Source organism: Schistocerca piceifrons, chromosome 1, assembly GCF_021461385.2.
Source record: "Schistocerca piceifrons isolate TAMUIC-IGC-003096 chromosome 1, iqSchPice1.1, whole genome shotgun sequence".
NCBI classification, from domain to species: Eukaryota; Metazoa; Arthropoda; class Insecta; order Orthoptera; family Acrididae; genus Schistocerca; species Schistocerca piceifrons.
This window is the reverse complement of record NC_060138.1, coordinates 542,713,187-542,785,275: the sequence shown is the minus strand read 5'-3', so window position 1 is coordinate 542,785,275 and position 72,089 is coordinate 542,713,187. Positions and strand designations below refer to the sequence as shown.

General features: G+C 40.2%; 2 protein-coding genes across 6 annotated transcripts; one reads left to right on the top strand and one right to left on the bottom strand.

The window, feature by feature from the left end:
- Nucleotides 1-28,661: 28,661 nt before the first annotated feature.
- Nucleotides 28,662-35,812, bottom strand: LOC124799747 (calreticulin). The gene is made up of 8 exons (XM_047262943.1): nt 35,606-35,812; nt 35,336-35,440; nt 35,044-35,247; nt 34,002-34,153; nt 33,604-33,912; nt 33,209-33,403; nt 32,966-33,130; nt 28,662-29,429 (listed from the first exon to the last, which is right to left on the bottom strand). Exons 1-8 carry the CDS (start codon nt 35,688-35,690, stop codon nt 29,403-29,405), a joined length of 1,242 nt encoding a protein of 413 aa, XP_047118899.1. The 5' UTR covers nt 35,691-35,812; the 3' UTR covers nt 28,662-29,402.
- Nucleotides 35,813-35,917: 105 nt separating this feature from the next.
- LOC124799763 lies at nt 35,918-63,483 on the top strand. Of its 5 annotated transcripts, XR_007017091.1 has the most exons (4): nt 35,918-35,977; nt 38,958-39,113; nt 48,418-48,596; nt 62,547-63,483. XR_007017091.1 is itself a non-coding variant. In XM_047262945.1 (3 exons), the coding sequence occupies exons 1-3, from the start codon at nt 36,244-36,246 to the stop codon at nt 62,595-62,597; spliced, it is 555 nt and encodes a 184-aa protein (XP_047118901.1). In that variant the 5' UTR covers nt 35,984-36,243; the 3' UTR covers nt 62,598-63,482. The 5 variants fall into 5 exon arrangements, 3 of the variants coding, with proteins under 3 accessions (XP_047118901.1, XP_047118903.1, XP_047118900.1); XM_047262945.1 differs by lacking the exons at nt 35,918-35,977; nt 38,958-39,113 and adding an exon at nt 35,984-36,568 and having other exon boundaries at nt 62,547-63,482; XM_047262947.1 differs by lacking the exons at nt 35,918-35,977; nt 38,958-39,113 and adding an exon at nt 36,758-37,261.
- Nucleotides 63,484-72,089: the final 8,606 nt, after the last annotated feature.

Below are 72,089 nucleotides of genomic sequence, written 5' to 3'. Positions count from 1 at the left end.
GATTATTATTATTATTATTATTATTATTTTTTTTATTTTTTATTTATTTTTTTTTTTTTGTTTTTTTTTTTGTTTTTTTTTTTTTTTTTAGATGTGTGAAGGGCTACGTTCAGCTGAAGTCGATAAAGCATAACATTCATCTAATTGTTGGTTATTATGCAGATTTCAGATGTAACTGATTGATGGAAGGTAGAGCAATAATGGCATTGAAATAACAGTTGATCATCAAGAGGTCTGCAGTTATCATTCTTTTCAGAGGTCAGGGAGACAGTAATTATGTGGGTGTAACTGAGGGCACCGAGAATTAGTTATAGGAAACCTTGCATTAGTTTAATGTTATTTGATATCATGAATAAGGTTCGTTGGAAGTCGCTAAGTGCTCTCTTTCTTAAATACTAGATCAAAAACATTACGTGTATTTACGTGCCATCAGTCAAGCTGCCTTAATAAAAACCCACGGTTGTTAACTGTATTACTTGTCTTACTGGGTTAAACTGTTAACATAAAAGTAGACGTCTCAATGAGTAGACTCTGACAGTATTTTAAATGTTTAATACACAAAATACCTCCCCATGGTTGGCTGGCAAGCTGTGGAAAGAGCACTAGAATGTGCCGGTACAGAGTATCCCAGCAAGTGGATAAAGCGACATCTGTGCATAGAAACACGCACTACATGAATGCTGATGGCTGCGGCGTGCAAGCTGTGACCCAGTAGTTGCACGTGTGCAGGAGCACCACACGCATGCAGAATTTCTGGCCGGCCCTGATCTAGATGGATGGAGGATTTGAATTATCAACTTCTGAATTCATCAGGATAGAAGTCAGGAGCGGAGGGCGTTGTAAAATGAAAATTAATTCAGTGGAATGGACCCAGTTTATTCTTGTAATGATGGTACAGTGGTGCCTACATAGGGCCAAGCAGCCCCAACAGGGGTTGCCGTCTGCTCATCAGAGAGGCAGAGGCTAGAAGAGCGACTACTCGGGGCCGAGGTCAGAAGCTAAGAGAGCGCGGAGCTGTTTCCAAGCCGCCCTCGCCGCTCCTGGCCGCGTCCCCACGTGATCACACGATTAGTCTCTGATTGGAGGATTGATTCCGCCAACGCGCCTTGCTAGTAGCGTACCCCCGTCAGCGCAACCAACCTGTGGGACTTGAGTCTGACCGAGGAGCACGTGGCAAGAATGTGCCGACCATGGTCTTCCGGCCAGCACCTTCCACCACAGTATGCCCAAGCCGGCTAAGGCCGAACATTATGTGTGGAAAAATTTAATTTAATAAAATTTTGTCGGCAATGATCCCTCTTGGGGGGGGGTGTCTCCTCCCTGCACATCCTTTCCCCTTCCGAAGAAGGCTCTCTGGATGAAAATGAATGAGCTTATTCTAATTGATTATTCCATTTAAAAAATATATGATCATTATGAAGGGTCCCATAACATAGTGATATCAATATGTGCAAAAGTTACAAAGTGGCCTGAAGGGGCTGAAGGAAGGCTCTTGAATAACAAACTTGTGAAGTTGGTGCGACGGCAGTGGGGCGGCGCCATGCTGTGAGTGTGTGTCGGCGGTATCAGTGGTGGTGGGTACCCAGGCGATGATGAGGGGCACCGGAGCACAGCACACTGAAACACTCCACCCTCGTGGGGGTGAGAGAATGCTCCCAGGCCTAACAGTCACAAGGGGGTTTTTCCCCGTAATATTACTTTGAGTTCTTAAATCTAGGATTACAATGGTAATTGCCCAAGTGGGTGAATGAGAACATTACAAAATGACAAAAATTTAAAGAGAAAACAAAATGAATTACATGAGGGTTAAAACTTGACAGTTAAATTGTGATTCCATAGACTTTACATAGAAATACAAATCCATTACAAAATTAGTTCATTGATCTGACACCTAGACTACAACTTAATTCTAAGGGGGGGGGGGGGGGGGGGGTCATGCCTGATCGCATGCACCAAGGTTGGCAGGTAATTTCAGGTGTGATATTCACTTTATTCACTTTCAGGTTGTGCGGGTGGTACTACTTCTCGGAAGGAAGTGAAACATTTGCAAAACCCTCTTTTACAGAGTATCCAGGATACTATAATCAGAATCATTACAATTATTATTACCGAACCAGCGCTGGGTAATACAACGGTGGTTAATCACTTGGTTTGGTGCCAATCACCAATATGTGAGGCCACTCAGTCAAGAGCAACTTGGTTGTGTTCCTGGGTAAGGAGATGATTGATCGATTGGAGTAGATCTGAATCATTGGTATTCGGTAAATTCTTTAGCTTCTCATGGTGATGGAGTTTAAAAGAGAGTTCAGGAAGGTATAAGGTAAATGTGGGAATGGTGACATGAAAGGTGGAGTGCAATTGAGCTGATATCCTCATAGAAGCAGCGTATACATCACATCTTGAACTATTATACACTAGGCCACTATTATTCAGTGTTACCCGGTACGATTCAGTCTCTGACATTGAACGGTGGCACACCAGGGTGGCGGTGACAGTCTGTGGAACAGCGAACAGAAAACTGTTGCCAACAGGATGAATTATTGGTTGACGAAGTGAGACTAGAACACGAGGACATGGAGGTGTAGTAGTTTCAGCTAAAAACAGCGACATCTCGCACTCAGTAGTGTTAGTGTGTAAAATTAGCGTGGAGCATAAGTAATGTGTTGTATGGAAGCAACTGGATAGTTCAGCGGGAGAGAGAGTGGCGTGAGTTTGTCGATCCCGACTAACTATTAAAAATTCTTGAGTCTGGTGAAGGGTAGCCCAAGAGACTGGAAAAGTGTATATTTGATAGCACTCGTATTCGCAATTTGCGCACGTGATTGGCAACCTCATTCGCATCCGAATACCATCTGAATTACAGGTAAGTCGGACCTCCAACGCAGCATAGTAAAAGGGGAGGTTGCTTTCCCGCACGGCATAAAGCATTTGCTTAGGGGCCAAAATTTGCGACGACACATTGTGTAGGATGTGCAAGAGGGGCTCTGAGGGTAACAGATGTGGACTGAGCTTTCCTTGCAGTCCGAGTTGAATGGCCGAGTGTAACAGGTGCACGTGTAACTGTGCTGTGTGTATATTAAATAAAAGAATCTGCGTGGTCTTCATAATGTCCAATGTGATAGTTAGATTACGTAATCCCAAGCGAAGATGAGTCCACTCTTGGTTAAAGGATTGTTCAAGTGCACCATAGTGTCATGTTAATCTGTCGGCTACAACTTGTATTTGTCTAGTTGTGGCTAACAGGTTATTCTCAAGATGTGTCAGGTGCACCTGTTGATGTACCAACACTTCGTGATTAACTTGTGTTTCCGAAAGCGCTTGCTGTGTGTCCAAATCCCAGCGTTTTGCGTCTGTTTCATCAGGAGTCCCAAAGACAGATTTTAATAATGTACCTCCAATGGGCAACCAGGCTCATTTGAAACAAGGCAATGGTACTGCATCCCTAATACTGTTCAATTGACTTCGAAAGGTTGAAATAATTCGAGTCACTTCCCACAAAGATTGGAGAAACTCATGTTTCTTCATTTGCGTCAAGAAGGTTTCATATTTTGACAATTGCTGAGCTGTATCATATAAAGCATGGTCTTCCTCTTCTAATAATGTTAAGTTGACATCAGCTAACACAATATCATAATGTGGAGTATGCACCAGATAGTGACGACGTCCAAAAAGCACGCCAGATGTGGAAGGGTAGACATGAAATGGAGGCGCCTTAACGGCGATGACGACAACCATTGAGATTAACATGCTGCCCATTGCGGATGATAAATTGACAGCCATTTGAACGGAGGTTGCTTACAGCTTCCAATGTTGATAACGGTCGACTGCGAGAGAAGGTATTAGTGACCCTACAAGTAAAAATTTCCTGGCTTACTTGATGAGTAATTCAGAGATGACAGAGGGGGTACAACGTTGTAGCAATAATTACCTGGCAAGTAGCGACGATGGACCAGTTCAGTCACGCTTACTGATGAAGAAGGCCACGAAGTAGAATCGCGGCAGGCAACCAACAGTTTGGCAGCTGTGGGGGTAGCAAGGCGGCAAGACAATGGTGTAATTCAACACTGAGTATCCACTGATCAATCACGCGCCAGTAAAAAAGACGCTGAACGCGGAGGCAGTACTACGCAGCGCGGACTAAGTGTAACTCGCTGGAAAAATTTTTCAACCTGCTATGGGACGAAGGCCAAGTGTCGTTAATTAATTTGAGATTTTGTAGGAAGAAAGTTTTTTTTTTTTTTTTAATGAATAAAATGAGAAGGAATCCTGTGATCGCGGTGTAAACCTGCACAGTCTAGGCACCTCCCACGCATTGGCCACTACGCAGGGGCACCCACCCCGCTAAGGCTCGACACGGTGAGACAGGTGAAGTACTTCATAAATTTCAGAAATAATATTGAGTGGTTTTTCAGCTGTAGAAAACCCGAATGAGGGTAGGACAACTCAAGTTAACTCAATAATCATAGGATCTTTACTTACAGAAGTGGTTAATAGAGAGACTAACTGTACTGAAGTCGGAAATGAATGTTAGCAAGAGCGAGTCTGTTGCTCGTGAATACAGAGGCTGGGCATGAAGCAGTGGAGGTGGCGCAGCGCAGCTTTATCAGCGCTGAGGCGGCAGAGTGCTGGGCTCAGATAACAGCGTCGGAGAGCGCTAGTGGCTCTGCGTCCGAGACTAAGACATTGTAAGTGCAACTTAAAAGTAACAGTTTATTGCAAAGCAATAATAAACGAATAGCTGATGTCACAAAGACGTTTGATTCCATTTTAACAGAACAACTTAGGTGTTCAACAGGTAAACTGATTACGTTGTTGATTAAAAGAAACTGCTACTGGACATAATGTACATACGTACGTACTTCCCTTTCCCCTTCCGAAGAGCGGGGGGCATAAACCATAAAAGCCTTGTTCATGTACTTAGTATATGACAATAGTGGTCTGGTAACATCAACAAGTTACACCAAGGTAGTGTGGATATGAACAGTGTGAGTGTGTTGTAAGTTGTTATTGGGTGTATGAAGTGTTGTGTAAATGTATGACTAATGGTAGCTGATGGCGGATACGAATTGAAGGCCAATAGGTGCTATCAGAGATACTTCCAGTCGAGAAACAATGAAAGTTAAAAGGGAATACCGAATATGACACAAAAATAACGTATAACCATAAAGTGTACTAACATTAATCATAACTATAAATTGATAACAATAAAATATGACATTGAAGTAATCATAATTGACAAGAAATAAAATAAAGGGAATATTTCCCGAACATAACTTCCGAATCGGATACGAAATCCGTCAGGGGATGTTGTTTTTTAGTCGGTTGACGAAGTGCATAAGGGACTACGTCAGTAGAATCCGACAGTGTGTGTATATAACAACATTGTTCTTGAAAGTGCAGTTTGCACTGTCAGATGGTGAAAAGCAACTAATCCGTTCAGCAATGGAAAGGCTGCCATTTGGGGAATGGTATCTGAATCTTTGGCAGAATCCGATGATTTTGAAATGGAATTGCCATGTAGAAGAAAGTGGCGTTGTATAAAATGTAATAAAAGAGTGTCTGGGGCTCAGTTCATTTGTGGTTGAGTGCCAAAGGCGTAGTGTGAGTGCAAATTGTCTCACGGTAATTGATGTACGAATTGTTTTGTGGTCAACCGAGGAGCCTAGGATTCGGTGACGTGTAAGTACAAGTTCGCGGTGCGTATGAGCTACCTGCGAGTGACTCGACTATTAAGTTCAGCAGTGCATTAGTGCAATCTGCAGACTTGGATTGATGATTATATAATTTGCAGGGCAATGGAGCAACCTGCGGACAGTGCTAAGCAACCTGTCTAATAATTGAGGGGTAGGCAGTGCATTGGAGCTATCTGTGATACCGTGGTTCAGCGGGCCTAAGGGCGTCCGTCTGACTTAATAAGAATTAGTGTAGGCACATGGGTTTCCTGCGATACATGGAATAAAAGTATCAGCGGCGTTATTAGCGACCTGCTGTACTAGGAAAATGTCGACTGTTCAAGCAATAAAAATAGCTCTGAAGCTAGAATGGCATACATGCATAAATAGCATCAATTTTTGTGCATGCAGTACATAACACTACATAAAATGAAAATCATGAACTATAAATCACTAGTGCTAGCATAATGACATAATTAAACACAGTGACATATATTGACAGAAAAATAAAAACACAATGATGTATAATAATAACGCTGTAAGTAGTCGGAACGCTCAACGTTAACATGTAACACTGGCCACCTGGGGCTGGCTGCTAGGCTGCGTGTGTGTTAATTTTAAAACTGACGATAACAAATTGAACTGAAAGGACAACTAGGCACAGTTCCCATAGTGCTTACATCACCGGCTACTTAGAGGCAAAGTACGTATCTCACAATGGATCATCGGCCGATATTTTGAGGCAAGACTGCAACAAGGGAGAGCAATATCTCGGTGTAAATGGGTGGTAAGATTAAAAGACCGGTACTGTCAGAAGAGGGTACCTAACATGTTGTAGGGGCCTCCTCATCGACAGAAGAAGGAAAACAGTATAGAACAATGACCACGGCGGTAGAGTAAAATAAATGGGGAGGGCAAAAATAACTGCGTAGCAACCAAGGAACAATCGCCCACCGATATACGGCAGCCCGGACGATTGGTCGTTTGTGCCTCGTCAGTAGCGTGAAAAACCCGTGGCATTGCATTGGTTTGCCCATATCTCGCCTTGTCCAAGGAAGATAACATTAAATGTCTTCATAGTTCGATGTGTAAGATGGTTAGGGCTGTAGTTTGTAGTTTACACAATGAATCAAAGCAGTAGTGAAACTTCACTTATAGGATTGGCAGACTAAGGTATGCAGAATAATGTAAATCGTTAAGAACTTCGTGTGATTTATCCAGCTAATGTGAAACAAAACAAGGAAAAGAATTTAAACAATGAATCACATCTACTTAATATTTATGTTAAGATTTATTGGGATGTTTGAATGAATTTTGTTTGCCGTGTCTTCCGGCTGCATGAAAGAAACCACCTTGTAGCTGTTAGCGAGCGCACAGCGCACGCGTAGGTGCGGAGTGGGCACCGGCATGTCAGCGGTTATGTGAGACGGCGTGTAGCCGCGAGAAACCGGCCGCTACTGCAGCGACAAATATCACGCGCTTAGCGTGTACCAGATATAACGATGAATTAGAAATTGCTAATTATCTAGAATAACAGTTTTTTTTAAAAAAGGCTGTTAGTTATATAAAATGATGGTAAATACATTGTAGTCTGTCATACATGGAGGATAGGGCAGTAATTTGCGGTTTGTTTTTGTAACTACTAGGACGCGCCGCGTGTTGAGACGCTGGAGGTGGCAGCGCACGTGGTGATAAGATACGTCATCGCGCGGAGCGCTGTTACTGGCTGAGAAGGAATGATGGCCGCTGGCCAGTTCTTGACGAGGAGAAGGGACAGCGCTGAAGAGAGGAGGGAAGGCGACAGCTGATGTGTTGCCCCGCCAACAGCTGGTCCCGTAAACAAAGCGTACGAGGCGTATGCATTTCAAGTCCTGGCTTTATCTGTTCCGATTACTTACAATTAGCTGCAGCAAATACAGAACTATGACATATAGTACAATATACTAGACGTCAACGTAACAAGTATTAAGAAAAGCTCGGAGTAAAAATACTCCACATGTACTGGTTTGCCAAATAGATGGCAATAGAGGACATTGAAGAATATTATTCGGAGTTAGCAGCCGCGGTTCTGCCAACACAAAGTGTAATGGTTGCATTTGAAGCAAGTCAGTTGCGTGACGTCTAATGTGTGGCATTGCTTGCAAAATATAAAACATAATCATACATATGAAAATGAGCAAAAATACATGACATGACTGGAAATTGACAATTGAGAATGGCTGGGAACTCCGTGGTGGCCAGGCACGTCTTGCTTCCAAGTCCCTGGAGAAAATGACTTAAACTAAGCTGCAATAAAACATAACATAAAACTCTAATTAGGCATGATTAATCACGCAACCTCAACCCATAAGGGTGTCGATTCCACAAAGGGTATCTACAACCCTGTGGAGGTAATCTCTTCTGTTTTTTCTTTCATCTTTGTTCCACTTGAGGTGGAGGTGACACAGGCGGATCGGGGGCTGTGACCTGTTGTGGTGACACAGCCCTACCGAGGTAAGGTTGCAGGCGGTCAAAGTGCACTATCACCATACGATCGGTTAATTGCAGTTCTGCATTGACTGGTGAGGTCAACCGTACAATCCGATACGGGCCTTCAAAACGGGGAGAGAACTTTTTAGTTCGTCCCTTTTTGATTACCGGGTTTCGTAGTAACACTAAATCACCTGTTTGATAAGTCGGTAAAACAGCATTTTTGTTCTGCCTGTGCAACTGTTTATTAGTGGCTTTGATATTATTCCTCTTTACCTTATACCAGATTGCTTTTAGCCGACAGGCTAAACCTTTTACTTCCTTTATTTCTACACCTTGAGGTAGTTTGTCTATTTCGAACGGCGAATTCATCGGCCATCCAAACACAGCTTCGTAAGGGGTATACCCCGTGGATTCATGTATTTGGGTGTTGTATGCAGAAGAAATATACGGTACATATCTGTCCCAATCAGCGTGCATTTTTGCAACATAATAGGATAAAATTTTACAAATTGTACGGTGTACGCGTTCAACGCGACCGTTGGCCTTAGGATGGAAGGGAGTTGTACGCCATTTTTTGATTCTTAACAATTTACAAACTTGTACAAATAAAGCAGACATGAAATTGGTTCCTTGATCCGTTAAAATGGCATCAGGACTTCCAAAAGGTAGTATCACACGATTTACAAACTCTCTCGCCACAGTTTCAGCTGTCATGTCGGGGAGGGGAACCAAAATTAGATAACGTGAAAAGTGATCAATAACAGACAAAATGTATTTGTTACCTTGTTGCGACTGTGGAAAAGGACCTTGGAAATCTAAAGCAAGAATTTCGAAGGGTGAAGATGCCTGAGGAAGTGTTTGCAGCAGCACTCTCGGATGCCTATTTTGTGCTCGTTGTGCACACGGCAGGCAAGATCTTACATACCTGTCCACATCACGTTGTCGGTATTGCCACCAATAACGTGTCGCAATTCGAGCATTCGTAGTGCGTTTTCCGCTGTGACATGCTTGGATTGTATCATGGCATTGCCGTATTATACGTTGCTGCAAGCATTCCGGTATTACCAAACGATTTCCACGGGGAGTTCTTCGATACAAAAGGTCGTCTATTACTTCAAATTCTGGCAAGGTGACGTATCTTTGACATTGAATGTCCACCTGCTGTGCTTCTTTTAACTCTTCAATTGATACCTCATCTGATAGAATGACACGCACTTTTCTACTTAACGCATCAGCATTTTGATGCAACCTACCAGGCTTGTGCCGAACTTCAAAATCATATTCTGACAGTTTCATGGCCCAGTGCATAAGTTTGCTGCTAGGGTCTTTAAGATTCAATAACCACTGCAGAGCAGAGTGATCGGTAAGAACTGTAAACTTGCAACCATAAAGGTAACATCTAAAATAATTAATTCCAAAAAGAAGGGCAAGCAATTCCTTTTCTGTAGTACTGTAATTAGTTTCTGCTTTATTCAGTTGACGAGAGGCATACCCAACGGGTTTTTCCTCACCATCTTGCATTTGGCTTAGAACGCATCCTACAGCAAAATCAGATGCATCACAAGATAAAATAAAAGGTTCAGCGAAGTCTGGGTAAACAAGTAGAGGTGAACTAGTTAAAATAGTTTTCACTTTTTGAAAGGCGGTCGAACATTCATCCGTCCAAACAAAAGGAGTATCCTTTTTCAACAATTTAGTAAGTGGTTTGGTAATAGTAGCATAATCTTTAACAAAACGGCGGTAATAATTTGCAAGGCCAAGGAAGGATTGTAATTCCTTTAAATTTGTTGGAATAGGAAAAGTGTCTACTGCTTCAGTTAATCGTGGATCTGGCTTGACTCCGCTGGAACTGATGACATGACCTAAATACTGCACTTGTGATTGAGCAAAAGAACATTTTTCTAATTTTAAGCTTAAATTAGCATTTTGCAAGCGCAACAGTACACTGCATAGATGTTCAGCACGTTCAGCAATGGATTTTGAAAATATAATTATATCATCAAGATACACAAGGCACATAGTAGGTTTCAACCCACGTAATAGCAGATCTGCAAATCGCTGAAAGGTTGCTGGCGCATTGCGAAGCCCGAAAGGCATCCTTAAGAATTCATATAAGCCACCAGGAACTACAAAAGCTGTCTTAGCTCGATCTTGAGGAGCAATTGGAATTTGATGATACCCACTGCGCATGTCTAATGTTGTGAAGTACCGGCAATTGCCCAGACGATCGAGTGTTTCATCGATCCGGGGTAATGGATAATGATCTGGAGTAGTAACTTTGTTTACTGCTCGCATGTCTACACAGAGGAGATAGGATTTTTCTCCGTCTATAGATTTCTTTGGAACGACTACAATTGGGCTAGACCACGCACTAGAAGAGGGTTGTATTATTCCTGCTTCTAGTTGCTGTTGTATAGTTTCCTCTACCACTGACTGAAGATGGTAGGGAATTCGGTACCCCTTTTGAGCTATTGGCCTAGCATTTCCGGTTGGAATCTCATGTTGGATTAGATCTGTTGCTGGTAAATATTTCCTGTCTTCAAACAACCATGAATACTCATTCAATACTTCATTTATTAGCTTTTGTTCATGCAATGGGAGGTGACTGTCAAAAGGTGTTGAGAGGCGGCAGCAATCTTTTCCTTTTTCAGAGAAGGGGTTCTCTTTGACAACTCATCTTCTGTGATAACCTGTAAGCTGGCTAATACCGTACCACGCGGTATTAAAGCTTGCTTGTGACTAAAATTGTCTAGACACACGGGTACGCAATTTTCTTTCTGTACTTGCTGCGCTTTGCACAGGCTACGTTTTACATGGACCTGCATCTGGTCAAGAGTTTCATTCTGGCAGAGTGGATCTACCAAGAAATGAACCTCTTCGGATTCACGTATCCCGACAGGCACCCAAAGGATCTTTCCTGTGCCTTCTGGTATCTCCACAGGATTATCAGCTTTTAGCATCATTACAGGAGACTCCGAAACTTGGGAAACGGATCCTTTTTTCCCAGCTCCGCTCGCCCGCAAAGTGCAGTCACGTCCAAAACGGTGCACGTTGTCATCGAATTGGACGGTATTTAACCTATAGTCAATAACCCCCTGGAAATGACGCAGAAAGTCACTTCCCAGGATGATGTCGTAATCCGTGCGGCTGTTCCGTACAACCTCCATCGTAAAAGCATATTCTGTGGAGTCCAACATGAACTCAACGCAACAGCTGCCATCAGGTTTCACTATGCCGGGACCAATACCACTGATATGGTACCGCGGCGGTTGCAATGTTCTTTTATCTCTCTTCAATAAAAATGCCAAGCTGATCTGTGTGCCTGTGTCAATTAGCACGCGTATTGGTTTGCGGCCTCTCACACCATCGACAACCACGCTTGCCACCTGCGTGATTCCCTTATCAACTAGGGGGGTCACTATTTTTAACGGGGACCATGAGGGGTGGCACTTCCTGCCCCACGGCCGTTTCCCGAATTCTGTGGTTGGTTTGCATTTCGCCTGGAATTTGCAGGTGGTTGTGGCCTACTATTTGGACAATGCACGCTCTGGTGACCCATGTTCCTGCACTGATGACAATATGGCACGCGACATTGCTCTGCCACATGTCCTTGTCTATTACAGCGCCCACACTTAGTATCGTTTGAAAAGACACGTCGGGGCTCACTTTGCCACGCGGAGACGGCCACAAATCGGCTCGCCTCCTCTCTCAAGAGTGCTAATCGCACGGCTTCGTGTAAGGTGCGGGGGGAAGCTACCTTGATTTCGCCCCCTATTTGAGGGTTTATGCCACGAATAAACACGTCTATCGCACGACGTTCTGATTCTTCCAACAGAACCTCGTTACGAGCATAACTGGCACTTAGTGCTTACGTGTGGCATGCGACACTTCTAATCCTGTCCACGAATGCTTCTAAATCTTCACCCGCATTTTGCTTAAGGGTGGAAAGCAAGTCGCGATAGTAACTAGTACCACGTTTGTCTGTATACCTTTCAATCAACCCTGTTGCAAGGGACTGGAAGGTAGGGGCATTTTTCAAGCTCTCGACCGACTGCACGTAGTTCCGTGCTTCGCCGGTGAGTTTCATTTTCATCACGTTTAAGAGAAATTCATCTGGCCAACCGCAAAGCTTTCCGATGTCCTGGATATTCTGGACAAACATTTGAATATCCTCGTGCAGCTTTCCAGCGAACGCCGGAATAAACGCTACTGCTGGGAAGCTCTGCACCAAAGTAGAGGTGGCTACTGCCACAGGTTATTCTGCACTAGTGAGTGGTGGAATCACCTGCTTCGGTTGTTCTTCCACTAGCACTGGCTTAGCAACATTAGATTGGGGAGAAGCCATTTTAAGATCATCTATCTGTTGCTTAAGCTCCGCGTTAGTTAGAATTAATTGATTTAACTGGGACTGCAGCGCCAAGAGGGGATCTTCATCCGCTCCGGCTGCTCCTGCCTCTGATTGCTGCCTGGTGATCGGCATGTTACAATAGTGTGGGCATCTACACCACCGTAGAGTCGCTAGCGACTTACATTATTTGGTGGCTGCAGACGACGGACGGCGGCGGTGTCGACGAGCAGCGGCAGGTGCGTTGATCACGCGCGGGCGCAGCAGGCGGCGGGCGACAGCACGGACAGCTGCGACGGCGGGGCGGTGCGAGGGCCGCACCCCGGACCCTGACACAGGCGGTGACCCGTGGCAGCTACAGACAGCGGCGGCGGCGGCGAGTGTGACTGCATCGAGGACCCTCCTCAGCTCGCGTCCGGCGACGAACGGCGTCACGCTTGTGCTGCGCTAGTGCGCGGCCACGCACATTCTGCAACGCAGGCGACCGGCTGGCACGCGCATGGCGCGCTGCAGCCTCGCCACGTTCGGACTAGTTTCCTTTACTTACTCAGCCTCAGCCCCTTCGTAGTACTCATACTCAACTGATGAGTTGATTTTACAACCGTAAGGTGGGTCGCATCCAACTTCTGACACCATTTGTTCGTCAGGATAGAAGTCAGGAGCGGAGGGCGTTGTAAAATGAAAATTAATTCAGTGGAATGGACCCAGTTTATTCTTGTAATGATGGTACAGTGGTGCCTATGTAGGGCCGAGCAGCCCCAACAGGGGTTGCCGTCTGCTCATCAGAGAGGCAGAGGCTAGAGGAGAGACTACTCGGGGCCGAGATCAGAAGCTAAGAGAGCGCGGAGCTGTTTCCGAGCCGCCCTCGCCGCTCTCGGCAGCGTCCCCATGTGATCACACGATTAGTCTCTGATTGGAGGATTGATTCCGCCAACGCGTCTTGCTTGTAGCGTACCCCCGTCAGCGCAACCAACCCGTGGGACTTGAGTCTGATCGAGGAGCACGTGGCAGGAATGTGCCGACCATGGTCTTCCGGCCAGCACCTTCCACCACAGTATGCCCAAGCTGGCTATGGCCGAACATTATGCGTGGAAAAATTTAATTTAATAAAATTTTGTCGGCAATGATCCCTCATGGGGGGGGGTCTCCTCCCTGCACAAGTCCAATGTGCTAACCAATATGACTCCTCGCTCAGTGATATGGATAGAGATTGTGACCATTGTGAGAACTTGATGGAAGAGTTGTCTGCTATCCACAAACTTCTGGAAGCTGTCTTGGCAACTGTTGACTGGTCTTGTATGTCCACTGTTATTTAAACAAGTGGTTGGGTGCTCTCATGTTGTATAGACAACAGGGGTCTTGCCAGTATTTCTCATTGTCAACATTGTTGTCAAAGAACCCTGATCTGGACACTGGGTCACCTGATAATGGGTGGTGAACTGTGGGCAGATTTAGAGATGTTTTGCAGCAAAAGTACACCATTTAATCAAAAATATCCTGACACCTCGCTGAAAATGACTTACAAGATTGTGGTGCCCTCCATTGGTAATGCTGCAATTCAGTATGGTGTTGGCCCGCACTTAGCATTGATGACAGCTTCCACTCTCACAGGCGTATGTTCAGTCAGGTGCTGGAAAGTTTCTTTGGGAATGGCAGCCCATTCTTCATGGAGTGCTGCACTGAGGAGAGGTATTGATGTTGGTCGGCGAGGCCTGGCACAAAGTCGGCGTTCCAAAACATAGGATTCAGGTCAGGACTCTGTGCAGGTCTGTCCATTACAGGGATGTTATTGTTGTGTAACCACTCTACCACAGGCCATGCATTATATACAGGTGCTTGATCGTGTTGAAAGATGCAATCGCCAACCGCAAATTGCTCTTCAACAGTGGGAAGCAAGAGGGTGCTTAAAACATCATGCAGGCCTGTGCTGTGATAGTGCCGTGCAAAACAACAAGGGGTTCAACCCCCCTCCATGAATAACAGACTCACACCATAGCACCACCGCCTCTGAATTTTGCTGTTGGCACTAAACACGCTCGCAGATGACATTTACCCGGCATTCACCATACCCACACCCTGCCATCGGATCACCACATTGTGTACCGTGATTCGTCACTCCATACAACATTTTTCCACTGTTCAATCGTCCATTGTTTACACTCCTTACATCTAGTGAGGCGTCATTTGGCATTTACTGGCATGAAGTGTGGCTTATGAGTAGCCGCTCGACCATGAAATCCAAGTTTTCTCACCTCCTGCCTAACTGTCATAGTACTTGCAGTGGATCATGATGCAGTTTGGAACACCTGTGTAATGGCCTGGATAGATGACTGCCTATTACACATTACGACCCTTTGCAACTGTCGGCAACCTCTGTCAGACAACAGATGAGGTCGACCTGTAGGCTTTTGTGCAATATGTGTCCCTCCACGTTTCCACTTCAGTATCCCATCAGAAACTGTGTACCTAGGGATGTTTAGGAGTGTCGAAATCTCATGTACAGACATACAACACAAGTGACACCTAATCACCTGACCACATTCGAAGTCCGTGAGTCCGCTGAGCATGCCATTCTGCTCTCTCATGATGTCTAATGACTACTGAGGTCGCTGATATGGAGTACTTGGTGATGATGATGTTTGGTTTGTGGGGCCTCAACTACGTGGTCATCAGTGCCCATACAAACTCTCAAGTTTTACTCAGTCCATATTTTCACACAATCCAATCTAGCCACTGTCACAAACGATAATGACGATAAAATGAACCTGGAAGTAGGTGGCAGCACAATGCACCTAATATAAAAAACGAATGTTTTTGGGGTGTCCAGATACTTTTGATCACATAGTGTCTATGCAGTGAATGACTAAAACATTTACTCCACACTTCTAATTATAGAACTGGTGGGCCTTACCTCTCTTGCACTTTGGCATCTCCTTCATTGAGGTTTGGGAAACAGTGGAGGAAAACAATGGCTAGTTAGATGTAGACAGCTCAATTTTTACAAGTGATGCCTGGTGGGCCTTACCTCTGACTAAAGTAATGACACAACAAAATAGAGAATCAAGAAAGCTAAAAAATATTTGCATTTTTCTTTATAATTAATAGTCCCCAAAACCCAACTTAAAAGATTTATTTAAAAGAATTAGTTCAAACTTGACAAACGTAAAAGTACTCTGGTTAAACTGCAGCATGTCATTCATCACACCTACAACAATTTCAGTCTAATCCTCACAACAGACCAACAACAAAATCCAAACATTTTTTTGCCCTTTGGAAAGACAATGAACAGACAGAGACTTCCATCCAGCAGCCTCTCATGCAACAAACTGGTGTTGGAACTGTTAACAAAAACAGAAGACCAGAATATTAAATACTGTGTTTGAAACTATATGATAATAAATTTGAGCACAAAAAACATTTGCAAATAGGAGTGACTCAAGTAAGCACTTCTGGAACTGAAAAACAATTGGGACTACACAAAACAACAATAGCACCAGGCCCTGACAGAATTTCTATTAGGTTCTGCAATGAAAACACTACAGAATTAGCCTCTTTCTTAGTTTGTATTTACCTTGACCTGTTCAAACAGATTGGCTCTGAGCACTATGGGACTTAACTTCTGAGGTCATCAGTCCCTGTTGAAACAGAGAAGAGTCACCATGACTAAAGAACACATAATCATATAAAAATCAGTAAAAGAGCAGTTTTGTAGAATAGTGATCAATATCTGTAACACAATCCTAAAATACTCTAAGTTCAAACACCAGGATATTTTTGCGAGAAAAAAAAAATCCTCTTGAACAGTTAGCTCAGGTTCAAATAATACCACTGACGTGAAACATCCAACTTCCTTTCATCTTGTAAACAGAAGAGGCATGTGAACAGGTACAGCCAGTCCTACTAGATTCCCATCAGGTGTAAGACACTGTACCACACTGTCAATTGATAACCAAGATCCAGTTATAAAAATATCTTCACAAATATGTGCATAGCTTGATGTGTTTCTGACTGTTAATATGTTAAACAGGTCAGTGAATGTTTGATAAAATAAAACTTACTTCAGGTGTGCACTGAGGAAGTGTAATAGGGCAATACTCTTAGATTATTCACAGACAGTGCTTTTGCATATAGGTCAGTGCTGCTGGATGACCGGTAGGTAGGCAGTGTGGACCGACATGCATAGTAAAACACTTAATGTGATGAACTGCAGCTGTCCTTGAATGTGAATAAATTTATGATAATGCCTATAAGAAACAGAAAGAACCCAGTGGTACCCAATTACAAGAATAGTGGCAAACTTTTGGAGCCCATCACATTGTTTAAATATCTAGCGGTTATAATACAAAACAATATGAAAGAGAACAAATACATAAAACTCACAGTAGGAATGGGAAGAGCAACACCCAACATTATCCAAGAAAACCAATAGCTTCTTTTTTCTGTTGCTCATACAAACTTGCATTGGATGACAGAGGACAGTGTCACTACAGTGCTGCACTAGTCTAGTGAGTGAGCCTTCATCTCACCACGTGAATATGCTTGCCAACAGTGTTCCTTACGACTGTCATAAATATTGCCACACCTCAACCACTCAGTGAGTCGTGTATCTCATCCGATAGTGTTCGTTACTATCTCCATCGTACTGATGCCTACTCGTCGACGACTTCACTTTGGTATTGATCTTGTGCTTTGGTCTCAATTTGGATTGTGGCTCTTACTTGACCTGTTAACAGTGTTGTGTCAAAAGTTCCTTGCACTTTGTTGCTGCATAGGTTGCTATTGACTTGCTCTTGTTGTGTTGGGTCCGCCTTTTGGTCAGCCCCGTTGCTCAACTCTGCATGTGTCTGAGTTGCATCCGCAGGTGGTTTTCCCACCTTGTGTCCTCATCTTTTCTCTTCTGTTTTTCTGAGGTGTGCCTTGGTATCCAGCTACATGTGGATATAGCAATTGGCGATGAGGAAAACGGAAGTTGTTTCATAACATGGAAGCTAAATTGGTTAGCCTGCTTTAGCAACAGCAGCAGCTGATGCACCAGCAGCAGATAGAGGCAAACTTGTTACGAAAGTCACTTCACATCTTGGTGGTCAAACTTCGAGTGCAGGGGACAGCACTGCACTCGACACCACTTTCCATCCTCCATAATTTTCTCCTTTCAGTGACACTATGGAAGATTGGGACACACATTTGTATTGAGTGAAGCAACATTTCATGGCATTTCTAGATGCAGCAGACAATTCATTGCACCAACTGCTCTTTCTGTCATGGGCGTCACCAGACAAGTTTTTTTTTTTTTTCCTCTGAAAATTGATGCCTTTGTCTGACCTTGTTGCCCCCTCCTTTCAGGAGATATGCATTCTGCTGACTAATTATTATTCCCAGCACTACCATGTGGTTGCCTCCAGGCTAGAATTGCATCAATACCATAAACAACTGGAACAGTCATGCACTCATGGGTCACTGACTTGCAAGGACTCTGCTGAAAATGTGATTTTACTCGCTCCAGTCAAGGCTGTACAGCTCCCTGCACCAATTCCCTGATTTGTGATGTAGTGGTTCAACTGGTGCCTGAACTGGTGGTTCATAGAGTGGTGTTTGGATGACGCATTCTTAGAGGACATCTCCCACATTGCTCATTCAATTGAAATCACACAGGCAGTTAATGAATGAGTCATGGCAAGGCTGCAAGTGGCGACAGTTAACACACACCATCACGTGCGCCACCCCAGCATTGTAAGACTGCCAGACTGCAGCAACATTGTGATTCATGTTTGTCTGATGTCTCTATGACTTCTGAGACTCCGGTCACCCCTCAATGACAACTATGGATGCTGCTCCCTTTGTGCCCATTGTGTGTTGCCTCTCACTCCCAAGCAGCTTGTTGAGATAGCTGTGGGTCACGTATATGCTGTGGCAAGGAGGCGCATCTCTGCTCCGCATGTCACAGTTGCAAGACCTGTCCCCATCCAGTAACTCGACCCCACCAGGACATAGTACACTCGCAGAAATTGTTTCTCACGCTTCGTATATCTCACCAGGACATCTGTTTTCAGGTGGACAGTGAGGCCACTGTCTCTTCAATCAACCAGGTGACAATCCATGCTCAACTGCTGATAGAAACCTATCCTATTTTCTGGGAGAAGATCTCCTCACCAAATTGGCTGGGGCGCAGCAATATTTTTGTAAGGTCGAACGTGCTGATGTGTACCTCCAGCTAGCCTTAGATGAGGTATCTCAGAAAAACTATCCTTAACATGACGTTTTGGTTGTGTAAGTATAAACAACTTCTCTCTGGCATTTCCTCTGCTCCTGCAATACTCCAGCGATTTCTGGAACAATTGATACAGCATATTCTGGCTTGCATCAATTATTTGGATGATCTCATGGTCATAGGCTCCTCCCACCATAAGCATTTGGACAACTTCTGCACCCTGTTCACGACCCTGTGGGATGCAGGGCTTCGTTGTTGTTTGGAGAAGTGCAGATTTTTTTCAGCCAGGAGTGGAGCACTTCTAAAGAGTGAATCGAGCCTACTAATTAGAATGCTGCCATCATCACTGCTTTACCTTGCACAATGAACGTACCTGAATCACTAGCATTTTTGGACAAGCTCAACTATTATGCTAAATTCTGACCCCAGTAACTCACGTTGCACAACCTCTCAACCAGTTGTGTAAGAAGGGACCCTTATACTTGGACCATCACCTCTGAGCAGGCTTTTGTCAAATTGTAAACCATGCTGACATCCACACCCTGCCTCACACCCTTTTCTCCCGATCGCCCGTTGGTTGTGGCAACCGATGCATCCGCCTATGGCAGGGGCGGGCAAACGTTGCACGCGGCTCATGAGCGCACAGCGCTGCACGTGTGCTGCTTGCATGCAATCGTCGAATGGGTAGTGGCGACAGCCGGCAGGTTGCGGCAGTGTAGTACCAGGCTAAGCTGTGGACGTTGATATGAAGTGACCACTACGTAGTGAACGTTGTATTTGAAGTACCAGAAAATGCAGAGTGAATCAAGGAAATGGAGAAGTGGAGATTTGCTATCTTTTAAAAAGGAATGGGAGAATCAATTTTTCTTTGTACAAAAACGTGAAAATTTGAAATGTTTAATATGTGGCAGTATTCTCACTGGTCAGCGGAAGTTTAGTATGGAACACCATTATAATAAATTTCACAAGGGCGAGTACAATTTATTGTCGGATTCTGAGCAGATGGGGAAATTGAGTGAATTTAAGAAGAGCGATCTGACGATACTAGATGAATCTGATGTAAGTTGCTGTTGTCACGAGAGATCTGCGACTTTCTTTCGTCCTGTCTCTCATCTAACTGATTTTACATTTTATGGAGCACTGTTTTCAATTTTTCAGGACGACAACAATGATAGCCCAGCGGTACGTGCAAGCTATAAGATTGCGCTTAATATAGCGAGAGCTGGAAAACCATTTGCTGAAGGTGAGTTTACAAAGGAGTGCATCAATGACGCTGCTGATTTACTTCGCCCACTGAATGCAAATCAGTTTCGAGCCATCACTGTAAGTCGTCGTATAAGTGCCATGGCAGGTGACATTTACTGTCAATTAAGGAGTGCAGTGCAGGAGTTTATTGCATTTTCTATCACAATTGATGAGTCCACAGATATTTCAGACACCGCGCAATAAGTGATTTATGTCCGCGGCGTGGACACTGCTCTGCACATAACAGAGGATTTTTTTAGATATGATATCTTTAAAAAGCACGACCACCGGCGCAGACATCCTAAAAGCCGTTGAAGAAGCTGTCGATTCAGCTGGCTTAAACTGGGAACGTTTGGTGTCAGTGACAACGGATGGAGCACCTGCAATGAAAGGGGAACAAATGGGATTTGTTGGATTACTCAGAAAAAAGCTACAGCGTACAGAAGAATCATTGTACAGCATCCACTGTATTTTTCACCAAGAAGTACTCTGTGCAAAAGCAGCAAAACTGTGGGACGTCATGCAAGTGGTTATTCGGGCAGTTAATTATTTGAGATGCCATGGGCTTACACAAAGACAGTTTCACACATACTTGGCTGAAATTGGGAAAGAGTATGGTGACATAACTTACCACAGTGAAGTCCGCTGGCTTAGCCGCGGTAATGTACTCAAAAGATTTTTTGAGCTGAGAATACCAATAAATCAGTTCTTAAAGGACAAAGGAAGGTACGACCCCAAGTTAGAAGATCCAGAGTGGGTTGCCGCCCTTGCATTTTTAGTGGACATTACCGGACACATGAATGCACTGAACACAAGTTTACAAGGAGAAAATCAGCTAATTTGTGAAATGGTGCAAGCTTTCACTAGCAAGCTTGATCTGTGGGAAAGACAGCTCTCGTCAGGGAACACAGTCCATTTCCCTACTCTGTCTACTGTGGGAGAACAGAATTGCAAAGAATATGTTTCCGTACTTAGTGCAATAAAAGAGGACTTCTCAAGCGATTTGAGGATATATCATATTTATCCCAAGCATTTGAATGGTTCTCGAGACCATTTGCTGTTTCTGTAGATGATATTCATCCCAATTTGCAAATGGAATTAAGAGATCTACAGTGTAATTCACGTCTGAGAGACAAGTTCCTTTTGGCAAGACGTGTAATAGACTTTTATCATGACTTTCCACAGAAAGAGTTTCCTCGTCTCCATCATGAAGCCGCAAAGATAATTTCAGTGTTTGGCTCGACATACGTTTGTGAGAGATTTTTTTTTTGTTATGAAAATTAATAAGTCTCGGTTAAGAGCAAACATCGGTGATGAAAATTTACGTAACTGTTTGCATTTGTCTGTATGTAGAAATTTTGTTCCAGACATTAAACGTATTGTAAACTCCACCTGTGATAATTAAATAAAATGTATCGTAGGTAAAAGGCACTCTTTCAAACCATGATTTCTTTCAAGCACTCCTACTGACCTTATTCCTACATTCAGTAAAGCAAGCTAGGAAACAAACCACATTACAGAGGAAGGAGTGGAGAGACGGTATGGTGGGGAGGGGAGAGAAGCGGGTGGCTAGCTTGCCCCTGTGTGCACGCAGAACACGTGTTAACTGCACGCGTGCAAGTGCACCACACACATGCAGGATTCCTGCCCGCCCCTGGCCTATGGTATCAGAGTGGTCTTGGCACACAGGAATGGGGATGGTTGTGAACAGCATATGCATCCGAGACCCTGACCCCAGCACAGCACAACATGCACTCCCCCTCCCCAATCCTATGCGCCCTGGCCTACCCCTCGCATCCCTTGGGACTGCATCTATCTCGATTTTGTAGGCCCATTCTTGAGTTCTATGTGGTTACTGATTGTAGATGCTTATTCAAAGTGCGTGGAATCTACCACAGCCAAAGCCACCCTTACCACTGTTGCCCAAGTTTTGGCCATCGAAGAATTGCCTCACACATTGGTCTCAGACAATGGCCCACAATTTACAGCATTACTTTGTTTTTGAGCACTTACCACACCACATCAATGAACATTCATAGCCCCGTAGAGTTCCTCCATCGTCATCTACCTTGGACTTACCTTCATCTGCTGACACCATTGCCATTGGAACGTCACTCTCGTTCGTCCTGGAGTTACAACCTGGCATGGCGGTGTGGGCACACCCCTATGGGAGTGCTGAATCTTGGATGCAAGCAATGGTAGTGTCCATCCAATCTGGTATCGGGGCTGTGTGGAAGTTGAATGCCTGTTGGAGCAAATGGACCGCAACGGACAATAGAGGACAGTGTTGCCACAGCACTGCACTTGCCTAGTGAGTGCACTACCACCTCAGACATGAATGCACGCACAAGTACCACTGCACCTCGACTGTTCAGTCAGTCGTGTTCTTTGTCTGGCAGCGTTCATTACTATCTCTGATGCACTACTGACTACTCGTCAGTGACTTTGAATTTGGTATTCTTTGATCTCAATTTGAATTGTGGCTCATAATTTGACCTATTGCAGCTTTGTGTCAGAAGTTCATTGCACTTAGTTGTTGCATAAGTCTCTATTGATTTGCTCTTGTGTTAGGTCTACCATTCGGCCAGCCCTCTCACTCGACTCCAGCGTGGGTTTGAGTCCCATCCACAAGTGTTCTTCCCATCCTGCATAGTCACTGTTTCTCTCACGGGTGCACTGGTATCTGGCTACCCATGGATAATATAGCACTAGTCATTTTAAACAAGCTGGTTTGTTCATATTAAATATGAAATCAATGCAGATATTCCATTTGTGTCACTGGCAAAAAGAAGAAAAATGTCCCCCCCCTTTTTTTTAAAAAAACATGAACCAACTGCCCAATTGTAGCCCTTGACAGGGAACATTTCTAATACCAACAACATATTGGGTGTGGATTCTAAGATCATTGGATCCCCTGTGCACTTCACAAACAAGTCTGTGGGATGCATCCTACAACTTGGTCCACTTGTCTGAGCAGTGGGGAACCAGCAAATTCATACGTAAAATGGTGTAGAGAGCCTCAATTAAGGGAGAGACGGGTTCTTAAAATGAAGAATAAAACAGATAAATCTTAAAAACAGTGGTAGAATGCAATTCCTTTCAATAATAAGTTAAGCCAGCTTCTAGTACATGACACAAACAAATTACCATTACTTAAAATGAATGTTTCCTTTTATTAGTGGCTACAAATAAATTTGGTGGTACTTTCCACCATGCCAACAACAATACAGACTACTATTGTCACAGGACCACCAGTTTAATTTTTGCTGTACACTTCCCACAGAGTACAAGTTTTACCAAAATATTTGTACACTTCAGCAAAGCTGAAGGCTATAGCAATTTTTCTTATTGAATATAACACATGATCACTGGTATTGTCCATGTATTTATTTTGTAACACATTAGTCTATTCTTTTTGAGTATTAAAGACGTCAAGATAACTCAAAAATTCTGTAACAGTTGTTCCGCAATAATTAAATTACATTATTTCTATAATACACTTCTATGAAGTAAAGATTTGCCAAAAGCATTATCAATACTACTGTAAAGCTGAAAGATGTTGCTGAAATATTTCACTTGAATATTCTGTTCTGTTTCAAGAGAAAGTATGTTCCACAAAGAGATTGAAGATTAGACAATCACTAGTTTAAATCATATCCACTAGTTAGTTTCCTTCACCAGCCATTTAGCAGAATGAACAAAAGCTTATTATGATATTTGAACCTCTTTATTACTTATTCATTTTAATTTATAACATGATATGATATGTAAAAGGAAAAATGTTAAGCAAAATGTACATAACAACTATTAAAAAAAAGATGACTCAGTAGTAGAAGTGCCTCAGGCACACACTAATTTCAACTCATGTCAGATTGGACTCATTTTATTATTTAAAAAAGAGAAGTGGATGGAGGGGGTGGGGGTGTGGGGAGGCAGGAGGAGAGAAAGAGAGAGACTGCAGAAATTATAGGTTTTCCAGACTTTGTATATCTGGATGGCAATGCACCGACACCTTTGAATTCAGTCATTACTGTCTGTCCTGCATATCCTTAGACACTGTGTAGTGGCAGTGTGTATCTATAAAAGGCACACACAAACTACTCAATGGAATTCTACCACCCTTTCAAAGCAAGTGAGGACGGGGTGTGAGTCGTGCTTGGGTAGCTCAGTCGGTAGAGCACTTGCCCGCGAAAGGCAAAGGTCCCGGGTTCGAGTCTCGGTCCGGCACACAGTTTTAATCTGCCAGGAAGTTTCATATCAGTGCACACTCCGCTGAAGACAGAAAATCTCATTCTGGAATTCTTATTGTAGTTGTGCATGCAGTAGTGCTTGTGAAATAAATGATAAAGTAATTGCAAAACAAAAGAACATCACTTTTTAAAATGGTAATGAAGGATACACAAGATAATGGTACAAAATACATATATATTTAGTGTTCTGAAACATTTTAATGAATGATGCTTAAGAGCAGTCTTTAAGGAAGTAAATGTTTCTCTCCAGCTACTTTTTGTGTCAACTGAAACTCATTTATTAGGAACTCGATGCTTTCTGTGGTGTCTTGCGAAAGACGAGCGAGTCCTTTTCCAAATAATAGCTATGCTCTAATTGTCAAACAACACTGTCATAACGCAGCGCAATGACATGCACTGAAGGATATTTTCCCCTCTTGTACCAAGTACATGTGTCAATGTTATGGCGAATTTGAAGGTAAGTAAAAACTGTGGCACACCTGGTAATTTGATTACCAGCTTCAATAATTGCACCTTATGGCTACCTGCACATTAACCATGTTAACAGAATATTGTTATTTGTTCACATTTACTTTAGGCCCAACAGAAGTCTGCAGCAATTAAGCACCATACTGTACATCAACTGCAGTGTACAAGAGTAGTGTAACTAACAACTGCCTCACAAAATACTTGCACCCAGAGACATAACAAATGTAATTTTTTGTTATATGTTCAAAGCAACTTTTTTAAAAGTTATCTTCAGTAAAAACTCTACGATAAATATAAGATTGAAGCCTGCATATTTCAGTTAGTGGTCTGGTATTTTCTTGTTTCATTTCACCAAAACAGCAAGTGAACTCCTATGCTGTTACTGTACATGTTTTGACAGGCTTCTACTACCCAAAAAGTTAAACTTAAAAAGAGAGCTCATGAGGACATTCCATGCAGGTCATTACATCTTGCAAAGACAACAAATGAACACTGACTGACATTAACAGAACCATATGATCATTCCTCAAACATTTTATAAAATTCTGGGAGGATGTTAAAGACTCCGCATTTGCTCAAAATAGCAAGAATCAAAATTGGAAAAAGCTACTTCAGGAGTCATATGGATCATGTGCCAGAACATTAGCTACCTGGAGGCATTTATGGCTAATAAACACGGATCTGTGGTTTTCACAGCCCCAACACTACATGCAAAATAATGTCCAATCTTTGTATTCTTGCATAGTACTAGAAGAGTTATCAATGCATACTTGCAACCAACTTTCACACTTCAGTTCTGAAATTACATATCCCTGTCAGCACTGCAGATATTAAAAGAAGCTTTCATTCTTCCTGTACACAAACAACTTCTCCCTGTATCAATGAAAATCGGGAAAGAGGCACACACCTAGCTCCAAATGCACAAGTGATTTTAAATATCTTACATGTCCACTTTGGTGTTTTGTTACTTTATTCTATGTACAATGATGACTCCAAACATGTCAATAAGTTAATTTATGACCAAGACCTTCCACAATTCACTGCATGCCAAATAGTAAGTGTAGCAACATAAGCAGATAAGCAACAATTTAGCGTGGCTCACTTGTGAACTCTTCCTGTATACATGAAGGGCAACTCCATGGAGTATATACAGGGTGTTTCAGTCTTTGCACAAGTGACTGGGGATGACATCACAGTCACATGGAGAATAACTTTTGTTGGAGACAATATTTGCTGACAATTTGCAGCGATCATAAGCAGTGTTTAGTATTTGCCGACCCTAGGACAATGATTACACTTAACCAGATGGTCTGCTAACTCTACACCAGTAAAGAAGAGCAATTTTTCAACAAGAAAACCATACGAATGAGTTTGTCTAAGTAGAAAACAACATTCAGTAACTTCAATTTTGTTCAGTCTAACACCTTTCATGTGCTACACTGCAAACAAATGTTGCCGGGTGTCTACACCCTGTTGCCTCTCACGAATTTAACCAGTCTTAAATGACACCTACTCACCAGAAAGCATCCTTTGTCTCTAACAAGAGTTGCTCTATGGTGACATGATCTGTCATACACATATGTTTGTCACAAAGACTTTGAAACAGCCTGCATGCATATAAACATATGTAACTTAGTCCCTGAATGCTGTGATCAGCACGAGTTTCCGTGCTTACTGTAGGGAGTGGCCCTACAAAAGTTTTAAGATACCAGAGTTCACACCTGACACAGCTCTTTTTTTCACTCCTACATGCAGTCTGATGCAACATAATTAAGCAAGAAAGTCACCAAGAACAAAACACTGGGTGTGTGCACTTTTGTTTTCTTTTGCAGCATTTCTCTTTTGCCAAGATAAGACTGCTTAACATTTACATTCCATTGTCTCAAAAAATAGTTTTTTCCTTCCAGTTATACTGGTGGATACTGTGAAGACAGTTATATTGGTATATTTGACTTACAGTGGTGAGGGGAAGACCTTAATCGGTGATTTCAGAGTATATTATTACAAATTTCTACCATATTATGAATTAGTTGACAGGCTGTAAAACAAGTAAACTGATGAATCTGTTGCATAAGGAGCTTAGAAATTGAGAAGCCTTATGCCTACTTCATGATCTGCATACTCTGGCTGGAACATTCAGTCAGTTTCATGTTCCACAGATCACAACTGTGACCTCTTCCTATGATGTAGAATTAGTCTACTTTACAATAAGAGTGCACTGCCTCTGGATAAAACACAGAAACATTCTGCCCACTTACATGATCTGAGGTTTCTTAACATACACATGGTTATACTTTACTACATTAAATAACTCCCACTCTCCAGGCTTTGGTCTTTTTTTCTTTTTTACATGGCTTATGCTTAACTATGTCACACACACTCAAACAGTTTCCACGAAGTAGAAGCTGTCTGGAAGTAGTAGTTGGGTTTTTTTTTTTTTTTCTTTCTTTCTTCAGCTGAATAACTTCATTCCTTTCTGTCCCCCACCCTAAGGCTGAGTAATGGCTACTGTAAATAATTTGTCCTCTAATTATTATGACTGCATTTGCATAGTAGTATATTTTCAAGATGATATTTACATTTTCAAACATGGACATTACTGTTAGGCTTGATTATAATATTTGCATGATCAGCAAGGAGAACTATTTCTGCTTCTTGGCTGGATTTATATGCACCACAAACCGACTCAATATTGATCCCTGTGGTACACCTGCAGTGATTATTCCCTAGTCCAAAGATGCTGTTTCATTATGGACATTCCCTGGTATTCTTAATTCTACTCTCTGCATCATTTTAGAGAAATATGGCAAAAACCATTTACCAACAAATACCCCATACCGTAATATTTAAGCTTCTCTGTAATATGTGTAGCTGACCAAGATACTGTGGAATTAACTATAAATGAAACGAAAAGAATGTGCAATATCCCAACATTATGAGTGACGCCACAGCCTCAATCACATTCTAATTCAAGAAATACTATTGCAAACTCACGTGTGTATGCACACGTACATTAATACTTACCACTAAAGAAAAGCCAAGAACATTACGTATTCCTCCTGCGCTATGTTTCCATTTGTGTAACATGTTTTTATTTAACTTTGGATCCATTATGGACTTTGAAAAAATATTAAGCAATAATGTTTTACTTCATGTCAGTGTTCTACTCTGTCCTTGATGTGCACATTTTGTCTATAATCTATTAACTAAAGAAATGCTAGTTCAAATTGGAACACCAATTGCTCTTAAAATTCTCAATGGTGTAAACACAATATCAATTAGTTTATTACTAATTCAATTAGCAAATGACATACAGAGGAAACTCTTGCACTGAAAGTGTTTCTAGGGCACTATTTACCCAAGAATGAAACAATGTCCTTATGACTTTCACACACATCAAAAAATGAAATTTTTAATACAGATTTTCTCATACCCTGTAACTTCTCCAAACTAGTTAATTTTCTCATTACTGTGGAGGTATATAATGTGTTTAGAGGATTCAAAACCAAAAATCACATTGACAATTTCAAGGCAATAAATTCTATTACATGGTAAAGAAGCCTAAATTATTAGTTTTGTGGTGAAAATTTCTCAATTAGGTACTCTCAACATAAAAATAAGAGAAACATATCATCGGAGGAGATATAAATGTGAGTAGAATTTACAAACTTTTGATAATATTAATTAAGGATAGTGTTATGCCCAAGAAAAGTTTCAAGCAAATCCTTTTCCAGAAGGTCTTTTGGTAAATGTCATTACTATCATTTTCTTATTGGAAATGAGTTCTGAATCAACTACAAATCCTTTTTGTTGTTAAGGTGTAGAATGTCGCTGACATTTACCAATGAAGATATTTGACATTGTGTCTAAGCTCTTCAAATCGAACTGACTACATGCAGAAATTTGCACTGATGTTTGCCACAGATGAGAACTTAATTACATCAAACAGTTAAATTCCATAAAATAATACAAGCATTAAGTATAATCAAAATGCTAAAAACTGAAAGTAAATTTTGTTTAATGTGTCTCAAAAGGCAGCCCATAACAAAAACACACATACGGCATTACAGTGTTCATAACCATGACAATGAATGTGCTGCTTAGTGAAAACATATGAGAAGTCACCCACACACACAAAAAATTGTACAAAAACATATTTAAAACAACAACATCAGACGGCCATAACAAACTCAACCCACTAATGATATGCTATTCACAAATGACATAGTTGTGAAATTATTGCTTATCCATTTCAATAACTACACAATTCACAACTCTTAACACCTTTAAACAAAATGTTCACAACTGCAGTACCAAAAAGAAATAAATAATTCTAATATGCCAACATAATACTTCTGAATTGACCTCAGCATGAACGAAGTTTGATTTTGAGAAATGCTCTTCACATACTGTTAAATTTGTAGGAAACTGAATGATCACATTTATTAAAAATGATACAAAGATGTATTTTCAGATTGTTTACACAATTATTCAATGAATATTAGTATGTCACCTATATCACACTACCTGCTGAATGCATTAGAACACAACTTTCAATCACAACTTTACACAACTGACTCACTATTACTTCCATGGAATTAATGTTTAATAACAGTCAATATTTGTCACTAGCAGTCTTCTTCCTCCACTTCATCAGAAAAAAAGATCACATCTTTTCTAAGTTGCATATCAAGCTGTCAGTAATAGAAAAACTTTTGCTGAAATAGTCTTTGCAACTTCAATTAAAACTCATCATGAGTGTGCGAGTCCTGCAAAAGAAAAAAAAGAGGAATAATTGTTAGAAATAAGCCACCCAACAAGTTGTCTAAGCACTTGTTATCTCAACAGACAGTTACCAAACATTTCACTTTCTCTCTCCCTCCCACTCTTATCCCTACGATACAGCAGTTGGCCAGAAAGAGAAAGAAAGAGGGAGATGCACACACAATGTAGAGGTCTCAAGACTTCATGCCTATATGGACTGGGCTGTGCCAAAGTTAGTAATCCAACAAAACAACACGCAATACCACTTTATATAATATTTTGGTTTCAATTCCACCTGTACAACATTAAAAGTGCATTAAAGGTGTTTGCAGCTCTTCCACTGCGTGCTGCTATTAATAACATATCTGGTGATGAATTATGAGAAGTGAATTGGATAAATCATTAAACAGGTGTGGATAACCAACCGCATTGCTTGTTCATAACTCCTTTTGCTTTGCCAATTACGTTAGCTGGTTTTTTATTTCACTCACAGCGATGTAAGATGGGCTATTGTCTTTCCATCAGAAATTGCGCTAGGAAAATCAATTAAAAATTTGTGACAACCAATATGATAAATGTCATTGTTGCAAGTGACCATAGAAGCTGTGACACACACACACACACACACACACACACACACACACACACACACACACAGAGAGAGAGAGAGAGAGAGAGAGAGAGAGAGAGAGAGAGAGAGAGAGAGAGAGAGAGAGAGATATTCATACTGGCTACCATATACTATCACCAGACTAGCTGCAAACAATGACCATGAATTGTCAACAGCAGCATGTAACAGAAGAGCAATGGTGAATAAGTGCACTTTAGCCTGGACAAGATTTAAGCGCCTGTTAACTCTTATCTCCCAACAGGTTTCTTGGTGGGCAGAAGGGAAGACGGGAGGAGGGGGTCCTCTAACACTTTTTCACACAGCATATTGTGTGAGTGGTTGGATACTTCCGGTAGCACTCAAACTGCTGAGACACTGAATAGCTTAATTATGTTTTCGATGCGTGCTGAAATTTGTACAGTATATATGCAGAACAGAATTAACTGATTTACACTACAAACACAGCAGCCTGAAAACAACGCTAGCAGACAAAAATATGCTTCAACTGCACTACATTCCATCTTCCATGCACACATTAATAACCTAAATATGGGAACAGGTATGACAAGGATACACCAAGTGGTCATACAATTATGGAAGACTTAGATGCAAGAGACCTGCCCAGTTCACCGACACCGCACATCCTACTCCAGTCCTGTCAGGCTTGTCCTACCTCAACAGAGGCAGCACCACCTGCAAAAGCAGCCTGTCATACCAGTTCTGCTGCAGGTTCTGTTATGGCATTTTATTTGGGGATAGTCACCAGGCAGCTGACCACCAGAGTAAATGGTGACTCACAAACTGAGGCCAAGAACAGTTTACCATACAGTACCACCACTATACTACTGAGGACAACATACTCCGGTTCAATGGCTGCTTCACAACCAGTGCTACCTAAATCCCTCCCTCCAGAACCAGCTACTCTTAACTAAATAGGTGGGAGTTATCCTTGCAACACATACCTTTCGCACCCGTAATCTTCCTGAGTTCACCTGTTTCCACACCCTCCATCCAACAGTTTCCCCTTCCCCTGTCAATATAAGAAGGGTAAAATAACTGACACAAAATTACAGAACAGTACTCTTAACATTGATTTGATGTAGAATTCTTGACTGTGTTCTCAGGTCGAGGATAATAAATTTTCTTGGGAGAGAAAATCTTCTGCCCACAAATCCATATACATTTACATCACTCATGTGAAAAAAAAAAAAAAAAAAAAAAAAAAAAAAAAAAAAAAAAAAAAGCTTGCCTGTTTCTCACACAACCTCATGCAAACTTCGATGAAGGGCAACACGCAGGTTCCATATTCCCAGATTTCCTGAAAGCATTTGACATAGTAACCCACTGCAGACTAAAAGGTATTAATATATGAAATAGGTTTCCTGACATGGGAGTGGCTTTAAGATTAAATTATAGAACCTAATACATTGTCAATGTCTCAAGGGTCTCTTCAGGTACGCTCATGGGAAGTACGACGACCACTAATTCTCTACATACATTAATGATGGCTAAGGTGAGCCTCAATCTGCAGATTGTTTGCTGATGACACTGGTGTGCTGGATAGTGTCACTGACTATAAGAGGATACAAGGTGACTCACTAAGGTTCTAGTCAATGTGATGGCAACTTGCTCTTAATGTAAAAAAAGAAAATGCAAGTTAATGCAGATGAGGAGGAAAAACAACCCTATAATGTCCAAATACAGCATTAATAGTATGATGCTTGACACACAGTCACGTCTATTACATACCTAAATGTAACATTGCAGAGTGATTAACTGGAACAGCACATCAGGTAACAGGGAAGGCAAATGTTCAATTTCAGTTTATTGGGAGAATTTTAGGAAAGTGTGGTTCATCTGTAAAGGAAGTGCATACAGAACAGTAGTGCAACACACACTTTACTACTGTGAGTGTTCGGGATCCCAGAACAGGAAGACACTGAAGCACTTCAAGACAGGCTACTAGATTTAGTATCACTAGTTTCAGTCAAAGCGCTATTATGAAGATACTTTGTGAACTCACATGGGAATTCCTGAAGGGAAGACATTTATTTTGCAGAAGGCTCTTTAGAAAATTTAGAGAAACGGCACTAAGTTGACAGCAGAACAAAACTATTGCCACCATCATACTTTTGCAGAAGGACCATGAAGATAAGGAAAATTACGACCCATACAGAGTATATGGACAGTAATTCTGCTGTCCCTCTATTTGTAAGGTGAACAGGAAAATAAATGGCTGGTAGTGATACAAGGTACCCTCCACCATGTACCAAACTGTACATAGATATGGGGAAAAAAACCACTGGTTGGAAGTAAATAACTTCTAAAGAAGGAAAACTAGTTGAATAATCAAATTCAGTTTACAAACTATACGAGGTGAGCCAGGAGGAAAGGTATGTTCTTTGAGGAATGATAGTATTAGTGATTCTGAACAAAAAAGCTTCATATGGACATATGCCCTATTCCAATTTGTTTCCGAGATAGAACTCATTCAATATCACTTTTGTAAGTTTTTCTTGAGTAACACTAAAACCGCACCCTCCACTGGAAACATGTCCCAGTACAAAAACACATTCAAGAAAGTGTATGCACGTCAAGCGAGTTTTTCAACATTCTCATGCTCTCTTCGCCCAAATAATTAGTTCTTGAGCAAAAAAATGAATAGGACCCTTTTGTAGGAAATTTAATATAGTTTAATTTTGGCACTGCAACACGTTTTCGCTGGAGTGTGCGGTTTTCGAGGTAGTCAAGAAAAACATGCAAAAGTGACATTAAATGTGTTCTATCTCTGAAACCATTCTTTCCTTTTTGTTCAGAATCACTAATACTACCACCCCTCAACGCACACACCTTTCCTCCCGACTTGCCCTATATTAAAAGCCTGTACATTTTACATTTCAATAATATTTTTTCTAACAAATCTAGTATTACCTCTTCACCAGATTCTGGAGGATCACTCGTTTCGTCCTCATCTTCATCCTCATTCTCATCTTCATCCTCGTCATCTTCTTCATCCTTTTTGGAAGACTTTTCCTCCTCTTCTCTCTTTTTCCTTTCCTCTTCATCCTGTTGCTCTTTCATTTTCTTTTCACCAGCCTGAACAAGAACAGAATTATGTAAGCACAACAGTGTGTACAATGTTACCTCAGAAAATAAATATTTAATTCCACTTACAGATCTGGGCCTCCACAATTCTTCTCCCACTTGTTTAGCGTGGTCTGGATCATCAGTTATCAGAATGTTATCAAAAATAGTTCCCGATTTTACTTGCCACAAGTCAAAACCAATAGCACAAACCTCATTCTTCAAATATAGTTCTGGGTCTGGTGAATATTCAGGGTTGTCAATTTCAGGATGAATCCAAGGCCCCTATATAAAATAAGAAAATTAAATTTCCTTACACTCACTCTGTAAAACAATGAACAATGGCTATAACAGAATGAATCTCATGCCCAAGAAATTAAAATCTCATTTATTAGGCATGAATAAAGCTATCACCCCAGCACATCATTAATAGTTTCATATGAAATCATGGTCCTCACATTTGATTTAGGTGCAAAGTATCTTACCTTGTAATTAGGATTATCAATTTGCTTAGGTTTCCATTCACCCTTGAAGTCTGGGTTGTCAATCATAGGGGGTTCCCATTCACCATCCATTTCATCATCCCAATCTTCTGGCTTACTGGCATCAGGGTCAGGAATATGCTCTGGCTTGTCCCAATCGTCTGGTTTCTTGTCATCAGGGTCATCAATAGTAGGACGATCATCCCAGTCTGCTGGTTTCTTTGCTTCTGGATCCTTTATCTTCTTAGGCGGCAGAAAGTTCCAGTCTGCTTCTAGTTCTCCAGACTCCACTTTCTCATTGTCTATTAACACCTTTGGAAGGCAAATCATTTTAGTGATTACTTCCGAAACACTGATAGATGGGTGAGGTTAACTAAAATAATTTCAATGCAAAAACATACCTCATATGTGTTGTCAGGCTTAACCACCAAAGTGTATAAATGTGTGTAAACATCATCCTTGCATCTTATTTCCTTGTTGATTAGCAAGTTCTTTCCTTTGTAATTAAAGATTACATGAACTTTCTTAGTGCCAGGACCACAAATGTCAGGACCTATAAAAAGTTGATTAATTTTATACTGACAATACTGCAAAATGTGTCTTTTTCCACACAACTGTTCCATATTACCTATTCTTCCAATATACTACATATTTGCTGCACAGTAAAATTGGTACAACCAGAACTTAGGAAGAGCATCACACAAAACACACAATGCACCTTACCTGATGGTCTTCAAGGACTTTTGGATTTTCATAGTGGATAACACTAATAAAACATTTTGCAGGCTCACAGAATGCCCAAATATAAATTTAACTGCTTTCATACATCAAATCCTTGATTCTGATAAAATAAAACTACACTTTCAAAAACTAAATCCATCTCATTTTAACAGCAAGCAAATCGTCAGGGATAGTAATGTGACCAGCAGTACAGCAAGAGAACATGAAATCAGTACTAAAACAATCCTATCCCTGAAGATTCCAATTATTTCTTGTGTGCATGGTCTGGGTAGAACAAATTTAATGGTTCATTGGAAATAAGTTTCCATTACTTTCATTTTTGCTTTTCTTCCAATAAATTCTGCTCACAGCATTAAAACTGAAGAGTGAAAAATTAATAACTAGCTCTGCTATTTTCAAATCTGCTTGCACGTGAGCTTCAATTATCTACGCAATTGAATCTGCCATGATGGCAGTCACAAGGAATAAGATTTGTTGACATTGCTAAAGGTGTTTATCTCCAGCAACGATGTTCCCTCCTCTTGATTAATACACTAGAACGTGTCATTTAAACCTAATATCTACTTTTCGTGTTTTAATAATGTCGTTATAAATGAAAACTAATACGGAATGCAGTGACGGTCTAAGAAAATAAAACGTAAAATAAAGCTCTTGTACACGAGTTCTTCCTGAAATGGGTACCATATGCCGGATTGGACTTACCAAACATAAGAAGGTATGGTGAGTCACCGTGCATGTCTTTCTGGTCCAAACCACAGTCAAAAACTTTAAGGTATCCTCCGCCACAGTCTATATTCTGTTCATGCTTCACTGTAAATTGTATAACCAGCGGCTTTTCTTTACTACTAAATGGCTTGAACTTCGTGGATAGTGCATAGAACCTCGCGTCTTGAGATGTCTGGATACCTGCAAAAATAAAGAAAATTGTCACATGCAGAATTTAAAAAAATTGAAAATTTTAAATAGATTCTTTGCGTAAAATAAGGGTTCCTACCTTTATCTTCTTCAGGGTCATTGAAGAACTTGCCGGCACTACGGACGAACTTGCCGAACTCCTTTCCCGGATGCTCCGAGTACACCCAATTGCTTTCCCACGAATCTGCACATCAGTCATAAAAAATTCTGTATTTTTCTATTACACGGCAAATAAAAAATTGTCAGTGGTAAACTATAACTACGAAAAATAACGAGAAAATCATAGAAAATGTAAAGACATGATATATTTGTCATAACGTGACAAGCGGTAAGTTATCCCGTTACTTACCGTCAGCAAACTTCTCTTCATAGTAAACTTCACTATTAACTTCCGAAAACGCTAAAAACGCGAATGCTAAAACTAGGAACCTCATTGCGGAGGATGCTATAACCTACTCGCTACCCCGATGCAAACTTGACAACGTACACAGAAATATACAACCAACACCCGCAATTTCCTTCGCCTCACATACAACGCAGCACCCAGACAGATGGGCCTATGCCATTGGTTAGCTTGCGTGCACCAATCAGAGGGAACCACGCTGAGGAAACAGCGTCAAGGTTTCCGATTATCACAGATGCTATCATCTGTGTGCTAGCTGGCGAGTCTTGTCCACGTATTGACTGGTTGCCATGGAAACGGCTTCCCACAGGCCGCAAGGTAGCGTGGCTTCACACCTCAGTGTCACATGTTTGTTGAAAATGGAGATTTAGTGAACAGACTGAAGTGATGAAAACTGATAGCATCCGTGTTAGATCAGCGTGTCCATTGTGAACGCGTTGTATTCCTATAGTTTTAAATGCATCCAAATATAAAGCACTACGCCTCCTCCGTTCATGCAGAGGATGAATGGTTTGTGGAAATTAACATAGTTTAACCACAAAGAACAGAAAAGAGATATTGCTGCTAGAAATTACCAGGAAGAGATGACAGATTTTCATTTAAGCCGTTGTTATGAACCCCGTATATCAGCTACGAAGAATAGGAAGATGTCACGCAGCGATTTAGCGTTTCAAAAATTAAAGAAGTACGAAGTAAAATATAAAACTAACCGAAATTTGACATCTGTACTGACAAACAGTGAGTCGGTGGAAGCAAACAGTGAGTCTCATATAGAACAATACAAATCTGTTATACCTGTGTATACCGGCCCAAGAGACAGACAACAGGATTTGACAACATACTTTGAGGCATCAGAACATTGTCTTCAGAAGGCCGAAGAGACTGGCGGTCGAGCATCATTGAAAAATGGTAATGTCACATCATCTCATACACGTCCACGTAACAGAACACTTATTATTGACCTTAAAGTTGATGATGTTGACGTGGTTTATTCAGATTACTCGAAAACTGAGTTGATTACCAATTCTTTTCCAAACGCCTGCCGGGACAGAAATACTATTTCACGGAAGAAGCAATCTGATGCCGAAAAGTTAACTGCTCAGAAAAATGAGACCTTGCCTCCTCCATTGAAGATATCAGTAAACAACAAACCTAGTGCGTCTGATACATCTGTTTCTATTGACAATTTATGCAGGAATATAGCGCCAAATGATAATCCCACAGATTCAGGTGATCACACACACATTTACTCCACCTCAGCAGTTGATAAAACATCTGTCTGCTCCAAGAACATGAATAAAATTAAAAAAGTTGACTTATACCTAACAGACGAAATGAAAGAAGTGCAGGAACTGTCTCAGTCAGTAGAATATTGTCAAAAGCAAAACAAAAATGAATCATTAGAACAAATAAATTGTGATCTCTTGAGCAACAAAGAGAAACTATCTGTAGAGCCAGAGAGTGTAAGAGCTGAAATATTTGAAAGTAACTCTGAGATCACAAGTTATGAAGTTCCTGATATTTCCAGTTCTTTTCATATAGATATTAGAGAATCTTTACACCTGGACTCAGTGGTAACTCCAGAGTCTTCCGTTACTGCAGGTGATTGTGTACCACAGAATACAGACGATAAAAATGTCGCTGCACCAGCATCAAACAGTGTAACAGATGGTCATTTGCACAGTGCAATCTCAGCATTGTGCTCCAAATGTAAAAAAAGTTTTAAAAAACAGTGTAAGACTCAAGCAGATAAGACTTACTGTAATTGCAATAGCAAATCAACACAGACAAATATCAACTTGGACTTTGTACATCACATAAACAATATTCATCTTTCTAACACAACTGCAGAGAAAGATGTGCTGTTATCACCGTATAGTTTATTTGTTTACCATTACTTGCTTCATGGGTATTCAGAAGGTACAAATTCTTCAATCTTTCTTTTAGTAGATTTGTAGAAGGAAGTAATCAGGATGGTGTAACTCTTGCAAAAGAAAACATATGGTAATTGCTCATCTATTAGTATAGACTTTTCAGATTGTTAAATAGTTATGGTAACTTTAGGATGGTGTAAATAAACTGGAGAACAGGTGTAACACAAAGATTATCTCATTTAAGAAATTACATTTCTACGCTACAACATTACAGAATGTTCAGCGTGTTTCCTGTCAGCTGTTCAGTATATTTTGATACAGCTAGCTGTGTCAACATATAAGATACAGTTAAGACAATTAATACAACAGCTTTGTGAATTAATAAAAGTACATATTGGTAGTAGGGCAGTCCCAGGTGCTAATATACTTATTAAAACATATATAGTTACTGGAATACTTGTTTACACACATATGTACATGCTTAATTACAATTATATATCAGTTACATACATTTACAGTTTTCAATTACTTATAGCTAGTTGATTGATGATACTTGTATACTTATTTACATGTTTATAAATGCATAATTCTAATTGTGTGATTATTACATGTGATTCTACTGATAAAAACATCTACCTGAAGCACAATTCTTGAAAATCACTCTCCATGAATTCATCAACAGAGTAAAATTCTTACTGTTTCATTTAAGTTTCTAAAAACTTCTTTGAACTTGTGTCATTGAGTCAATTGAGCTGTTTTTCTTTTCAGTTGGTTGAAGAATTTAAGGCCTGTTTATGGCTACTACAGATGCGAGAATCTAGAGTACAGTAAATGTATCATGTGGCAATTTTTTGTATTGTACAAATGAACATTATTTCTTAGTCTGTATTTTCTTTAGCATAAATTAGACAGCTGTAGAAGTAAAGGCTGAAGAATGTTGTTATGTGAAGTGCTCTAAACTGACTTCTTCAAATCTCTCTGGGAGGCAGACCCAGAATACATGGAACAGCTTTCTTCTGGCATTGAGAGCTGTAAGCTCACTCTGGTGCATTTCCCCACAACAGTATTCTACGTTGTTGGTGTGAGTGGAAGAACGCATATTAAGAGTAAAGTAGGAGATTCTTACTGACATTTTGTCTTAATTTATGGAGCAAAAGTAAAACTCTTGCCAGTGTGCTGCTTAAGTAATTTGTGTGTCCATCCCATGTCAGTCTTGTATCAGTCACTAGTTGAAGTAATTTCACATTCTTATTCTCAGACCTAATTGCTCTGAGACTGCAATGAAGTTCTTCTGTTTTTGTTTTGCGAATGGATGGATAGCCGGTTGGCCAGAGGCCAGTGATTAGTCAACTCGTTTATTTCTCTGTTATAATTTTGAATATCTTGATAGTTTTCGCCTTTTGTTAGCACTGTGATGTCTTCAGATTACAGCACATACTCACCTAGTACGTGACTTAAAAAATTATCTGTATACACAATGAAGAGACAGGATCCAAGAGCTGCCCCCAGTGATGTTCCACATTTCATTTTCAACAACTGTGATGCCTGATTATTTGCATATACTAACTGTAGCCTGTCAGGTAGGTTGGTTCTAACTATATTTCATCTTTTATCTCTAATGCTGTAGTGAGATAATTTTATTTATACAGTCTTACGTGACACAAAGTTGAAGGCTTTGTTAAAGTCTATAAGTACTGCACATGTAGCATCTATCTTTTCAATATCCTCATATATAATACGTAATAGATTTCTGACTGATTTTACTGTTGACAGTTTTGATCTAAAGCTATACTGGTTTGCATTCAGTATTATTTTCAAAATAGTCATACATTTGTTAACATCTACAGCTTTCTATTATTTCTGATGGAACTGGAACACATGAGTGAGGTCTGTAATTACTGGGGAGGTGTCTTTCTCCTTTCTCAAACACATGGAGTGTAATGGTGACTGTAGGAGCTTGAATGATGACGGCTTGTACACTTTATAAAGTATTTGTTTAGTACATTTCAGTCTGTGGTAACAGTATTGTCATTTTTGAACCGGTTTATTTCACTTTTAATGACATTTCTTGCTGTAGCTATCATTTACTTCGCACTTGACTCTCTTAATCTCAGTTTGGTAGACATGTTTGAGTTTTGCATATATTTTCTTAACTTCACCATTTTTAATAGATCCATCTTTGGCTGTAGGAACCAGTATTCTTATTATATTCAGTCTCTGTCTATAACCCCCCCCCACACACACACACACACACACACACACATACACACACACACACACAAAACCCTCGAACGAACCGTGTGCCTTGGTGTTGGTAGGGAGATTTGTGTGCCTCAGCGATACAGGTGGCCGTACCATAGGTGCAACCACAATGGAGGGGTATCTGTTCAGAGGTCAGACAAATGCATGGTTCCTGAAGAGGGCAGCAGCCTTTTCAGTAGTTGCAGCGGCACCAGTCTGGATGATTGACTGATCTGGCCTTGTAACATCAACCACAACGACCTTGCTGTACAGGTACTATGAAAGGCTGAAGCAAGGGGAAACTACAGCCATAATTTTTCCTAAGGGCATGCATCTCTACAGTGTCGTCATAAGATGATGGCATCTTCTTGGCTAAAATATTCCAGAGGTTAAATAGTCCCCCATTTGGATCTCCGGGTGGGGACTACTCAGGACAATGTTGTTATCAGGAGAAACAAAACTGGCAGTCCATGGATTGGAGTGTGGAATGTCATATCCCTTAATCAGGCAGGTGGGTTAGAAAACTTAAATAGGTTAAGTTAGATGTAGTGGGAATTAGTGAAGTTTAGTGGCAGGAGGAAATAGGACTTCTGGTCAGGTGAATGCAGGGCTATAAATACAATACAAAATAAGAGTAATGCAGAAGTGGCTTTAATAATGAGTAAAAAAAAAAAAAACTGGAACATGGGTAAGCTATAATGAACAGTATAGTGAACGCATTATTGAAGCCAGGATGGACACAGAGCCCACATCCACCACAATTGTACGAGTTTATATGCTGATTAGTTCTGCAGATGAGGAGGAGATTGAGGAAATATATGACGAGACAAAAGAAATTATTCAGGTAGTTAAGGGAGCTGAAAATATAAGTCATCGAGGACTGATATTCAATAGTAGGAAAAGGAAGAGAAGGAAAAGTAGTAGGTGACTGGGAGAAAGGAATGAAAGAGGAAGCCGCCTGATGGAATTTTGCACAGGGCATAATTTACTCATAGCTAACAATTTGTTTAAGAATCATGAGAGAAGGTTGTATACATAGAAGAGTCCTGGAGACACTGAAAAGTTTAAGATTGATTATATAACAGTTAGAGATTTATGAACCAGATTGTAACACATTTCCAGTGGCAGAAGTGGACTCTGACCACAATTTATTGGTTATGAACTGCAGATTACAACTGAAGAAACTGCAAAAAAGCAGGAATTTATGGAGATGGTACCTGGATAAACTGAAAGAACCAGAGGCTGTAGAGGGTTTCAGATGGAGCATTAGAGAATGATTGACAAGATCAGGGGAAAGGAATACAGTCGAAGAAGAACGGGTAGCTTTGAGAGATGAAATAGTGAAGGCAGCAGAGGATCGAGTAGGTAAAAAGATGAGGTCTAGTAGAAATCCTTGGGTAACAGAAGAGATACTGAATTTAATTGATGAAAGGAGAAAATATGAAATTCAGTAAATAAAGCAGGCAAAAAGGAATACAAACGTCTCAAAACTGAGATCGACAGGAAGTGCAAAATGGATAAGCAGGGATGGCTAGAGGACACATGTAAGGATGTTGAAGCATATATCACTAGAGGTAAGATAGATACTTCCTACAGGAAAATTAAAGAGACCTTTGGAGAAAAATAGAACCTTCAGTATGAATATCAAGAGATCAGATGTGAAAGCAGTCCTAAGCAAAGAAGGGAAAGCAGAATGGTGGAAGGAGTATATTGAGGGTCTACACAAAGGAGACGCACTTGAGGGCAATGGTATGGAAATGGAAGAGGACTTACAGGAATATGAAAAGAAAGATATGATACTACGAGAAGAATTTGACAAAGCACTGAAAGGCTTGAGTCAAAAGGAGGCTGGGAGTAGACAACATTCTGTTAGAGCTGCTGGTAGCCTTGGGAGAGTCAACCAACACAAAACTCTTCCATCTGGCGAAGAAGATGTATGAGACAGGCGAAATACCCTCAGACTTCAAGAAGAATATAACAACCCCAATTCCAAAGAAAGCAGATGCTGACACAGGTTTGAACATTACCGAACTAACCGTTTAATAAGCCACAGCTGAAAAATACTAACACAGATCCTTTACAGAAGAATGGAAAAACTGGTAGAAGCTGATCTCAGGAAAGATCAGTTTGGATTCCGTGGAAATGCAGGAACATGTGAGGCAATACTGACCATACGACTTCTCATAGAAGGTAGGTTAAGAAAAGGCGAAACTATGTGTATAGCATTTATCGAATTAGAGAAAGCTTTTGACAGTGTTGACTGGAACACTCTCTTTCATATTAAAAGAGTGGCAGGAGTAAGATACAGGGAGCGAAAGGTTATTTATAATTTCTACAGAAAGCAGATGGTAGTTATAAGAGTAGAGTGGCATGAAAGGGAAGCAGTGGTTGAGAAGGAAGTGAGACAGGGTTGTAGCCTATCTCCAGTGTCATTCAATCTGGATATTGAGCAAGCAGTAAAGGAAACAAAAGAAAATTTTGGAGTAGGAATTAAGCTCCAGGGAGAAGAAATAAAAACTTAGAGGTTTTCTAATGACGTAATTATGTAAGAAACAGGAATGGACTTGGAAGAGTAGTTGAATGGAATGGACAGTGTCTTGAAAGGAGGATATAAGACGAACATCAACAAAAGCAAAACAAGGATAATGGAATGTAGTCGAAGTAAATCAGGTGACGCTGAAGAAGTTAGACTAGGAAATGAGACACTTGAAGTAGAAAATGAATTTTGCTATTTGGGAAGCAAAATAATGCATGATGATTGAAGTATGGAGGATATAAAATGTAGATGGACAATGGGAAGAAAAGCACTTCTGAAGAATAGAAATCTGTTAACATCGAGTATAGATTTAAGTGTCAGGAAGTCCTTTCTGAAAGTATCGGTATAGAGCATAGCCATGTATGGAAGTGAAACATGGACAATAAACAGTTTAGGGCAAGAAGAGAATATAAGCTTTTGAAATGTGGTGCTTCAGAAGAATGCTGAAAATTAGATGTGTCGATCACGTAACTAATGAGAAGGTACTGAATAGAATTGGGGGAGAAGAGAAATTTGTGGTACACTACCTGACTAAAAGAAGGGATCAGTTGGTAGGACACATTTTAGGGCATCAAGGGATCACCAGTTTAGTACTGGAGGGAAGCATGGGGAGTAAAAATCATAGAGGGAGACCAAGAAATGAAAACAGTAAGCAGATTCAGGGGGATGTAGGTTGCAGTAGTTACTTGAAGATGAAGAGGTTTGCAGATAATAGAGTAGCAGGGAGAGTTGCATCAAACCAGTCTGGACTGAAGTCCACAACAACAACTGTCTACACTATGTTTTAGTGTTTTGTGGTCTGCATTTAGTGTTATTAAGATCTTTCTTATAGATGGTGGGACAATTGCTCTTTAATATTCTTTGAACAATATCTAGAAACAAAGCAATGCAGTCATCAATAGTTCTCTCAGTGGTCAATTTATAGTACCACTGAGTTTAGTTCCTTTATCTTATGTTTGATACTTTTATTTAGTACTCTGTACATTACAAAACTTTTAGTACATTCAGAGAGTTATTATCTTATTTGTAGAAATAGTCTCTCATGATCAGATAGTCCTGATTTAACCAAACTGCATTCTGCATAGTCTCTGTTTATTAGTCATTATATTGTCTAAGTATACTTCTAACCTCATGGGTTGTTCATTGATGCAGTAGAGATTAAGTGACTTTATCGTATTTATTAAGTGAAATACATACTTTCTTTTTTCTCTTGTGGCTATGTTAATGTCACTGACTGGGAAGTTTGTGATGTCTGCATTGTGAAACTAATAGTATTACCATATTGAGTTTATCTATGAATGTTTTTTCATCACTTCATTGTGTATGATAGAGTGATGCAATTACAGTTTTTGTGCGTGTAGTACCACTGCTGCTGCTTCTTCAGATATACCTTTTAGACACATCTACAACTGAATGCTTTATATGTAGACTGTTTGTATCATAGACTGATACCCAACAATGTGCAATATTTGTTCTGCAATAACTGGTGATCTGTGGGTATCCAGATGGGACATACAGTGCCATAGGTGAACTATTTAACCAATGTTCATTAACACAGGGTGTGCAGCAGCTGATTGTTCAATCCAGTATTGTAATTCATTGAGTTTACCCCTGAGTGATTGCACATTGATGTGAAGCAGAATTGTTTCACTTTTAGTACATTGAGGTACATTCTCTACTTTGTATTTTCTAGCTTTTGTTTGGGCCTCTTTACCTGTAACACAGTGGGTTTTTTGTGGTGTAGTCCAGTAGTGGTTTATTCTAAAAAATGGGATGTAGAAGCATTGGTTGATGGGTTGTGCTGAAAATGATCATTTTGTTTGTGCTTTTTTTGCTAGCAAATTCTCCCCTAGCTCATTTAGATGTAACCCATGTATTGTATGGAATCCATGGCCTACCATATTTACATCCATAATAGACACATTTTTAAAGTGTTTGCATATTCTCTCATATTTTTGTTTGCTTGATTAATTTCCTGGTTTATGCAGGACCACTGATGTAGATCATGTCTGTGTGGAATGTTAAATAGTAGTACATTGGTGTGTGTTAGGAAACTGAGATATTTCTTTAATTCTGAACAGGCAGTATGCATTCTATTTCGCGTAAATGTCGTTTAAGCCACCAGACAAGACAATAAAATCCATACACGTTTACTAACTTCAGCAATCAACACACCTGGCTTGATGAATCACATTGCATTCACAGTATTTTTTACATTTATGTGAATAGACAGGTCATGTCCAGGGTTATCACCAAGAACTATAAGTTTTTTCTGTTGTTTTGCTTTCTGATAATATTGAAATCATGTGTCATTGTCTTGTAAAACTCATGGGACATCATGTTGCTTTTATGTTTCTTCATTAATAATCACTGTGTCACTGTTTTTTTGGAGGTAGTTTGATGTACCTTGTTTTTGTGGCTTTATATCACTGAGGACATCATAACTGTTTTTCAGTGGAATATAAGACACACACCTGGTTACAGAATTGACCTCCACAGTGCGACGAGGTGCAAACCATTTACCAGTATCTAAACAAGATCTGCTTGACTCGCATTTCCACTGTTGAATGTAATTTAAATTATTTTTCACTGAAGAATCCATCTTAGCCCACCAAAAATAAAAATTTGGTTGCATTGGCTACATATCATACTAGTTTTTGCTGTTTTCAAATATTTTTTACAGTACCTCATGCATTCACTTTCGTGAGTAAGAGTCATGTCTCTATTTTCTTGGCACTTGGTTTCACTAATACACTTAATTATAATTAATTCACTCATTTGATCATGCTTAAGTAACCTTTGTATTACTAGTGATTTCTTGTCTATTAAAACTGAGATAACTGTGCCAATGTAGTTCTTTCCATTCAGAGTCAGGGCTAATTTCTTGCCTTTACATTTCGTGCAAAACCATATCCTTAATTTTGGATCAGCACTCGCACTTCTATAGTGTAAGTAGACTTGCATTTAAAGCCCATTATCCCTTTACTTACACATTTTTACAGGAGCAAAATTCTGAGTCTGATTTTTCTAGCACACATTCATAATCATACACTGAAGTGCTTGCAAAGTTATGTAATTGTTTTCTTGATAAAAATAAGTCTCTCTGTTCTTTATTCACTAATGCCCCTTCATTCAGAGCATTCAAATTAATTTGTTCTAGTCTCCTAACCAAGATGCAAAATTTGTGAGTTTCTGTGTAAGTTTGTGAGGTTCTGTTAGGTTGGAAGATTTGTTTGTTTTCAGCAATCAGTGGAGAGTAGTAAATGAGGACCTTGCTCTTTACTATTCATGAATTCTTAATTTCATTGCCCCTCTTACATTTCAAAGAAAAAAAAGATGACATTCTTGTCATATTGCTGTCAACAAATATTGCATACTTGCATGGAGGTTTAATCCGAATTCAAGCTATGAAGCATCTGACTGACTACTTTTCCTAACAATATTTTAATCTAAAGTAAATGTTAGTGTCAGTGTTAGTTAATGTAATTGACGTACCTGTCTGTATTCAGATCAACATGGCCAATAAACTGAATGTTGGTTTTGAAACCTACACCACTTCAACGACTTGCATGTCAATAATGATTACTGGTGATGAGCACAACACATGCGCCCAGTCCCGAGCAGAGAAAATTCTCAATCTGGCTGGGAATTGAACCTGGCCCCCATGACTGAAGAGTCAGCAATGCTAATCACAAGATCATGGGCTACTGATAGAAATTTAGAGAGTGTATTCTAAATATGCTAGAAATGTAGGCCCTTAACTTAACTTCTAAGATAAGTTGTATGTCAGTACTACCTCACATGTTTCAATATTTCTCTGCAACCCAAACTCCGCTTCCCCAACATCCGCTTCTACCAGCTTTTTCATTCTTCCATAAATAATTTGTGTCAGTATTTTGCAACCATGATTTATTAAACAGAGAGTTTGGTAATATTCACACCTATCAGCACCTGCTTTCTCTGGAGCTGAATCACTATATTCTTCTTGATGTCTAAGGGCATTTCCCCCATCTCGCATATCTTGCACACCAGGTGGAATAGTTTAGTCATGGCTGGTTGGCTCAAGGATATCAACAGTTCTGAGGGAATGTTGTCTGCTACAGAGCCCTTCTTTTAGCTTAGCTTTTCCTTAAAATTATATTTAAAAAAATCATTTATGTAAACAACTGAAAGGATCTGTGAGGCTGTTTTGTTTGGAAATTATCTCTAAGTTAAACAACTGTTTTGAAACTGCAAACTCCTTTCAGAGCAGATCAGAAGCCAAATGAAGTTAATGAGTGTCCAAAGCTACTGGTCACAAACAAAACAATATACCATGAATATGTTGCCTCTAATCCATGAGCTTGGGGACAGACTTGTTATTAGCTGTAACATTTACCTGGAGATATGATGCTGAAATAGAACACATTGTATTGGTGTGGAATTTGTGCCTTGGCATTTGAGTGCTAGTCCAAATAATCAACACTAAGAAATTTATCTTAAATTGTATGATAGGATTTGGATGATAACAGATGGCAGCAACCTATAGCATTAAACAGCTTAAATCGCCAGACACAGCAAAGTACTCAGAATAACAGTGGATCTGCTCATGGCTTTGTCATTGTACACCTGCATCTACATACCTACTCCACAAGCCATCGTATGGTGCATGGCAGGGGGGGAGGGAGGGGAGAAGGGGATGGTACCTTCTACTATTGTTATTCATTTCCTTTTCTCTTCCACTTGCAAGGAGAGGGAGGAAAAAATGACTGATTGTATGCTTCCATATGAGCCCTAATTTCTCTTATGTTTGTTTTCCTTATGTGAAATGTGTAATGGTGGCAATAAAATCATTCTGCGGTCAGCTTCAGAATCGCAATAACACACCCAAGCACAAGACACTTGCAACTATGGCATTTTTTACTGGGAAGATCAGTATATTCCACCCTCTCTTCCCATTAGAGCTAGCAATATGTGATTTTGCTTTGGTTCTCACACTAGAATTTAAAGAATCATGTTTTTAAATTGTGTTCTTACTCAGATAATAGTAAATAATACTCAGTATATTTATGGAAATGTTTTTATAGTGTTTGTGATGTATTAAAAATGAAATTACTATATTATTATCCAGGTCATTTGGTTGGAAGGTACACCACAATTAAGTTTGGTGAGTGGTGACACCACTGTGTGTGTGTGTGTGTGTGTGTGTGTAAAGTAGGAGTCAGATTTGTCAGTGATAGAAATGACTTTAAGAGGGTTCTTCCATGTCAACTGGCCATGTTTACTGTCTTTTATTTTAATAAAACTTGATGTAGAAGTTTGTTGATCCAAATGAAAAGGCATGAAAATTTATAGTGCAACAGTTACTATGGAAATATGGAAGTACTCCCTTTCCTAGACACCCCAGTGGAGATACTGAACTGTTAAAAGTTAATAAAATGTGCTTTGTAGCAATAATATTTAATGTTTTATGCACAGTCTTTCATTTATTTTACTGCATCCAGTATTTTATGTTATAGTCTAGCCAAGCAAAACCAATCTGGACACTAGTGCTCTTCCTTTCCACATTACTACAAATGAAACATTAATAAATATCTGTATGTTTCCAGTCTGCAAGGTAGTAAAGTTTGTTACACTTTTTCATTGGTTGAGTCCACACCTTCATGAAAAAGAAATATCTTTGAGTAAAAGCGACCAGAGTTCGTACCTTTTTGAAAAAGTTGTATCTAACATGTTGACAACAGTTCTCTCAGGTTATTATTGACAAGAAATTCAGGTTCTTCATTGACTGTATTCAGTTTTGCCTTGTCTTACTGTTTCTCATTTCATTCAAGGTCTCGGACAATGTTCCAGTCTAATTATTGATCTCATTCAACCCTTTCCTTTCTAGCAGTAGATCTGTTATCAAACATTCTTGCATTTATTAATATTTGTTTTGTTTGTTATTAGTCCAAAGCCATTTGGTAAGAACTTTTTTCTGCCATTATTTGGTTACAGTCACTTCATCAGTTAGGTTTTATAGTAAATAACATAATATTATTTGCTATCTAGCTTTTGTCATTCTAAACCATTGTAGGTACTGGAAACATGAACAGTTCATTTTTTCATTCATTCATCATGTTCCGTAGGTCCCATCAAGAAGGATCCTGATCCTGCAGTTAGCTTCCTGGATAAAAGTTTAATGGAACAAGTCAATATAACACAATATTTGATTAACAGCCATCACACTGTGTATAATGCATATTGCACAGCTGTAAGAAACTTATCAAAAAATTATCAACCTGTTACACTTGAAAATACAATGCAGGTTAGTGGATCAAAATGTTCTTTACATAAAATAAAATGGATCATATGCTTTTATTTAGTGTTTTGTAGTACTAGAGAAATGTAAAAATGATATTTAAAATCATCTGTCCATTCTACTGGGTAGTTACAACTAAAGTGCAGCTCCTCAGATCCACTGTGGGCTGTAATTAAAACATGGCAGTGAAACTTGGTAGATATTCTAATGTGTTAACGTGGAACTGATTTATACTGGAGAAAAATTAAGTACAATTTTGGCCATCAGATGCAAATCTGGCACTGTGAGCACAAGAAAGACGTGTAGAAATGTTTCTATATGTAATGGGTGGGGAGTGGGATATGGGAAGAAAAGGTCAAACAAGTGGGAAAGGCATTATGTTGTTTTATAATTAATCAGCACTTAAACACAGGTTGTTCAATATGAGAACTGGAGACATTGACAAGATGCTGTATAGCACCAGATTTGCATCTAGTGACCAAACTTGGAACCAATTTTGTTAAAGCATAAATCAGTCTGTCTTAATGCATTGGCATATCTACCAAGTTTTTTGCCATACAATGATTATAGTCTGCACTAGATCTCCTTGAGTATATCCACTTTAATTATAATCACCTGGTATTATTATATTTGTGCTGGCAAGTGAAATTAAGAGTAGTCAGTTAACTGAATGTATAACTCACTGTTCTGTAATTGAAGCAATTTATTCATCTGGAGAAGAATGGCAGCAAGGCATGCATAGTAAAATAGTTTTATTTGGTTATTAAAATACGGGAAAGTGATGGAAGGACTATAAGCTGTGATTGACATGATGGTTTCAAACATGGTGTGATTCATACAAACACAATACAAGACAGAAAAATAAACTTGTAGACTTGTCCCCTTGTTTAGGTTTAAGAGTGGGTTCTGTACTGTGGTGCAAAGATTATCAAAAAGCTACCCTCACATGCGAAGAAAGAACTGCACGTACCTTATTAGACATTCATACTGAAAATTAACCATCTGTAAACTCAAGGACTGAAGAATACTGTTAACTGTATGAGAAGTAGAAATATTAATTGTAAACATATCTCCATAAAATGGGGAGGCCTGCCCTATTGAGGTATGATATTTAACTCCTAGCATTATAACTGGGAAAGAGCACAGAGCTTCTGCATATTGACATATGTTTTGCACAAGTCAGATAAGGCCACACTGAATAGTCTATGTAGAGTTATCTCATATTTATGCCATGATGAGGCAAGAGAATTAAAAACATAATCAGAATGTCTCTTATACAGGTGGTGTACTGGTCTTCTTCCAGTGAAATTGCAGAGAAGGTGCCTAATTTTTACCAGTGTAACCAGCTCTCTGCCCCCCAAAGAATTGTCAAGTGCATCTGATGGCTGATAATAGTGCAAGATATGCCCTTGGGCTCTGCTGCCGAGGCATCTTCCAGTGTACCCCACATAGGGGATCTACCTTCACCATAGGGCGCGTGGCTGGTGGTAACGTGTTTTCACTCGAGGCAGAGAGTCAATGCGGAGGCTCACCTTGCCCATTCACCCTGTGACTGGACACATAGCTGCTCCTTCAGCAGGGTTTGAGCAGGCACACAGAGGAAGGGGTTCGCTAGTTATCAGAAGCTCCAATGCTAGGCACGTTATGCAGCCCCATATGGAAATAGCATCCAGGGTCAGAAAGGAAACCAATGTGCACTCAGTATGTCTACCAGTGGGCCTCAACTGAGATATGGAAGAGGCCCTGCTGCAGCCATCAAGCGTGCGTGGTGCCGTCATTCGCAAGTTGTGGCTCCCGTCACCAGCATCAACATCTGTCACTTGGATCTAAGGCCATCCTCAGTTCATATGAGTGGCTAGTGAAGATGATGAAGACTGCTGACCTCAATCACACAGTGCAGGACGATCTCACAATTTGCAACATCATTCTCAGAATTGATATAGATCCTTTGGTTTGGAGCCAAGCAAGGGCCATCTCAACCAACAGCTCTGTCAATTCTTTGATAGTCTTGGCTGCAAATTTCTGGACATGTTTTTTGGGGCAGAGAATTGTTTTGCTCCCTTTGATAGGTCAGGAGGGCACTACACAAAGGTGGCAGCTATTTGGTTAGTAGAATACTTGTTGAGTGCAAATGGTTTTTTTTTTTTTAAGGCTAGGCGGTAGTTTGTGGTCTCTAATGAATGCTTGGCAATAGATAGGCAGAGAGGGAAATCAGACCTCATGTAAATAAAGCCACTTTGACTATCAAATTTTAATAATAAATTACCGAAGTATTTATAGTGAACTTCTTGAATTTATTTCCCTCCAGGAAAGTTGTCACCCTCAAGCTATTCTCGGAATCAAGACGCTACAACCCAAAGAATAAAGCTCCAAAATATTTAGCAAGGCATAGAATGTATACCAAAAAGAAAGGTTAGGTGCTATGGGAGGGAGAATGTTCACTGCACTCGACAAAAATATTTAGTGTCTCCAGGTTGAAATTGAGTATGACCTAGTAATAGGTCTAGGTGAACTCACATTAATCATCGGATGTTTTTGTTGAATACCTGATTCTGCCATGAGAGTTTTAGAATCATTCAAAATTAGTCTTAGCTCAGTAGTGCAGAAACACCCAGATCATGCCATGTTAGTTGGAGGTGACTTTAACCTACCAAGCGTAGACTGGAACATCTTTGGATTCATTGCAGGTGCTACAGACAGGCAGTCTTGTAAAGTACTTTTGAACATGTTTTCTGAAAACTGTCATGAGCAGCTAGTTTGACAGGCCGCATGCTATGGAAATGTTTTAGACCTTGTAGTTAGAAGCATGCCTGATTTATAGAGGTTGTCAGGATAAAGACAGGGGTTAGTGATCATGATGTCATCATAGTGATGATGGTTACTAAAGTTCATAAATCCATCAAATAAGCTAGGAGCATATTTTTGGTAAAAAGAGTGGATAAGCAGTTGTTAGCATCCCACTTAGCATTCAGTTCCTATGTAATGGGCACAGAGGAATTATGGGAAAAGTTTAAAGGGATTATAAATTGTGCTTTGGAGAAGTATGTGCTGAGAATTAGATTAATGATGGAAAAGACTCATCTTGGTTTTATCACAGAACTCGGAAAATGCCAAGGAAGCAGAGACTGTTGCACTCTCAATTCAAAAGAGAATATGCAAATGACAACAGCCAAAAGTTAACAGAAATTCATGCATCTGTGAAAAGATCAACGAGAACAGCATACAACAACCACCACTATCATATCTTAGCAAAAGATCTTTCCAAGAACTCAAGAAAATCCTGGTCCTATGTAAAATCACTAAGTGGGTCGAAGACTTCTATCCAGTCTCTCAATGACCAGTCTGATGTGGCAATAGAAGACAGCAAAATAAAAGCTGGAGTTTTAAATTTCACACTTAAGATATCATTCATGCAGGAGGATCGTATTGATGTTTGAGCACCAAGAAGACTCCTGTATGAAGGGCTTAGTAATAGGCATCCCTCATGTAGGGAAGCAACTGAAAAGAGTTGAAAACAAATAAATTTGCCAAGTCTAGTTAGAACCCCACTTCAGTTTTCAAGAGAATATGGCATTGGCCCCTTACTTACGTTGCATTTATTGTGAATCATTTGCTCAGTTAAAAATCTCAACTGATTGGAGAAAAGTGCAGGTGATTCCATATATAAAATAAGGGTAAAAGAAAAGACCCATGAAATATGAAATTACAGACCGATATTCTTAACATCAGTTTGCTCCATAATTCTTGAATATATTCTCAGTCTGAATATAATAAATGTCCTTGAGAGAGAAAATCTTCTGTCCACAAGTCAGCATGGATTTAGAAAGCATCATTCATGTGAAACTCTGCTTGCCATTTTCTCACACAATACCCTGTGACCCATGGATGAAGGGACACAGGCAGATTCCGTATTCCTAGATTTCCTGAAAGTTTTTGATGTGATGCCAATTGCAGACTGTTAACAAATGTACAAGAATTTCAAATAGGTTCTCAGATATGTGAGCAGCTTAAAAACTTTTTAAATAACAGACACCAGTACATTACCCTTGATGGTGGGGTGGTGGACAGGGTGAGCAGAGTCTGCAGCTGTTGTTTGTTGACAATGCTGTGGTAGACAGGAAGGTATCATCTTCGAGTGACTGTAGGAGGGTACAAGATAACTTAAACAAAATTTCTAGCTGATATTATGAATGACAGCTTGCTCTGAATGGCAATATGAAGTGAAATAACCATGTAAGGACAGTAGTAGGGAAGGTGAATACTCAACTTCAGTTTGTTGGGAGAATTTTAAGGAAGTATGGTTCATCTGTAAAGGAAATTGCATATAGAACCCTAGTGTGAGCCATTCTTGAGTACTGCTAGAGTGTTTCGCATCCTCACCTGGTCAGATTAAAGAAAGAAATCAATGCAATTCAAAGCGGGCTACTAGAGTTGTTACCAGTGGGTTCAGTCAACATTCAAGTGTTGCAAAGATGCTTTGTGAACTGAAATGAGAATCCCTGGGGAGAATACAGTGTTCTTTTCATGAAATACTATGAAAAAATTTAGGGAACTGGCATTTGAAATTGATTGCAGAGTGATTCTAGTGCTGCCAACGTACATTCGTGTAAGGACCATGAAGATAAGAGAAATTAGGGCTTGTACGGAAACATATAGACAGTTGTGTTTTCCTTTCTCTATTTGCGAGTAGAACAGGAAAGGAAATGATTAGTAGTGGTACAGGGTATCCTCTGCCATGCACTATGTGGCAGCTTGTAGAGTATGTATGTAGATGTAGATGCAGTGCAACTGCAGCTGAAATGTCACATGACTTATACAGCTACACCTGACATAATTTTCAAGAACTGCTCAGGTATGTTACAGACAAGAATATCCTTAAATTACAGTATAGTAAAGCTATCCTCAACTCAATGTTGGCATTGTACACCATATTGTCCTTCTGGAGACTGTAAGCCCTTTCCTCCTCCTGAGATGTGAACTGTACCCAGCCAGCTGCATGTGACCTACAATTTAATATGGGCTCCAAAACACAGTGCAACTTGGCATTTTTCATGTTAAAAATCATTTCCAGAGGTGAAAGAAGTACAGAAAAAAAATCCATACCAACAGTTGAAGGACTGAACCCCAGAGCTTTGGATTTGTAATCCGACACTTATCTAGTCTACCACTGCACCACATTAAATCAAATGCCTGATTGTGGAAGGTGCACAGGCATTCCACTCATTGTGTAGAAATATTTAGGAACACTGAGTTTAAGTCAGTGAAGATTGCCAAAGTGAAAATGTGAAAACTAGAGCCAGTGTGACTTGTTAACATTAAGGGGTGAAATTTTAACGTGAGAGTAAGACTGAAAGAGACATAATGATAGGTCTCTGAGAAGTGGATTTGGCATACCATGACATGTTCTTTTATGGCACTGATGTATATTTGGAAATAGTGGATAAAAGAGGGTTACACATAAAAAGCACATTTAGTGGGCCATACAATGTGACCATAGGAAGAAATTATTGTCATCTTGTCTACATGGCCATTACAGACTCTGCATCTTTTTTCACGGTGTTGGTTTGATGGTGGAGCATTGCAAAGATGTGTGAACCTGTCTGTGGTGACAGTTTGTTTGATGGCATTTGGTTAAGTCAGACTGCTGGGCTGCAGGCCATTATGATATCTCCCATTGTCCAGAAACCACTAATTCCTCACACTGCAATGGGCATGTGAATACTGTCATTAGTGTACTGAGTGACATTCATATACATGTTAGATGCTAATATGACAACTTGCTATCTGGCATCCTGGCATAACAGACAGGTGACAAGTGGGATGGTGTGGGTGGCCACTGTATAACCATGAGATATTGTCTACCATCTATTGAGGGACATATGAATGGTAACTGCTGCATCATGTAGATTTTAAACCTCAATAAACTGGCTCTTTCAGGCAATCCTGCATGTCACACTGTAGTTATAAAGTGACTGATCAGATGTGGTGATGAGTCTATAAGCCTACTTTCAAATAATGAAGAGTTTCATTTGATAGGCTGCATGTCTGACAGTTCACCTGTTGAACATATTTTAGGTATTTTCATGGAGTTGGCTGCATCCCAAATATCCATAAGACTTTCAATTGTTTTTTGTATACTCCAATGAAAGTCTGTTTAATTACAGCTGTATTTTGTTTTGTTTTATTTTAATGTGTATCTCGTGTAAGTAGATTTGATTTCAAGACAACATTGTGTCATTGTCAGCTATCTGTTAGGCATGCTTCAAATATTGCCTGCCGTAGGTACTATAGAGTCATCATGTCAATAGAGGCAACCATAATGCATCTGCAATACAGTTTGATTTTTTGATCAAACACCTTCTACTCTCTGCACCAAAATGAAAGTATTCATTATTTAAAAACTTGAATGTGATTTGGACAGTGACAACTCATCATGAAACTGATTCTGCTTTATTTTCACTTACTTTTTACCCATTAGTACAGTTGTGCAAAATAATACCAAGTGATGCAGTAGAAATTAAAAAAATACTAAATTAGCCAAACTTTTAAGTATGTTTATTTCATAAAATCATGTCCACCTGACAACATAAGCTGCTCTGGAATATCATTTGCTTAGGCATGATGGTACTGATAATAAAAATTGCAAATGATGTATACACCATGTAGAGAAGGCATTGAGTCGCAGACTGACACAATACAAAGACTGCTGTAAATTCGAACTTTTGGCTAAAAGGCCATATTTTCATGTAGGAAACACATTCACACAAGCATGACTCACACATGTGACTGCTGTCTCTAGCCTCTGAGGCCAGATTGTGTACCCAACTGCCTATATAGCAACTGCACCTGACAGGATAAACAGTCTGTAGATGAGGTGGGGGGTAAGGAGGCAGCTAGAGTGGGTAGGGGAGGGATAGCAGTCTATGAGTGAGGAAAGGTGTACTGCTGCTTGTAGGGCATGCAGGAACATGATGGAGACAGCGTAGGGTTGCTAGGTTCAGTTAGGAGTTTAGAATGAGGAGCAGAAAAGGAGAGAGGTAGAGGAGGAAAAAAAAAAAAAGAAACTAGTGGGTGCATTGGTGGAATAGAAGGCTATGTAGTGCTGGAGTGGGAGCAGGGAAGGGGATAAGTAGGTGAAGGACAGGTACTAGCAAAGATTGAGGCCCAGAGGTTACAGGAACATAGGATATATTGCAGTGAGAGATCCCAGCTGCGCAATGTGGAAAAGCTGGTGTTGGTAGTAAAAGTCTAGATGATGCAGGCTGTGAAGCAGTCAATAAAGTGAAGCACATTGTTTTGGACAGCATGTTCAGCAGTTAGGTGGTCCAGCTGTCACTTGGCCACAGTTTGTCAGTTTCCATTCATGCGGATAGAATAGCTTGTTGGTTGTCATGCCCATGCAGAAAGCAGCTCAGTGGTTCCAACTTAGTTTGTAGATCACATGACTGCCTCAAAGGTAGCCCTGCATTTGATCAGGTAGGTAATGCCTTTGACAGGACTGGAGTTGCTGGCAGTGGGAGGATGCATGAGACAGGTCTGGCATCCAGGTCCATTTCAGGGATATAAGCCATGAGGCAAGGGTTGATAGCAAGGAGAGGTTAGGGATGGATAAGGACATTTCATAGGTTTAGTGAGTGGCCAGAATACTACTGTGGGAGGGGTGGGAAGGCTAGTGAGTAGGATATTCCTAATTTCAGGGTATAATGAAAGATAGTCCAAACCCTGGTGGAGAATGTGATTCCGTTGCTCCAGTCCTGGGTGATACTGAGTCACAAGGGGAGTGCTCCTTTGTGGCTGGATAATTGGAATGTGGAATGTGGAAGGTGTTAGGTGATTGGAGATACAAGGCATGGGAGATCTGTTTCTGTACAAGATTTGGAGTGTAATTTCGGTCTTTGAAGGCCTCAGTGAAACTCTTTCCATACATATTTAGAGAGGGACTGCTTGTCACTACAGGTGCAATGGCCATGGGTGCCCATCAAATCTCCCAACAGCACGTAGCAGCCCTATCTTGTCCCCACCATGTCAATGCTCATTCCTACAAGCAGCAGTACACCTTCCCGCACCCCTACCCTGCTGCCACTCCCCCTCGCCGCCCCAGCCTCCTCCTTACCCCCATCACCCACAGACTGCTTCACTCATCACACGCTATTGCTATACATAGTCTAGCCTTAGTGGACAGAGACAGTGGGCATGTGTGTTGTGTGGTTGTGTGTATGTGTGTGTGTTTTCTATTTTTGAAGAAGGCCTTTTGGCTGAAAGATCAACTGCATAGCAGTCTTTTTGTTGTGTATGTCTGTGACTTAGTATCTCCTCTATATAGTGAGCAGCAATCTACCCATTTCATAATATTGTCGTTATTTCATTCTGGATTTTCCAGCGTTTAAATGATATGCACTGGTACGATACTCTTTAAGGTGAGACCAAGATTAACATTTGCAAGTGCACATACACCTCAGTCTATAGCAAAGTACAATTTTTCACACGTAGTATGTGAATGATGCATTTCCTACCAGCAGCTCTTAGACCAGAGTTTTCCACCTCTGTAGTATAGAGATCACTGGTGGTAGTGCATTTTTGGTAAGTGTGAAGGCAAAGTAATTGAAATTATGAGTAGGTAAATCCTCTTAGGAGGCTACTTTGTATGATCAGTGTACCATGCCATAGCATTATGATTGCCTACATTTCATTGTCTGTCAGCTGCCCATAATTTCCTCCAGTAGTAGGTTGTACAAATCAGTAATGGGTTGGTCCTTTTATTCCACATACAACCTTCACCATTCTTTTATTAATATATGTATTCTGCTCACTTCCAGTCTCTTTACATCCTCATGTAAAATCATCACAACTTGCACTTTTCTTTCTGAGGTGATATTAAATTTTTGGAAACTGACAATAATTCTGCAGAGCCCAAGAAGAAATGGGGACATTATGGTGGAAATTTGTAAATCTGTGTAGAACTTAAAAAATTTACAGATTTTTGCTGGTGCTTCAAAATCAAAGTATTTATTGAAAACAGTGTATTGTTATATTGTTACCAGATAATTATGAGATATACTAAATCCTTGCTATTTACTTTTGTGTGGAAGTGCATTTGCTGTAGTTTAACTGATTAAATATGATCATTAGGGTGCTTTTCAAGCTCACCATTAAAGGTTTTTCTTTTATTTAGGTATTCTTCCACTTACTGCAAAAAGTTCGTTTTGGTTACATTCAGCTGTTTAGACCTAATTTTTGATCGTGCATATTTAGCGTTATACCACAAATTTAAGTGCATTTGGTAATAGTTTACTTACATATTAGTTTCCAAAACATATTTAATGTCCTTTTGCATCTGTATTTAATATATTAGCATTATCACTTAGTAAATGTCTTAACTAATTTCCAAACTACCATGAATACTAAGTGTGTGAGCTGCCATAGGAAAGTTAGTTCAGGGGTTTTGTGCAGCTGTTGTGACAGGTGGTTTTATTGGGGAAATTGTAGCAGCGTGGGAATTGGGGAAGCAAATGAGGCTTTTCCATTCTTTTGCAGGGTTTGCTCAAGAGATAGGATTATAGCTGAACAGGAGGAGAAAATAAGAGCCCTTTAGGCTGATTTGGACAGAGTGAGGGAGGAACTGAAGAGGTTAAGGGGGGGAGGAGGGTAAAGAGCGGTGGGAAGTGATAGCTGGGAACAGGGGCCACAGAAAGAGGACAGTGTCTGACAGTTTCCCAATTGGCACAACTAATAGATTTGCCTTGCTACCACAGTTAAGTAAGGAAGAGGCTCCAGTAGAAGTAGATGTAGTTAAGATGCAACAGAATCTCACTAGGAAACCAACTGTTTAAAAAAAAAGTAGAAAGTAAGAGGAAAGTTCTGTTGCTAGGTAGCAGCCATGGAAGAGGTGTGGGCCAGATTTTGCAGGAAAAATTAGGTGACAGGTACCAGGTCACAAGCTTTTTCAAGCCAAGTGCAAGTCTTAGCCAGGTGGTAGAGGATATAGGTTCCTTGTGCAAGGGTTTCACAAAGCAGGATCATGTGATGATAGTGGATGGAATGAGAAACAGTATTGATAGGGATCAGGGCTACAGTATTGAGTGTGACCTGGTGAAAATAGCCTCTGCAATGACCCATACCAATGTTGGGCTGGTGCCTGCTTTCGTGCAGCATGATCAGCCCCAGTTGAACTGCTCTATCAGGAGGGTAAATAAGGAGTTGGATCAGTTGCGTAGGGCAGCCACGCTGTCAGACATTGGATTGGTTCCTGTCGAGGCTATTGATAGGTGGGATTTCACAAGGCATGGCCTACACCTCAATAGGAAAGGGAAGGGTAAACTGGCAGGGTTGTTTGCAAAATCCATAAGAGGGGACACTAGTACTCATGGATGTACCTCTTTTTTAGACTAATATCAGTGTCCAATGAGAAGTTCAGACAGGCAGGTGCTAAAGAGGTCCAAAACTCACAAAATTCTCACAGCAGGAAAGTAAATAATAATGTTACCATATTTAACCAAAATATTGGTGGATTAAAGAAAAAAAGTAGATTCTCACAAAAGTAAAGTAAAAAATAATGTTACCATTTTTCACCAAAATATTCCGGGATTGATGAATAAAGTAGATGAGCTCCTGGTTTGTTTAGATGACATTGAATCCGATAATGTAATAGATATACTATGCCTGTCTGAGCATCAAATTGTGTCTGATATGGAAAAGGTAAATATCAGTGGTTATAAACTAGCTGCACATATGAGTAGAGAGAATAAGGTGAGAGGAGGAGTTGCCATATATGTCAAAAGTTATCACTGTGTAGAAAGCTTAGATACAAAAAAGTTTTGTCTAGAGCAACATATAGAAGCATGTGCCTGTCAACTTAAACTGAAGGAGGGTTCTTTTATAATTGTAACAGTATATAGGTCCCCTTCAGGAAACTTTCATTTATTTCTTGAAAACTTGGATGCCTTGTTGTGCTATCTGTCAGATAGGGGAAAGCAAATTATTATTTGTGGGGACTTCAGTGTTGATTCACTGAAAGAGTGTAATAGGAAGAATGACCTGGGAGTCTTGCTCGGTTCTTTCAGTTTGACATCTGTCATTAATTTTCATACTCAGGTAGTAAAGGACAGCAGCACATTCATAGATAACACTTTTATAGACCAAGATAGGTTTAAAAACATATATTCTTGTCCTGTTGAGAATGGGCTTTCTGATCATGATGCTCAGTTAGTTATAGTATGTGACATAGCTCCATTCAGTAATTCAAAACTGCTCTCCAAAGTTGTGCGTTCAATTAATGACTCAACAATTAGAAATTTCAGAGAAAATCTTCAGCAGTTAGACTGGGATGAGGTGTGCAAGGAACCCGATGCTAATTAAAAAAATATAACTTATTTCATGATACTCTTGTAAGAGAATTTGAAAACTGTTTCCCCAAGAAAGTAGTTAAATCTAATTATAAGAAACCATGCAAAAAACCTTGGCTTACTAAAGGAATAAAAATATCTTGTAACCACAAAAGGGAACTGTATCTAACAACAAGAAAGAGTAATGACCCAGAAACAGCCAAATATTATAAAAACTACTGTGCTACATTAAGAAAGGTTATTAAAAAGTCCAGAAGCATGTGCATCATGTCAGAGATTAATACCTCTGATAACAAAACCAAAATAATTTGGAATATTATAACAAGGGAGACAGGGCAACCAAGAGTACAGGATGATGGCATCACCATCAAAGTGAATGGAAACTTGATAAACAACAAGCCAGAAGTTGAAAACATTTTTTAAATGTTGTAGAGAAAATAGGATCTAAATGTTCATTAGAAGAAGCAAGGCAGTTAATGGAAGAGGCCTTGCCCACACCATTTGATACAATTGAAATTCCACCCACATCTCCTTCTGAAATTAGGAAGATAGTAAACTCTCTCAAGAATAAAAGCTCACATGGAATTGATGGCATTTCCATCAGGATAATAAAAGCTTGTTCCCAAGAAATAATTGGGATTCTTAGCCACATATGTAATAGCCCTCTGAAGCAGGGTATTTTCCCAGATAGACTGAAGTATGCCATTGTTAAACCACTGCATAAAAAAGGGGATATGTCTGATGTCAACAACTACCACCAATTATCTCTTCTGACTGCCTTATCCAAAATTCTTGAAAAAGTAATGTACTGTAGAGTAGCTTCACACCTTTGTAAAAATAAAGATTTAACAAAATGTCAGTTTGGTTTCCAGAAGGGTTTTTCAACGGAAAATGCTATATATACTTTCACTAATGAAATATTAAATGCTCTGAGTAACCGGAAGTCACCCGTTAGGATTTTTTGTGATCTATCAAAGGCTTTTGATTGTGTGAATCATGGAATACTTATAGATAAGCTCAAGTACTGTGGTATGAATGGGACAGTGCTCAAATAGTTTAAATCATACCTAACTGGAAGAGTGCAGAAAGTTGAAGTAAGCAGTTTACATAATATGCAAAAAACTGGTGATTTCTCAAACTGGGGAACAATCAAGAATGGGGTGCCACAAGGATCGGTCTTGGGTCCTCTGCTGTTCTTAATATATATTAATGACTTGCCATTCTATATTCACAAAGATGCAAAGCTGGTACTTTTTGCCGATGATACAAGTATAGCTATCACACCCGACAGACAAGAATTAACTGGTGAAATTGTAAACAATGTTTTTCAGAAAGTCATTAAGTGGTTCTCTGCCAATGGGCTCTCATTAAACTTTGACAAAACGCAGTATATACAATTCCACACAGTAAATGGAATGACACCATTAATAAATATAGAATTCGATCAGAAATTGGTAGCTAAGGTAGAATATTCAAAGTTTCTAGGTGTATGCATTGATGAGAGGTTGAACTGGAAAAAACACACTGAGGATCTGCTGAAATGTTGAGTTCAGCTACTTATGCTATTAGGGTCATTGCAAATTTTGGTCATATACATTTGAGTAAATTAGCTTACCATGCCTATTTTCATTCTCTGCTTTCATATGGCATCATATTCTGGGGTAACTGGTCATTGAGTAAAAGAGTGTTCATTGCACGAAAACGTGTAATCAGAATTAATCAGAATAATTGCTAGAGCTCATCCAGGATCATCCTGCAGACACTTATTTAAGGAGAGCTTTCGCAACAAACGGTTGCCTCATCAGGAAAGAGGGAAAGACAAAAGGATGTTAATTTTTTTGTTTTGTTTTTGTCGGGGTTGGGGAAATTACCCACTTACTACATCCAAAAATTCATCTAATGAGTAGAAGGAGTTGACATTAAGAAATTCTTTTAATTTCCTTTTAAATGCTGTATGGCTATCTGTAAGACTTTCGATGCTATTAGGTAAGTTCCCAGAGAAAATATATATTCACTTATGAAATTTGTTATTCATAATCCAAACGAATTCAAAAGTAATAGCAGTGTACATGGCTACAACACTAGGAGAATGGATGATCTTCACTACTCAAGGTTAAATCTAACTTTGGCTCAGAAGGGGATAAATTATGCTGTCACAAAAGTCTCCGGCACTTACCTAGTAGCATCGAAAGTCTTATAGATAGCCATATAGCATTTAAAAGGAAATTAAAAGAATTTCTCAATGTCAACTCCTTCTACTCATTAGATGAATTTTTGGATGTAGTAAGTGGGTAATTTCCCCAACCCCCACAAAAACAAAAACAAAACAAAAAAATTAAAAATATTAAGTGTCATGTAATATTTTGTGTAATGTAATATCTTGTATAGACACCTTTTATTAACCTGACATGTTCCACATCATTACGAAGTGTCGTATTCATGAGCTATGGAACAAGTACTAATCTAATCTAATCTGTGTGAATAAAAGTATAATGCTAAAGAAACTGACTGGTAATGTTAATGGTTCACACATCAGTTAAAATATTTGTTCTGTCTACTGTGTTGTGTAACACTAACAGCACTATTTAAGCAATTGTATTTGTTTAATTTTCAGTTTATAAAGCACAGCAAGAAGAAGAAAAGGAAAAAAATGGCTTCTCCATGAAGTGAAACTCATTTTTTACTGTGTATGTTTGTTGACGTCAGTATTGACATTTTTTTGTAACCTAATGGCAATATTAAAAATGTATCCATACAAGTAATCTATAAAATATTCATTAATGATGGTCTGAGGCACAGGGTGGTACCTACAACAGTTGTCAGCTAGGGATTTTAAAAATTTTGTTGTCCGTAAATTAATATATTCTACAGCTGTAGGCAGCAGCTCATGTCTTTTTACTAATCAGAATTCAAATGAATTGCAAACTTGAACTGTAAAATTTGTGGTTTATAACATAGAGAGGTGAATTTTTTTTATTTTTTTAGGCATATTTATCAAGTGAACAGCTTTCAGGAGGTCTTTTTATGATGAGTGTGTTGATTTCTGTGTGACTTACTTAATACCTTGACAGTACTAATTGAGCAAAAAGAAATTAAAGATGTAAAGAGTTGTATAAGAAAAGAAAACATAGTCAAATTCTTTTTAGAACAGAGTATTCTCTAGACCTGTATTAAGACGCAACAGCTCATGTCATTATGAACCACTTACAGTTGGAGCAGAATGCAATGATGTTATTTATTGGAGATGCTTCACAGGGATTAAGGTCAGAACTGGCTAAACATTTGTCATGAAAGTAAGTCAAATTCCATGAAAGAGCATTTTGTATCCAATTTTTAAACCATGGGATTCCTCAATTGAAGTCCATCATGTCATTGCTGTGCTATCTTGCTTTGTCTTTTATGGATAAGTGGGATAGCAGTAAAAAATTGTATTTGATTATTAACTTAGTTTTTAATTCTGTGAAAACAAACACAATTCTTTTGACACACATGGCGTTATTTGTATTGTGATGTTACTGCTGTCATCATATTCATGTATTATTTCATTATAAAGTGACATATTTTTGAGATATTTTGTTCATCTTCAGACATATCTACATACAAGTTACAAACAAACAAATACCAACCAAACAATCCATGAAGACCCAAGGGTATTGATCAGCCGCCATGTCATCCTCAGCCCTTAGGTGTTAACAGATATAGATTACAAACCGTACAAAAATACCAGTTACTTAAATACTGTAAAGTACCCATAAATTAGGAAAGTATTAAAGCTACAGTAACAGGAAGGTTAGCAAATAATGAAACTTTACTTGTACATATGCAGTAAAGTAGTAAAAATAATGTAATAGGATGGATAAAAGTATCCATTCACCAAGCGGTGGCAGGAGAACACTTGCACAAAAAGGTTTAACTTAAGCAAGCTTTTGGAGCCAGTGGCTTCTTATAGCAGAAGAGTTGAAAGGGGAAGGAAGAGGGATGAAGGAAAAGGACTGGAGAGGTTTAGGAAAAGAAGAAGAGTTCAGAAAAGTCACTCCGAACCCTGGCTCAGGATAGACTTGCTGGACAGGATGAGAAGGAAAGACCGATTGTTGGGGACTGCACCAGATGAGATTTGAAAACCTGAGAGCTTAAAGGTGGAAGTCAGCATAATATGCAAGATGGAGATTACTACTAAAACATTGTGCATGAGTTAGTAAGAGTGAAAAGCTAAGTGTATTGTATGTAATAGACTTGGGAGGGGAGATGGCAAGAAAAGGACAGGTCAGAAAATGAAAGATGTAGAAAAGTAAAATGGAGTGAAAATAGGAGTAGTTACTGTGAAGAAATGCTGAGACAGAAGAAATTAAGGCCAGGTGGGAGGCGAGAATCAAGGACTTGCTGTAGCGCTAGTTCCCACCTGCAGAGTTCTGGGAAACTGGTGTATGGGGGAAGAATCCAGACAGCCCGTGTGGTGAAACAGGCACCGAGGTCATGACTGTCATGTTGTGAGCATGCTCTGCAGCAGGATATTGTGTGTTGTTGGTATACTCCGTCTGCCTAAGTCCATTCATCCTGACTGATAATTGGGTGGTAGTCATGCCGATGTAAAACGCCTAACAGTGTATACATAGCAGTTGGTATTGACATGTGTCATTTCACAGGTAGCTCTCTCCCTTTGATAGGATATGTTTTGCCAGTTGCAGGGCTGGAATAGGTTGTAATAGGAGGGTGCATATGGCAAGTCTTGCAGCAGAGACCATTACAGGGGTAGGAGCCATTGAGTAGCGACATGAGTGCAGGAGGAGCATAGAATTTGACAAGGGTATTGCGGAGATCGGGAGAGCGACAGAAAACTATTATAGGTGTGATGGGCAGAATCTCAGACAGAATGGATCTCATTTCAGGGCATGATTTTAGGAAGTCATGGCATTGTTGTAATAGTTGATTAATACCTTCAAGACCAGGATAATACTGAGTGGCGAGTGGTGTGCTCTGCAGTTGCTTTTGAAGGGATCAGTACCAGTACTGGATGTGATGGCCTGGGAAATATGCTTTTCAACTAGGCTGATGGGATAATTACATCCAGTGAAGGTTGAGGTGAGAATGGTGGTATATAGCTGTAAAGAGTCTGCATCCGAACCAAATGCCAAGGCTGTGTGGGAGGGAACATTTGACATGGAAAGGATCAAAACTGTCAAAATGTAAGTACCGCTGTTTGAAGTAGGTTTAATGTGGACAGAAGTGTGTGCTGGCATTCCTTGATGATGAAATCAATATCAAGGAAATTTGCATGGGATTTGTAATAGGAGAATGTGAAATTTAATTGGAGGAAGGTATTTAGAGATTCCAGGAAGTTTAACAGATCAGCCTCACCATGAGTCTACATGCAAAAGATGTATCTAAACAAATGTATTTAAACCAAACAAGGGGCAGAAGGCCTATGGATCCCAGAAAAGCCCCTCCAAGTGACACACAAAGAGGTTGGCATGGGAAGGAGCTATCATGGTTCCCATAGCTGTACAGCTGATCTGTATGTATGTCTTCCCCTCATCGGTGAAGTAATTGTTGATAAGTATAAATTTTATTAAGGTGTGGAAAAAGGATTTCATAAGTTTGGAATCAGGTGGGTGCTGACTGAGGAAATGTTTAGCAGCAGATTTATATGGTCAGTCAGCACCCATCTGATTCCAAACCTATGAGATCCTTCTTGCTACTTACCAATAATTACTTCAGCTTTGAGGGGCAGACATACAAACAAATCAGGGGTATGGCCATGGGAACCATGATGGCTCCTTTCTGTGCCAACCTTTTCATGGGTCGTTTGGAGGGGGGTTTCCTGGGATCCATAAGCATTCAGCCCCTGGTTTGATACATTGATGACACCTTGGACATATGGACTCATAGTGAGGCTGACCTTTTAAAATTCCTTGGATCTCTAAATACCTTCTCCCAATTAAAGTTCATAATGTCCTATTCCGAATCCCATGCTACTTTTCTTGATGTTGATTTCATCCTCAAGGAATGCCAGCTACACACTTCTGTCCATATTAAACCTACTAACAAACAACGGTACTTACATTTTGACAGTTGTGAACCTTTCCATGTCAAACATTCTCTCCCATACAGCCATGGCATTTGAGGCATAGATATTTGTTTGGATGCAGGCTCTTCACAGCAATATACCATCATTCTCACCTCAACCTTCACTGGGTGTAATTACCCCATCAGCCTATTTCAAAAGCATATTTACCAGGCCATCACACCTAATCGTGGTACTCTCGATCTCTTAAAAAAAAAACAACTTCAGAACACACCACTTGTCACTCAGTATTATCCCGGTGTGGGGCAGCAGGTTAATAATAATAATAATAATAATAATAATAATAATAATCAATCATAGGTAAGTTGGAAATATTATTAGACTATTGTTCGCCGTCTTTTACTAGAGCCTGGAAACTATTTCTGTGGTCAGCCAGAAAGTGATGGAGAACATACTGATCATAGTTCCCAGTCTGCAAGTCCACATTCTTTTCCAGCCCACTGAAAGAAATGTTTATATCCTCTATTTGCTCAGCAGGAACAGGATTATAATTATAAATGAAGAGTTTGAGTTCTAATTGGTAGATATATTTAGTAAAGTTTCACACATTCAACATTGTAATATTCATTATGTTAATACTAATAATAAAGCTCTCTATCCTAAAGAGCACTATGAGCAGTTCAGAGGTGACATCTATGGTAAGTTCCTATTAAACTGTTTTTTGCCCTGACTTCTGATAATCAAAATAATTGCTTGCCACAAAAGTGGAAAATATTTGTCACCACTTGCCACACAGCTTTGTTAACATTACGGGTGGCACACTAGCAGTTACTTCCATGAAATCTAAGCAGCCCAGGATGGTGTACAGTCCTCGCAAGTTCACTTCCTATCTGAACCAAAAACATTGGTTTAGTTGCAGTCTTTGATGTCATCTGAGGCATCGCATACTCTGGCATTTGACTGATGTGGATCATACAGTAGCTGGGTGCGATGTGAAGAACAGTCTTGCCTCTTGGGCTGTATTCATATACGGGCACAGTGAATGGCCAAGAGAACATCTGCTATTATCCACTCTGTGCCCACAGTAGCAGCCTTTAAATGGCTTCTTTTTTGGACACACAATATTTTACAACACAGTTGTGTATTAATTTAGAATCTTCATAATTTTTGTATGAATGTAGTTAAGTTGGTTAAAATCACAGAAAAATTTTCGCTCACCTGCATTTAAACTTCGGCCATCTAGAATTTTCAGAACGGAACTGACAGTAGAACATGACCTCTGAACTACTACTTTAAGAAACCTTGTATTTGTTATTATTTACATCTAGGCCTAGAAACTGTTATAGTTCTATTATTTAATAGGTTTCATCTTGTGCTGTATCCAAAACTTTCTAGCATTGATATAACAGATACTTAATCTACTACAAATAAGGAAGTTTTCTTCCAAATTTAGTTTTCAGCAAATTACTCGAAAACTATTAGAGGTAGCTCAATGGGGTTACATAATTAATATTTTTATACTAAACTGAAGCTCCATACAAATTTTCATATTCCTATGTCTAATATTTAGCACCTTTTAGTTTTCTTAAAAATGTGGATTCTGACCACAATATTGCTTTAATCACATTGAGACTTGTACCAGTTAATTTTGACATGCATCTGCACATTCTGGCAAAATTTTTGGGTTCCTAGCTTCATTATTTAGCACCACTTAGTTTTTCTTGAAATGATGTATTTAGGGAAAGATATTCATCTGATCAATCTGAGTTTTGACAGTTTAAACATTAAAATACTAAAGCACATTCTGACAAAGTTTGAAAAACAACTTTAACTTTTAATTTCATTCTTAATTATGGTGCGATACTTGTGTGCTAGGCACAATCGCGTGGTGACGTGGTGCTGCAGTGACCTGGGGTAAGTCAAAGCTCACTCGCGTGCCTTTGTATCTCTCAAATGATACAGTGCTTGTTTTGGCACACTGGTCTTGAATGTACACTCCTGGAAATGGAAAAAAGAACACATTGACACTGGTGTGTCAGACCCACCATACTTGCTCCGGACACTGCGAGAGGGCTGTACAAGCAATGATCACACGCACGGCACAGCGGACACACCAGGAACCGCGGTGTTGGCCGTTGAATGGCGCTAGCTGCGCAGCATTTGTGCACCGCCGCCGTCAGTGTCAGCCAGTTTGCCATGGCATACGGAGCTCCATCGCAGTCTTTAACACTGGTAACATGTCGCGACAGCGTGGCCATGACCCGTATGTGCAGTTGACGGACTTTGAGCGAGGGCGTATAGTGGGCATGCGGGAGGCCGGGTGGACGTACCGCCAAATTGCACAACACGTGGGGCGTGAGGTCTCCACAGTACATCGATGTTGTCGCCAGTGGTCGGCGGAAGGTGCACGTGCCCGTCGACCTGGGACCGGACCGCAGCGACGCACGGATGCACGCCAAGACCGTAGGATCCTACGCAGTGCCGTAGGGGACCGCACCGCCACTTCCCAGCAAATTAGGGACACTGTTGCTCCTGGGGTATCGGCGAGGATCATTCGCAACCGTCTCCATGAAGCTGGGCTACGGTCCCGCACACCGTTAGGCCGTCTTCCGCTCACGCCCCAACATCGTGCAGCCCGCCTCCAGTGGTGTCGCGACAGGCGTGAATGGAGGGACGAATGGAGACGTGTCGTCTTCAGCGATGAGAGTCGCTTCTGCCTTGGTGCCAATGATGGTCGTATGCGTGTTTGGCGCCGTGCAGGTGAGCGCCACAATCAGGACTGCATACGACCGAGGCACACAGGGCCAACACCCGGCATCATGGTGTGGGGAGCGATCTCCTACACTGGCCGTACACCACTGGTGATCGTCGAGGGGACACTGAATAGTGCACGGTACATCCAAACCGTCATCGAACCCATCGTTCTACCATTCCTAGACCGGCAAGGGAACTTGCTGTTCCAACAGGACAATGCTCGTCCGTACGTATCCCGTGCCACCCAACGTGCTCTAGAAGGTGTAAGTCAACTACCCTGGCCAGCAAGATCTCCGGATCTGTCCCCCATTGAGCATGTTTGGGACTGGATGAAGCGTCGTCTCACGCGGTCTGCACGTCCAGCACGAACGCTGGTCCAACTGAGGCGCCAGGTGGAAATGGCATGGCAAGCCGTTCCACAGGACTACATCCAGCATCTCTACGATCGTCTCCATGGGAGAATAGCAGCCTGCATTGCTGTGAAAGGTGGATATACACTGTACTAGTGCCGACATTGTGCATGCTCTGTTGCCTGTGTCTATGTGCCTGTGGTTCTGTCAGTGTGATCATGTGATGTAACTGACCCCAGGAATGTGTCAATAAAGTTTCCCCTTCCTGGGACAATGAATTCACGGTGTTCTTATTTCAATTTTCAGGAGTGTATTGATCAGCTAGTTTGACAAGGCCATGACTTCCTAATATCATGCCCTGAAATGAGATCCATTTTGTCTGAGATTTTTCCCTCCACACCTAGAATAGCTTTTTGTCGCCCCAACTTCTGCAACATCCTTGTCAGACCCTGTGCTCCTACTGCACCCATCTCCCTACCCTATGGCCCCTACGCCTGTGGCCATCCTCGCTGCAAGACTTTCCCTATGCAGCCTCCTACCACCACCTATACCAGCCCTGTAATGGCAAAACACTATCAAAGGGAGAGCCACCTACGAAATGACACATGTCGTATACCAGCTGTTATGTAAACACTCTTACAGTCTTTTACTTCAGCATGGCTACCATCCAGTTATCAGTCAGGATGAATGGGCATAGAAAGAAGATGTACACTGGCAACATACAATATCCTGTTGTAGAGCATGCCTGTTGCACCACACACACCAGTTGGATTCTTCCCCTAGATATCAATTGCTCAGAGCTTCGCAGGTGGGATCTAGCACTACAGCAGGTCCTTGATTTTGGTGTTAATTTACATTAATTCCTTCTATCTCACCATTTCTTCACAGTAACTTACTCCTTTCTTCACTCCATTTTACTTTTTTACTTCTTTCATTTTCTGATCCGTCCTTTTTTGCCACCCCCCTCCCAAGTTTGTTACATACAATACACATAGCTTTTCACTCTTATTAACTAATGCACAAGTTTTAGTAGTAATCTCTGTCTTGCATACTTCCCTAACTTTCAGCTGCAAGCTCTCAGGTTTTCAAATCTGGTCTGGTGCAGTCCCCAACAATCAGTCTTTCCATCTTATCCCGTCCAATAAGTCTCTCCTGAGCCAGGGTTCAGGATGATTTTTCTGAACTGTACCCATTTTCTTAAATCTCTCTAGTCCTTTTCCTTCTCCCCTCTTCCTTCCCCTTCAACTCTTCTGCTGGAAGAAGGAGCCACTGGGTCTGAAAGCGTGCATAAGTTAAACCTTTTTGTCTGACACTGCATGGTGAGTAGGTTTTTTAATCCATCTAATTACGTTATATTGTCAGTAATTGATTATTTTTGTTATTAAAGTAGTAAAAATACATGATTAAAGTTTTAAGTGATTTGGCAATATATAGGGTATGACGTTTAGTACATACAGCTTTCACATCTGGCAGCAGAAATGGCTCTAGCCTGGCTGGACTTCAAGTTGAACTGAATTAGGATGATAAATATGGGTAGATTGTCCCATGTTACTTCACCTCTTACGTTGCAGTTCATCATCTGATGTGGCTGGTGAGTGGTGGTGTACCAGTCTCTGGTTGAAAGGAAATGTTGTGGAGACTCTGAAGATAGGGCACTGCCTCTGGCCTTAAGATGTCAGAAATATAATGGCTGCTGTGCAAATTAACATCAGTGGGAATCAGAGGTGAACATGCTCTGCACCAAGTACTATGCCATACTATCATGCCAGGTGCTGGGCCTATATGATGATGAGGAAATGCATTCTGACAACATTTGTTCTCCTCAGAGCGTTCACACATGGATATGTCCATCATGATGCTGTAACAGAACGAGAACTCGCACTTCTATAGCCAATGTTATTGTTGTTTGTACCACTCTCAGAACACCTCTCTCTGCTGCTGTGTTGAGAGAAGCCACCATAGTGGTCACCATGCTGACAACCCTTGGTGTTCCAAATGATGTTGCACTGCCTGTGTGATTATTTGTCTTGCTGCTTTGGTCCTGAACTAGCAAGCAAAAACTATGTCTTTGCACTTGGGCACTATTTGTGTTGAGCCTTTGAGATAATCCTAAATCCATCAGTTCCATGTTCACATGATGACAGTGGGATCCTGACCAGTATGAGCATCAGTATCACTGAATGCAGATAGCGGTGCTCCTGCACACTTCATGTGGTTGCACTAAAATGTTAATCATTTGCATATCCAAACATGTAGTGCATTTCATGCTAATTTCATCTTTATTGCTTGGTGCTGCAATTTTAATGGAGAGAGAGAGAGAGAGAACACACACACACACACACACACCTGTACACAAACACATTCTCTACAGAATTATTTATCTACATCTGTATTCCACAAAACATCTTATGGTGTGGGACAGAGGGTACCTCTGATACCACTATCATCTTCCTCCTCCTCTGTTCCATTCGTGAATGGTGCATGGGAAGAATGACTGTCTATGAGTGAAGAAGTAGTATGTTGCCCAACTCTTCTTTGAACACATGGTCTTGGAATTTCAATGTAAACCCTCTTCTTGACACAAAATTCCTCTTTTTCTAGTGATTGCTACTGGAGTTTGTTGAGTATCTGCAAAATACTCTCATGCTACGTGATCTTGTGAAGTGCTGCTCTTCTTTGGATCTTTTCTATCTCTTCTGTAATCCTACTTGGTAGAGGTCCCTGACTAGTGACCAGTGCTCAGTAATGGGTTGAATAAGTGTTTTGTATGCCACTTACTTAGTGGATGAATAACATTTCCTTACGATTCTTTCATTGAATCTCAACCTGATCATCTGCTTTCCCCACAGTTGGCTTTATTTGGTCATTCCAGTTTAGGCTGCTGCAGATGATTACTCCATGGTATTTTACAGTAGTTACTGTTTCCAGTGGAACATTCCTGCTCACAATTATGATATAAATAAATTGAAAGTTTCAATTCATAAATTGTAACATTCTCTTGTTCATACAGAGATACTTACAAACCATAAAA

What these genes read in the sequence shown, in the direction of transcription:
- LOC124799747 (XM_047262943.1), bottom strand. Translation starts at nt 35,690, where the DNA reads ATGAGGTTCCTAGTTTTAGCATTCGCGTTTTTAGCGTTTTCGGAAGTT. An exon ending in ACCATACCTTCTTATGTTTG is followed by an intron (nt 34,154 to 35,043) that starts GTAAGTCCAATC and finishes AACTTTTTATAG; the next exon opens with GTCCTGACATTTGTGGTCCT. An exon ending in TTGATAATCCTAATTACAAG is followed by an intron (nt 33,404 to 33,603) that starts GTAAGATACTTT and finishes TATTTTATATAG; the next exon opens with GGGCCTTGGATTCATCCTGA.
- LOC124799763 (XM_047262944.1), top strand. Translation starts at nt 36,952, where the DNA reads ATGAATAAAATTAAAAAAGTTGACTTATACCTAACAGACGAAATGAAA. An exon ending in AAAAAGTTTTAAAAAACAGT is followed by an intron (nt 37,394 to 48,417) that starts GTAAGACTCAAG and finishes CATGTTCCGTAG; the next exon opens with GTCCCATCAAGAAGGATCCT. An exon ending in CACTTGAAAATACAATGCAG is followed by an intron (nt 48,597 to 62,546) that starts GTTAGTGGATCA and finishes TTTAATTTTCAG; the next exon opens with TTTATAAAGCACAGCAAGAA.